Below are 72,089 nucleotides of genomic sequence, written 5' to 3'. Positions count from 1 at the left end.
AGGAGACATCTACACAGAGAAAAATGTTGGCCACTTCACTTGAATCTGGGTAGTACTTGATTCAAGCCAAACTTTTGGAATTAAAGTTAGGGTTAAATATGGATTAGGTAAAAGTAAGGTAAAGTGAAGTCCATTCAAATTGGGGTGGACAATGCAAAAATGTGGGATATTTCTCTTTTCAATCCCTATGTCCTCTGTGCTGTGCAAGGGAATCCAGCAGTATTTTTTTTAGATTACCTAATGTGGATAGTTTGCTCCTTTCAATAATGCCTCCCCTTTTAAAAATAGAGAGTTAACATCTAAACTGAAGTCTGCTGGCAAATCAAGTTGGAAGAGTGCAGGAAGTACAATGGTAGAGTACTCAAGGCAGTGGGTATTCTGATTCAGTAATGCTGTCCTCGGAGGCAGGAAAGTCAGTATGTTGTAGGAACATTAATGGCCAGAGATTGGCCCCTGGAATTTGGTGGTGTTGGGGAAAAAGTGTAATAACCTCCTGTGACTAGTCAAGGTGAGTGACTGGTCATTTGTGCTCTGCATACCTCTGGCTGAACAATGCAACACACCCCAATTAAGTAACCCTCAAAATGGCCTGACGCTCAGGACTCAAGCCTGAAAATCTTCCATTACATTTCAGCAGTACGCACCTAACAATATTGTTAGTTTCTCATTGCCCTCTCTCTGGCTCCACGGAGAACTAGCTATGACAGGCATCACTTGATCAGATGGGAAAATGGGTTGAAGAGTGGCAAAAAGAACATAATTTACATAAATGTGAGCTGTTGCATTTTGGTAAACAAATCAGGACAGGACTAATACACTTAATGGTGATGTCCTGGGGATTGTTACTGAACAAAGACCTTGGGATGCAGGTTTGAAGTCCCTTGAAAATGGAGACACAGATAGATAGGATAGTGAAGAAGGTGTTTGTGACACTGGGCCTTTTTTGGTTAGTGCATTGAATACAGGAGTTGGCAGGTCATGTTGCAGCTCTACAGGAAATTGGTTAGGCCACTTTTTGAATACTGCATTCAGTTCTGGTCTCCATGCTAGTAAGAACGATGTTGTGAAACTTGAAAGGGTTCAAAAAAGATTTACGCGATATAGCCAGGTGTGGAGGGTTTGAGTTATAGGGATAGGCTAAATAGGTGGGGTTATTTTTCATGGAGGGTTGAAGGCTGAGGGGGTGACCTTAGAGGTTTATGAAATCATGGGGGGAATGGATAGGGTGAATAGCCAAGGTCTTTTCCCCAGGCTAAGGGAGTCCAAAACTAGATGGAATAGGTTTAAGATGAGAGTGGAAACATTTAAAAGGGACCTAAGGGGCAACTTGTTCATGCAGAAGGTGGTGCATGTATAGAATGAGCTGCCAGAGGAAGTGGTAGAGGCTGGTACAGTTACAACACTTAAAAGGATCTGGATAGGTATATGAATCTGAAGGGTTTAAAGGGAGATGGGCCAAATTCTGGCTACTGGGACTAGATCAATTTAGGATATCTGGTTGGCATGGAAGAGTTGGATTGAAGGGACTGTTACCGTGCTGTACATCTATAACTCTCTGACTGTGGGTGAGCGAAGCTAAACTGGCTTTCCTCATTTAAACCTCCTTGGATGGCTGCAAGCAAGATTGAAATTATTTGTAGCAGGAGGCTATATGTGTCTCCAATTAGAACGTAGTTAACTAATTATTACACTAGTGGTAAGGATCCAAATACAAGCTCCTCTTCGTGAAATGAAGAGAAAGTTCATTATTTGCTAACAGTATGAAAAATAATAAAGACATAATGAAATCATATAGGCAGAAACTTAAAAAGTGGAGAGGGTCTTGCAAAAATATGATAAGGATTGTAATTTAAAGAATTTTGGGTGCCTTAGAAGTTTAAGATTTTAGCCTCAGATCATAGTTGTTCAGATGGTATCTTGGATTATCATCCATAGCAAATATATCATCCATGGTAATCTATTTGAGTTTTTGTTGTTGTGATGTTTATAATTCGAAGTGTCACCAGTTGTCTTTCCTTCTTGAGAAGTAGAGACAAGCCCTTTTTACAACTCGTTTCAGTTCTGTAGTCAAAAAAATGTATATTTTGCCTTTGCCAAATGCATCTTCTTAAGATACAAGGTTGTTTGTGTATTTCCATGACTAAGTGCATTGAGTCCAAGGTTGACAATTATAGGTGTTCATTTTAACTCCAACATGTTAACATTCTCGTCAAGGTATAAGACAAAAATAGGAGATGAGTGTCTTTCCATGGGACAGAGAGATCAGTGGCGGGTGGTGGACAGAGTTTGACTGGATTCTTTGTTTTACATGAAACATTAATTTCAGTTCAGCTGTCCATGGTTTAAGCCATGTTGAAATTTAGCCACCAGTGGTTAGACAGTGCCATTTTAAATCAATGTTTTTGGTTCCCTTTTTAAAACTATTTCCATTCTTGATGTTACAGGTATTAAATTGAATGTAAAGTTCAAAAATCAATAGCCCATATATTACATTATCAAGACCAGATGCATTGTTTATGCAAGCCATTGAATTTCCCTGCAGTTTTCACAATTTGTTATTATGCATTTTTTCATGGTACATCCAAAATTACTATTGTTAATTAATGCAAGCTTATTCATTAACATGGAAGTGTTTTTATCCATTTGTTATTCTGAAACGTTTATAGACATTTAAAGCATATGCATTAAGCAGAATAATATTTGGGTTGAGGAATACAATATATGTGGCAGATGCAGCTCAATAAATAATACCTGTAGTTCTAAACATATAAAAGTTAGCATCTTCCTATAGATAATAAGTAGAATAATAGCAGTGTGGTTAAATTTTAAATGTGTATGCAGAGTTTTGTGAGAGGATTTTACTGCAGAGGGAACAAATGGACAATGTTGATTTTTAAAAACTGTACTGAACTCACATTTTCTCTAATCATCTCTGTAAACCTGCATATATGTTTTGCCAATTTCTCCACTCCATTCCTAAATGCTTTGCCATTGGGTGAAGTGTGCTCCTATGGGTATACTTACATTCTGACTCTGGATAAATACCAATTCCTCAAATGTAATCCATATGACAATGAACATCAGGGCGAAGATCAGTGATATCTTTGCCTAGAATCCCCATGCATTCACTTGCTAGTCAGGACAATTGGATTGCAAACAGAAATAGGATTCTTGATTGATTTGTCACTTTCCGATCAAAGGGGAAAGAAAGCAAATTGTAGCAAATCAACTGCTATCCTGGATGGAAACACAGTCTGAAAGTAAACTTCAGGTTTTCTGGTGCATAACAGCTCATTTACGGAGTGCTTCAGCTAGCTGAGCCATAAGAGAGGTCTGTAAAGCTTCTTTAATGTAAACTAATATTTTGCATCAATCTTCATGGTGGAGAATACGATAAAGATCCCAAAGATAACAGATAGACAGGATGCTAATGAGAGGAAAGATCTTGTAACAGTCTCTAACGCATGGAGCATAGTATTTGACAAATTAATGGGACTGAAAGCAGACAAGTTAACCACTGTTGGCCTGCATTCAAAGATTTTGAAGAATGTGGCAGCAAAGATAATGGAGGCATTGTCAAAATGTTACACATTCTCAAGCATTCCAGTGGATTGCTGATGTGTAAGAAGGGAGGAAAACAGAAAGCAGGAAACTATAGGCTCGCTGGCCTAACATTGATTGATGGGAAAATGCTGAAATTCATTATTAAGGAAACATAGCAAGGCATTTAGAAAATCTTTACACAATCAAGCAGACTCAACATAGTCTTGTGCAAGGGGAAAATGTTTGACAGTTTGTTACAGTTCTTTGAGAATGTAACAAGCAAAGCTGATAAAGGGGAACCAGTAGATGTCATGTATTTGGATTTTAAAATGGTATTTGAAAAGGTGCCACATAATAGGTTTTTGCTTAGGTTAGGAACTCTCAGTATTGGGATAATACATTATACATAATACATAATGCAGTAGCTAGCCCTGCTGCCTCATAGTGCCAGACACCCAGGCTTGATTCCCCTCTCAGGCGACTGTGTGTGGAGCTTGTAGATTCTCCCCATGTCTGCTTGGGTTTCCTCTGGGTGATTCAATTTTCTCCTACAGTCCAAAAATGTGCATGTTAGGTTGATTAGCCATGCAAAATTACCCGTAGTGTCCAGGGATATGCAGGCCATGTGGGTTAGCCATGGGAAATGTAGGATTACAGGGAAAGGGAAGGGCATGGGTCAAACTTGATGGGCCGAATAGCCTCCTTCCACACTGTAAGGATTCTATTAGCACAGATTGAGAGTTGATGAATACACAAAAGAGAATCTGGATTAATTAGCCTTTTAACGTTGGAAAGACTAGTGGATTGCCAACAGGATCAATGCTATGACTTTGAGCAGAGGGCAGAGTGTAATGTATCCAAATTTTCTGATGATACGAAAATAGATGAGGGAATATGCTGTGATGAGGTCATAAGGAACCTGCAACATGATATGCATAAATTGAGTGAGTGGGTAAAAGCCTGGAAGATGGAGTTTAATGTATGGACGTCTGAGGTCATGCACTTTGCCAGAAAGAATCAAAAGATTCTTTAAAATGGAGAAGGTTTCCAAAACAAAGCGTAGTTCAGCAGGATCTGGATGCTCTTGCACAACAAAAAACACAAGAGTGTTCGCATGCAAGGGCAGCAAATAATTAAGAAGGCAAATATATTTTGGCCTTTATTACTGGAAGGGTGGAGTTTAAAAACAGGGAGCCATGTTAGGACCATACAATGTGTTGGTGGGGCCACAGAAACCATGCTATGGACATTTATGATCTCTATCCTTAAATAAGGATTAACTGGCCTTGGAGACAATTTGAACGAGATTCAGCAGATTTCTGGGATGAAGAAGTTGACTAATTGAATGGTCAAGCAAGTTAGGCCTTTAGAGTTCGGGAAAACGACAGGTAATCTTACTGAAACATGCAAGATTCTGACGAAGTTTCACAGGGTAGATGCAAAAAGGTTGTACCACCAGTGAGACAATCTCAGAACCCAGGCATATAGTTACAGAATAAGGGGCCATTTTTTTAAGGTAAAAATGGGAGGACTTTCTTCTCCCGGAGGCAGTGACTGTCTGGAATAATCTACCCCAGAATATTGGGGAAGCTAGACTATTGAAAGTGTTTAAAGAGGACATCAACAGATATTTCAACAGTGATGTTGAGCTGGCAGAAAAAGTTGTTGAGGCCTGAGCGAGATCAGCCATGATCTAGTTGAACGGTGCAACAGATGCATGGTGGCCTCAGTGGTTAGCACTACTGCCTCACAGCACTGGGGTCCCAGGTTCGATTCCAGCCTCCGGCAACACTCTGTGGAATTTACACATTCTCCCCATGTCTACGTGGGTTTCCTCTGGGTGCTCCGATTTCCTCCCACAGTCCAAAGATGTGCGGGTCAGGTGAATTGGCCATGCTAAATTGCCCATAGTGTTAGTTGCATTAGTCAGAGGGAAATGGATCTGGCTGGGTTACTCTTCGGAGAGTCAGTGTGGACTTGTTGGGCAGAAGGGCCAGTTTCCACAGTGGAGGGAATCTAATCTAAACAGACAAAGGGCCAGCTGCAGTTCCTATATGTGTTCTTTAGTGCCTATAAGGTTTGTATTCAGAAGATGCAAAATGAAAATTTTTGACTACTTTTGTTTGTTTATTTGACGTTATTAGCATGATACTTCTGTAGCATATCCTTGTTTCATGCAACTCCCAGTGACAAAACAACAAACAACACTGGAAGTAATACAAGCAATAGTGGATAAACAAATGCCTACATGTGTTATTAAAATGGTCTAACTGTTGTAGTAAATTACAGAATTGGAATTGCTTTATTATTTGTTATTCTGTAGTAGAAAATGTTGGTGTAAGGCTGAATGTATTTCACCACTGAAAGCTGCATAATTTTCAATAGTGCAAGAATGAGCTTTCATGGCAAATAAAATAATAGGCTGCTGTTTTCTTTAGTATACATCATTTCATGAGTCTCTGTTTGGGAATTATTTTTCTAACAATTGCAGCCTGGCTTGTTGTACTTTGATTTTTTTTTTGTTATCATGCCAGCGTGTGAAGCATTGTCCCATTGTCCGAGGTGAGATACTCACATAGTGCTACCAGCAGTTGTAATGCAGTTCATATCAGACTTTGAGCATTCTTCTTGAGTACTGTGCCTGAAGGCAGCTGCTTGGTGATTATTTGCTTAGGATAAGGAGGCAGGCCACAAGTCAATCTCAGCCATAATGTGAACTGAACACCGTTCACCTGATCCACCTGCTTACTGTCTAACTAACTGAGCTAACTAGTTCCATACTTTGAACATTACCCAGACAAAAACAAAACTTTAAATGACATTTTTCACAATATCAGCAAATCTCAACATGTTTCATGAGTAATGTACTACTTGAGGAGTACAGTTAATGGTGTCATATAGGGAAGAAGGGCTTATGCCCTTCCTGAAGAAGGGCTTATGCCCGAAACGTCGAGTCTCCTGTTCCCTGGATGCTGCCTGACCTGCTGCGCTTTTCCAGCAACACATTTTCAGCTCTGATCTCCAGCATCTGCAGCCCTCACTTTCTCTCATATAGGGAAGTCCACTAGACAGCCAGTTATCTCTTTGTAAATGATTATCTGTTACATATCAGTTGTTGTATTTTTATTGTTTGTTTTATACAGAATTTAAAACAAAAACAGCCAACCAGTCCATGTTGGTATTTATGTTTCATCTGAGCATCTCATCCTTCCTCATCTAACCTGACATGCATAATCCTTGATTCCCTTTTCCCTCCTATGGCTATCCAGCATCCAATAAATACAATTATCATACTTGCCTCAGCAATCCTCTATGGCAGCAAGTCTCACATTCATCATTCTCTGATAAAGAAATTTTTCTGAATCCGACATTTGATTTTTTTTTTGTTGGTTGATTTTTTTTGATGGCCTCCAGTGTTTTGTTTTAATCATTCTTTCATGGGGCATCACTGACCATGCTAGTCGTTATTGCCTACCTCTAATTGCACTGGAGAAGTTGGTGGTGAGTTATCTACATGAGTCTGTAGTCTGGAGGTTTGTTGTGTGCACGGTGATGTTAAGAAGCAAATTCCAGGATTTTTATCACACAGTCAAAAGGCGTAGTGATATATTTTCCAAACTGGGATGGGTGGATGGATGTGACTTTATGTGAAATTATAGGTGATGGTTTTCCAACGCATCTTCTATCCTTGCTCTTCTAGGCCATGAAGTTGCAAGTTTATGCAGTGTTGTCAAAAGAGTCTGAGTATATAGTTGCCATGCATTTTTAGCTGGCAAACACAGTTACCACTCGGTTGCTTGTGGAGTGAGTGAAGGTGGAAGGTTAGGTGCCACTCCAAATTGATATTTTTTTCCTGGATGTTACAAGCTTCTTGAGTGTACCCGTCTTGGCAAGTAGTAAGCATTGAATCACTCTTTGACTTGCACCTTTAGTTGGTGGTCATACTTGGAGGAGACAGAAGGTGAGTTACTTCAGAGATTCCCAGCCTCTGATCTGCTCATGAGTCACAGTATTCATGTGGCTGACACAGTTCCATTCTGGACAATGATAAATGCCGACATGTTATTTGAGTGTAATTCAGCAATGTTATGCCATTGAATGTCACAGGGAGCTGATTTGGATTCCCTCTTGTTGGAAGTTCCCTCTTGTCGGAAATTACTTTCCATTCATAAGCACAAGTCTGGATGTTGTCCAGGTCTTTCTGCTATGAGCATGGACTGCCTCAGCATGTAAGAAGGGACAAATGGTGCTGAGCATCAATCAAATTTTAGCAAACATTTCCATTTCTGTCATTATAATTGAGAGAAGATCATCGATGAGGCAGCTGAAAATGGCCATGGACCGTTCCCTGTGGAACTGGGGGTTGTTGTGAGGTGGTGATAGTATCGTTTCCTCTGGGCCAAGAGGCCTGGATTCAACTCCCACCTGCTCCAGAGGTGTGTCGGAACAATAAACCTCAACACGTTGATTTTAAAAACAAAAAGTACCCTGAGGTGCTTCTGCAGTGTGGCTGGGACTGAGATTATTCATCTCCAACAATGATAATCATCTTTCTTTGTGCTAGATATGACTCAAACCAGGAGAGTTTTCTTTGACTTCCATCCATTTCAGTTTTGCAAGGGCTCCTTAATGCCAATCATGGTCAATTGCATCCTAGATTTCAAGGATGGTCACTAATGCATCTTATTTTTTGTTGTTGTTTATGTTTAGCCCAAGAATGTAATGGGGTGAGGAGCTAAATTGTCCTCACGCTGACTCAGAAAGGAGGTTATTGCTGAGAAATGCACCATCACTTTGCTGATGATTGAGAGCAGACAGAAGAGGCATAATTGGCTGGGTTGGATTTCCTCTTTTGGTGGAAATACTTCAGCAATTTTCCACATCATTAGGTATGGGCGGCTCAGTGGTTAGCACTGCTGCCTCACAGTGCCAGGGTCCCAGGTTTGATTCCTGCCCCGGGCAACTGTCTGTGTGAAGTTTGTATGTTCTCCCCATGTCTGCGTGGGTTTCCTCTGTGTGCTCCGGTTTCCTCCCACAATCTAAAGATGTGCAGGTTAGGTGAATTGGCTCTGCTAAATTGTCCATCGTGTTAGGTGCATTAGTCAGGGGTCAATGTAGGGGAATGGGTCTGGGTTGGTTACTCTTCGGAGGGTTGATGTGGACTTGTTGGGCCAAAGGGCCTGTTTCCACACTGTAGGGAATCTAATCTAATAAGATTTGTTATGACTCTACTGGACAGTGTGACCAGTGATGCAGCTAGCTCTTCAGACTATTGCCAATGTTTTGTCAGGGCCCATAGCCTTTGCCTTATCCAATGCCTTCTACCATTTCTTGATTGCATGAGGATTGAAACCTACTAAATACTGATATCTATAACGCTGGGGTCCTCAAGAGAAGGAGATGGATTATCCATTTAGCATTTCTGGTTGAAGGTGGTTGCATATGCTTCGGTTTTTCACTTTGCTTTACCATGTTCTCCCATAATTGCAGATGATGTTTATTTACAAAACTGCTTTATCTTGTTAGTTATTGAATTGTTCACTGCCATTCACAATTGAATATGGCAAGACTACAGAGCTTAACTCTGTCTATTGCATGATACTTGGCATACAAATAGTTTTACTAATTGAAATCTGCCATTATAACTACTCTATTGTTTGCAACACCGTAATCCCCTTGCAGGTATTCTCCTCTACATCCTTTGCACTAGTTGAGTGGGTATAGGCTACACCAAGCAATGTAATTACTCCCTTTTCTTCTCCAAGTTCTAGCCAAATAGACTCGATCTTTGATCCCTCTGAGACATCCTCTTTTGCAGCATTACAATGCTCTCTTTCACACATTCTCTTTTTTCTTTCCCCTTTCCTATTTTTTCTGAATACTTGTACCCAATTTCTGTCCAGTTCTGCTTTGCCCTTGAGCCAAGTCTTGGTTATAGCCACATTTCATCACACCATATTGCAGCTAGCACCTGTAACTTGACAATTTATTGACCACATCCCATGCATTCACAAAAATGCTGTGTAACTTAAATTTAAGCTCCATTTCTTTCTTCCATTCTGCAACACCAAGTATTAACTTTCTATTCTCTGTTTTAATGCTGTCTCTCCCAGTGCTTTTTGCACCCTATTATCACTCTGTAATATTGACTCCTAGTTCCCACCTCATTGCAGAGTTAGTTTAAAGCCACCCATTAGCATCAGCAAAACACCCAACAAGGAACTCACTTCTGGTTCTCTTCAATTATAACCTGTGTGGCTTATACAGGTACCATCTTCTATAGAATCTGTCCCAAGTTCCCTTCTAAAGCTAACTCTCCTGCACCCTCTTTGCAGCTACATATTTAGTTGTCTTGTCCTCCTTTTGTTGTACTTATTTTCATGTAGCACTCGGGGTAGTCCAGAGATTAATACTTGTAAATTTGCAAATCGCTAATACTGTCCTCCAACCATGAACCTTGCAATATTTGTCATTTGCTACAATTCTGCCCTTTTCCGCCCCTAGTTTTCAGTTCTCTCCCGATTGGCAGTGATGCTTTGAACCTTCTGGGGCCTAAAATTGAGAATTCCTCTTTTGAAAACTCTTCTCAATATCCCCTCCAACCACATACACCACTAACCCCACCACACCACATCCCAATAAGCTCCTTAAATTCTACCTTTTCGATCAAGGTTTTGGTCAGCTGTTGGAATATGTCTTTGTTTTGGTCAGCATCAAAGTCACAAGCACGGGGAATGTCACATTACTAGTGTATAGGTGGCATACCAATAGTCCTGAGAATAATGCTCAAAAACCAAAAGCCAGCCAGAATGACTAAAATAGGAACATGAAATTAGAGTACTGGTGCAGTGAAGACATACATATTGAGAAGCATACTGATGTTATTTTTGCATCCAAGTGTACTTAATGTGAACCTGGGTGCCTGAAATGAGCAAATATTAAATTTATTTTTTAAAAAATGTTTATATTGCCTAAACACTCTACACTTTTAACTTTTCATACATCCTTGATTTTATGCACTCCATATTTCTTTAAATGGATAAAATCTCAATTGAATCCCAAAGTACTTTATGGCCAATGAAATGCTTTTGAGGAACAATCACTATTCCAATGTAGGGCAGAAAGCAATCTCCACAGTCAGCAATGTGAAAATGACCAGATTTATGTGACGCTGTGGGATGACTTTTGGCCAGATCACTGGGAATAATTTTCCTGCTTTTTTTTTAAATAATGCCATGTACTTTTTAAAATCCACGTAAGAGGACAAATCAGTCCTTCCCTCAACTAAACGACAGTGGCTCTGACAGATTATTGTTCTCTGGCTGGAGTTTTGAGCTGAAATCCTGGAATGGCACTTAGAACCACAATTGGCCATCTCTCAGGTCAAAGTGTTACCAAATGAGGCATGGCTGACAGGACTGATAAATATATTGTGAACTTCACAGCTAATTACATAACGTTTGCATCTGTAATAGAAAGGTGGTAAGAACAATGACTGTAGATGCTGGAAACCAGATTCTGGATTAGTGGTGCTGGAACAGCACAGCAGTTCAGGCAAAATCCGAGGAGCAGTAAAATCGACGTTTCGGGCAAAAGCCCTTCATCAGGAATAAAGGCAGAGAGCCTGAAGTGTGGAGAGATAAACTAGAGGATGGTGGGGGTGGGGAGAAAGTAGCATAGAGTACGATAGGTGAGTGGGGGAGGGGCTGAAGGTGATAGGTCAGGGAGGAGGGTGGAGTGGATAGGTGGAAAAAAAGATAGGCAGGTAGGACAAGGCATGGGGACAGTGCTGAGCTGGAAGTTTGGGAGGAGGGAGAGGTGAGGGAAGGGGAAATGAGGAAACTGTTGAAGTCCACATTGATGCCCTAGGGTTGAAGTGTTCCGAGGCGGAAGATGAGGCGTTCTTCCTCCAGGCGCCTGGTGATGAGGGAGCGGCGGTGAAGGAGGCCCAGGACCTCCATGTCCTCGGCAGAGTGGGAGGGGGAGTTGAAACGTTGGGCCACAGGGCGGTGTGGTTGATTGGTGCAGGTGTCCCGGAGATGTTCCCTAAGATGCTCTGCTAGGAGGCGTCCAGTCTCCCCAATGTACAAGAGACCGCATCGGGAGTAACGGATACAATAAATGATATTAGTGGATGTGCAGGTAAAACTTTGGATGTGGAAGTCTCCTTTAGGGCCTTGGATGGAGGTGAGGGAGGAGGTGTGGGCACAGGTTTTTCAGTTCCTGCGGTGACAGGGGAAGGTGCCAGGATGGGAGGGTGAGTTGTAGGGGGGCATGGACCTGACCAGGTAGTCACGGAGGGAACAGTCTTTGTGGAAGGCGGAAAGGGGTGGAGAGGGAAATATATCCCTGGTGGTGGGGTCTTTTTGGAGGTGGCGGAAATGTCTGCGGATGATTTGGTTCGCATAAACCAAATCATCCACCGACATTCCCGCCACCTCCAAAAAGACCCCACAACCAGGGATATATTTCCCTCCCCACCCCTTTCTGCCTTCCACAAAGACCGTTCCCTCCGTGACTACCTGGTCAGGTCCACGCCTCCCCTACAACCCACCCTCCCATCCTGGCACCTTCCCCTGTCACCGCAGGAACTGCAAAACCTGCGCCCACACCTCCTCCCTCACCTCCATCCAAGGCCTTAAAGGAGCCTTCCACATCCAAAGTTTTACCTGCACATCCACTAATATCATTTATTGTATCCGTTGCTCCCGATGCGGTCTCCTCTACATTGGGAGACTGGACGCCTCCTAGCAGAGCATTTTAGGGAACATCTCTGGGACACCTGCACCAATCAACCACACCGCCCTGTGGCCCAACATTTCAACTCCCCCTCCCACTCTGCCGAGGACATGGAGGTCCTGGGCCTCCTTCACCGCCGCTCCCTCACCACCAGACGCCTGGAGGAAGAACGCCTCATCTTCTGCCTCGAAACACTTCAACCCCAGGGCATCAATGTGGACTTCAACAGTTTCCTCATTTCCCCTTCCCCCACCTCACCCTAGTTCCAAACTTCCAACTCAGCACTGTCCCCATGCCTTGTCCTACCTGCCTATCTTCTTTTCCACCTATCCACTCCACCCTCCTCCCTGACCTATCACCTTCATCCCCTCCCCCACTCACCCATTGTACTCTATGCTACTTTCTCCCCACCCCCACCCTCCTCTAGCTTATCTCTCCACACTTCAGGCTCTCTGTCTTTATTCCTGATGAAGGGCTTTTGCCCGAAACGTCGATTTTGACTGCTCCTCGGATTTTGCCTGAACTGCTGTGCTCTTCCAGTACCACTAATCCAGAATCTGTAATATAAATATTCCCATTTAGAATGCAGTGAAAGTCTACGAACAACATTTTTAGCTATAGGCACACAGGAAAGAGGAAAGACCACACAGTCATTCAATTCTGCTCCACCATTCAAACTAGATCACTGCTGATCTTCTACATCAATGCCAGTTAGAAGGCAGTTCAGAAGACTCCTGTGGCTATTCCTCTCTCAAACATAGTCATAGAGATGTACAGCACGGAAACACACCCTTTGGCACAACCTGCCCATGCTGAGCAGACATCCTAAATTATTCTAGTCCCATTTGCCCCAGCATTTGGTCCATATCCCTCTAAACCCTTCCTATTCGTACACCTATTCAGATGCCTTTTAAATATTGTAATTGTACCAGCCTCCACCACTTCCTCTGGCAGCTCATTCCATGCATGTACTACGCTCTGTGTGAAAACATTGCCTGTTATGTCCCCTCTCCTCAAACCTATACCCTCTAGTTTTGGACTCCCCCCACTCCAGGCAAGAGATCTTGTCAACTAAGCCTATCCATGCCCATCATGATTTTGTAAGCCTCTATAAGGTCACCCCTCAGACTCCAACACTCCAGGGAAAATAGCCCAGCCTATTCAGCCTGTTCCTATAGCTCAAACCCTTCAACCCTGGTAACATCTCCGTAAATGTTTTTTTGAACCCTTTCAATTTTCACAACATCTTTCCTGGAGTAGGGAGATCAGAATTGAATGTAGTATTCCAAAAGTGGTCTAACCAAATTTCCCACATAACTGCAACATGACTTCTCAACTCCTATACTCCATGCACTGACCAATAAAGGCAAGCATACCAAATGCCTTCTTTACTACCCTGTCAGTCTGGGACTCCATTTTCATGAAATCATGAACTGCACTCCAAGATCTCTCTGTTCAGCAACACTCGCCAGGCCCTTACCATTAAGTGTATAAGTCCAAAGTGCAGCATCTCATGTTTATCAAAATTGAACTCCATCTGTGACATCTCAGCCCGTTGGCTCATCTGATCAAGATCACACTGTACTCTGAGGTAACCTTTGTCTCTGTCCACTACACTTCCAATTTTGGTGGCATCTGCAAAATATCTAACCATACTTCTATGCTCCTATCCAAATCATTTTTATAAATGATGAAAAACAGATATTGTGTTTTGAATACTGTTGAAGGGAATAGTGTCTCAGGAAAATAGAAGTGGCAGTCAGATCTTGGGCACTAAGAATGAATCTTACCTTAAGCAGGGTTTGTAAAGTTGTTAAAAAATAATTGTTAGCAATTACTTAGCAATAAAAACAGAAAGACAGATGAGGATGGTTATGAATCGGAACAAAGCAAGTTAATTAGAAAAGGCAGACAAGAGCAAGTCAGAGAACAAGGTAACTGTAGAATTAAACTGCATTTATTTCAATATAAGGGGTTTTAAAGATAAGATTGATGAACTCAGGGCAAGCATGGGAACGTGGGACTGGGACATCATAGCTATGATAGAAACTTGGCTGAGGGAATGGCAGGACCGGCAGCTCGATCGTCCGAGTTGTAGGTACTATTGGAAGGGAAGCAAGACAGGAGGGGGAGCGGCATTTTTGATTGAGGAAAACATTACTATTGTAATTGGAGAGGATCTGTCTAAAGGATCATCTAGTGAAATTATATTGGTAGAAATTAGAAATAAGAAAGGGATGATCACCATGATGGGATTGTACTAGAGCTCCCTCCCCACCCCCCACCCCCAGTCCAAGAGAGAGAAATTGAGGAGCAAATATATAAAGAGATCTCAGTTTTATAAGAATATTAGGGTTGTAGTGGTAGGGGATTTTAAATTTCCAAACATTGACTGGGACTGCCATAATGGGACTGGGGCTTGGATGTTGAGGAATCTGTTAAAAGTGTTCATAAAAATTTTCTTTGTTAATACGTAATTGTGCCTACTAGGGAAGAAGCAACACTTGATCTTCTCTTGGGTAATAAGGCAGGGTAAAAGACTGAACTGTTCGTAAGGGAACACTTTGGGACTAGTGATCATAATTCTATAGATTTTAAAATAATCATGGAAAAAGATTAGCCTTCCATAAAAGTTAATGTTCTTTATTGGAGTAAGGCAAATTTTAATGGTATGAGATGAGAGTTGATTGAAGTAGACTGTTCACATGTAAAGGGCTGACTGACAAGTGGGAGGCTTTCAAAAGTGTGATAATTAGCATTCAAAAGAGTTATGTCTCTGTTAGAATGAAGGATAAGGCTGGCAACAAGATGGTACAATGGATGAATAAAGATATTAAGGTTCTAGTCAATAATAAGAAAGAATCATATATTAGATATAGACAACTGGGATCAAATCAATCTCTTGAAGAATATAAAGAGTGTAGAGGCATTCTTAAGAGGGACATCAGGAGGACAAAGAGTGAATATGAGACAGCCTTGGCAGATAAGGTGCAGGATAATCCAACAAGATTCTACAAGTATATTAAGAGGAACAAGAGAGAGAATAGGGGCCCTTTAAAGATCTACAGACCTCCGGAGATGGGATAGATACTAAATGATTAGCTTGTGTCAGATTTTACTGTGGAGAAAGAAATGGAAGCTAGAGAACTCCGGGAAATATATACTAATGTTTTGAAAACAGTTCACATTACAGACGTGGAAGTGCTCAAGGTCTTAGAAAATGTAAAAGTGGATAAATCTTCAGGACCTGATCAAGTGTATCCAGAACATTGTGGAAAGTTCAGGAAGAAAATGCGGAGCCACTAGCAGAACTATTTGTATCATCCATAACCAGGGGTGAGGTGCCAAAGGACTGGAGGGTGGTGAATGTTGTGCCTATATTTAAGAAAGGTTGTAATGAGAACTATTGATCTGTGAGTCTGACATCAGTAGTGGCTAATGTTGTGCCTTTAGTTAAGAAGGGGATGTAAGGAGAAGCCTGGCAAATATATTCCTGTGAGACTGACCTTGGTTGGAGGTGAGTCTGAAAGGTAGGATTTACATACATTTGGAGAGGCAAGGAGTGATTAGGGATAGTTCAGCATGGTTTTGTGAGAGAGAAATCATGTCTCACAAACTTGGTTGAGTTTTTTGAGGAGGTAACCAAAAAGATTAATGAGAGCAGAATATAGACATTATTTACACAGACATTAGTAACGCCTTTGACAAGATTTTGCATGGTAGACTAATTAGTAAAGTTAGATCACATGGGATTCAGAGTGAGCTTGCCAACAGGATACAAAATTGGCTTGACAGTAGGAGGTGCTGGTGTTGGACTGGGGTGCACAAAATTAAAAATCACACAACACCAGGTTATAGTCCAACAGATGTATTTGTAAGTACTAGCTTTTAGAACACTTCTCCTTTGTCAGGTAGCTAGTGTGGACCCGCTAGTTACCTGATGAAGGAACAGCCCTCCAAAAGCTAGTGCTTCCAGATAAACTTGTTGGACTATAACCTGGTGTTGTGTGATTTTTAACTTTGTCAGTAGGAGACAGGGCGGTGTTGGAGGATTTTTTGGGGTCTGGAGACCTGTGACCAGAGGCTTTCCACAGTGATCAGTACTGGTTCCACTTTTGTTTGTCTTTTATATAAACAATTTGGTTGAGAGTATAGGAGGCATGGTTATAGTAAGTTTATGGATGACACCAAAATTAGTGGTTTAGTGGACAGTGAAGAAGGTTATCTACGATTACATAGAGATCGTAATTAATTGACTCAATGGGTTGAGGAGTGGCAGCTGGAGTTTAATTTGCATAAATGTGAGGTGCTGCATTTTGGTAAACAAACAAGGGCAAGACTTGTGCAATTAATGGCAGGGTCCTGGGTAGTGTTGTAGATCAGGGAGACCGGGTTTCTAGTACATAATACTTTGAAATTTCTGTCACAGGTAAAAAGGGTGGTTAAGAAGGCATTTAGCATGCTTTCCTTTATTGCTCAAACTTTTTAGTATTTGAATTGTGTGTCATGTTGAGAATGTGGAGGATGTTGGTTAGGCCTCTGGAGTACTGGGCACAATTCTGGTCGCTCAGCAATAGGAAGGTTATTATTACAAGGATGTTGGTGGGAATGGAAGATTTGAATTATAAAAATGGGCTGGTACATTTTTCACTGGAGAGTAGAAGGTTGCGGGCTGACCTTATAAAGGTTTATAAAATCATGAGGGGCACAGATAAGTTAAATCTCAAGGGCCTTTTCCCTACAGTGGGGAAGATCAAAACTACAGGGCATATTTTAAGGTGAGAGAAGAAAGTTTTAAAAAGGATATGAGGGACAAAGTTTTTACAGTGAGAATGGTTTGTGTGTGGAATGAGCTGCTCAAGGAAGTGGTGGATGTGTGTACAGTTACAATATTTTTAAAAAAAATTTGAAAAGACATTTAAAACTACATGAATAGGAAATGGTTGGGGGGTATGGTCCACATATAGGCAGATGGGAATAGTTTAGTTTTGAAACCTGGTTGGTGTGACTAGTTGGACTGCAGTGCCTGTTTCCATGCTGTATGACTCTGCCTCTATATCCCTGGTTACTTTTAATTATAAAAATCTATTATTGATTTCCTTGATCAAACTCAACAACTCAACATCCCCAGCACTCTGGATAGATAATTCCAATGATCCACATTCACTGACTGGAGAAATAACTCCTCATCTCAGTCCTTAATGGCTCACCTCTCCTCCTTATGTAGCTTGAGAGGCAAGTCGCAGAAGAACACTCGCTGTTCACAGGAGCCAGAATTTGACAGCGGTATTGCTAGTGAAACTGTCAGTGTTCTCTGTCATGACTCTGCTAGAAGTGACAACAAAAGAGAGTGTACAAGCATAGAATAATAGAAATCTAGATGTTGGTGTCGGTGAAGCATGCTTTGAGACACCCCAGAATGCAATCAGTGGGAAATAAAGTGATCATAGAGTCATACAGCATGGAAACAGACCATTCAAACACTCCACACCATCCATAATCCCAAACTAAACAAGTTCCACCTGTATGCACTTGGTCCATATCCCTCAAACATTTCTTATTCATGACTTATTCAAATGTATTTTAAATATTGCTCTGTACCCACATCCATCACTTCCACTGGCTGTTCATTCCACACTCAGGTAAGAACATCCATTCTTATTGCTAGTCTCACGAGATAATGCTTTGAAAAACTGTACCATTTAAAAGGTGTTGTAACTAAGTTTTAAATTGCTATTAACTTCAGAATTTCCGTGAAACACCCGCACTGGCCTTCAAAAGCTCATTTTACATTTTCTGAAATGTCAATTTTCTATTTGTTGTAAGTTTTCACATTTTCAGAAGTAATTTTAAATTGTCTACCTTGGATTTAGGTAGCTAAAATAAATCCTAACCACTTATTATGATGCTTGGACCTTTAAATTCAAACTGAACCATTGTAACCTTTCTGTGTGGGAATGCTTCAAGATGTTGAATTGCTTACCTGCTTACTAACAACATTACTGTTATATGCCCTTTGACTTGGTGCCACATGTAAATGGGGCTTTGGGTAATGGATGAATCACACTGCAGACAGATTGGAAGATCATTGAAGTGGGCAACTAGTTCTGAGTTCCCTGCCGCTGAATCTTGCCTCATATGGTGGATTGTTTAATGTTTACATGGAGCTCATCTGAAAGATAGCAAGGACAACACTCCGTGAGTGTGACACTAAGGTAGACAGCAATAACTCGAGGTCACTCACTATCCTGACTTATGATTTGGAGATGCCGGTGTTGGACTGGGGTGTACAAAGTTAAAAATCACACAACACCAGGTTATAGTCCAACAGGTTTAATTGGAAGCACACTAGCTTTCGGAGCGACGCTCCTTCATCAAGTGATTGTCACCTGATGAAGGAGTGTCGCTCCGAAAGCTAGTGTACTTCCAATTAAACCTGTTGGACTATAACCTGGTGTTGCGTGATTTTTAACTCTATCCTGACTTAGAATGAGATCCCTATTCCTTCACGTCAAAATCCGGAATTCCCTCTCTCAATGGCATTGCGTGTCTAGCTGCAGCACATGGATGGCAGCAGTTCAAGAAGATAGCTCACCTTCTCAAGGGCCACTAGGGATAGGAAATAAATGATGGCTAGGCTAACGATACACGCATCTCCTGAATGAGTAATATTTGTTTTTAAATGTTAAACAAGGTCTGTTTAACTCAGTTTTCGACTCTGTTTCGTTCTTCCAGTGAGACAGTTGCCCGCATCGCGACCTCTTAAATGAGATTGCATTTCGAACACAATCGAAGCTTATATCCAGTTGTCGCGCCAGTGATTAGTAAATATGGAATGTAAAATTCACCCCTGGTGTAAATCCCACGGCAACTCTGCCTGAACTAAAGGGCTTCAGTCTCACGACGCGGTCTGTATGTAAGGGAGTTTCTGACATTTGCAGTGTCAGTCAAGGAACATAGAACTGTTTCCTCCCCCCCGTTTACAATTCCCGACTTGATGTCCTCCTGCTGGACAGGAAAAATGAACAATCTTCTCCGTAAGCCCTGACCTGTGTAAGAAAGCTACGCTCATCACCAGGGGGAGAAAAAAAACCCTGCTGAAATTGCATGCACTTTGCCTTCTGCAATGATGATGTGCTGGCGACTTATTTGCTGTTCACGTTTGCTACACAATAATGAGGATTTTGACTTCTTGTTTCAATTGCATATATCGATTTAAAGTGGTCTGCACAAGTGCGGTTGCAATCGAGTTTCGACATTCCACTTTCAAACTCAGCTGCTACGACCTATGGGAGCAGTAGGGAATTCTCGACATTATCTGGGTTTGGCAAAGAGGGACAGTTTCCTCTCCACTGCCGCCTGGTGGCTGAGAGTTACTGTCCGTATTCGAACAGTATAAACTCAAATGACATGAAGTGAGGTTGGTTTCAGGTTCTGCTTTGATATGTTAACTTCAGAGCACCTGCAGTGATAATCCACGGGTAAGACAATTTGTACTGGGAAATCTAAAATCTTGGGAAATCTAAATTGAAATCAACTCCATAAATAGAGGGGGTTGTGTACTCGGAAAAGGAATACAATATTTCGATTTTCGTCCGGGCCTCGCTTTTATTTGTGTCACTTAAGATTGAACTTTGTGACACCAAACATTTGTGACTGTTAGTATTAACTAAGAAATCCTTACTGCAGGTCGCTCCGTTATCTTATCACTGTCGAAAACGAACAGATCAATACGGCGTATAACTTTTTAAAAAGAACAAATTAATTAGTCCTAATGAATTAGCGCTTCATTTACTTAAACGTGGCGCAGTCCATGAATTAAAATTGCATGCAGTGATTCAAGCTTTGGTAAAAGGCAAATGATTTCGTTGGAAATTTCTAATAAATCAAGACCATTCCACTTCACGACAAGACAGCGGTTCTCAGAACGCTCTGAACTTGAAGTCGGGGTGATGGTGGCTCCGATTTCAAAGCTCTCCATTTGTGCAGGTTCCCCTGCTTTGTAAGCGGTAATTAGATAACAATAGGCATAGCAGGGTGTCCCATATAATCAGAACACCGGCATCCACAGCCCAACCAGGCGTGCTCTCATCTCTCCCTAGAAGGGGTTCACCAGCAAGCACCCTGGGATGAAAACCACAATTAAGGCTTTCAATATTTAATATTACAACGTTTTTCACTTTGGAGAAAATCGCAATTATCCCGGTCGCATAGACAGGGAGCTGGTCTTCACTGATCCAAAGGCATAACTTATATGACTGCTTCTGTGTAATTAAAGCCACCATCTCATTGTTGGTTGTATTTTGTTTTTGTTTACTAACACTTCAGCATTTGTAGGAGTGCATAACAAATCATACAATTCATCCTATTTCATAGGCACGTCAATCACAGGACATGTAGCTCTACAAAGTAAGTAGTCACTTCCAGCCTAGATGTTTTGCGGTGAATTGATATTTATGTACTGAATATACATATCCGTCTTTAAAGTCGGGTTCTGAGATTTAAATGTTGAGACAAATTGAAGCGCACATTGGTTGGACTTTGACCCCTGTCGCTGTGTTGTATTGGCCTGTTCATCGCTGATTCAGTAGTCGAGCGACCAATGCGAAAACAGACAGTAATTGGTTGGTTTCCGAGTTTGTGGAAACTGACCTGAAATTAATGATTGTGTGTAGAAAATATAGCTGGTACGTTCAAACGATTTTGCGTAAATCCTATATTAAATCGGCCGTATCTAACCGCGGGAAGGCTTCATTTTGCTTAAATTAAATATCATGAATTAATTTACCGCCTTTTAGAAAATGTTAATGTATTTTCACTGTACTCTGTTGTTATAACAGTCATAGGGTCATAGAGATATAGACATAGGTGTTTTAATGTTGTATACGACACTTAAACTAGTACAATAATGTACATGATCCAACTAATACACATTAGGGTCCTTCATACACAAAAATGGGAAAGCCACTGTATTTTATGAGTCAATATTGTTTTAAGATGCTTGTGACCAAGTAGAATTGCTGCATGTACGCAGGGTAGCGATATAGTGATCTATGCCTGTGTTATATGGACTGCAATACCTTAGCATTCAATGCATATCACGCCTATTTGCAATTTCGCTGGACCGTTGCCATTCAAACAAATCATAGCCGGCTATTTGTGGAAAACCTCTGCTAAGAATTGGTCAGAAGGATTTCTGCCTCGTTACAAAGAAAAAGAACAGTTCCAAATAATATCGAATCACAGAGCGAAATCACACATTCCTCCACATAATGCTCACGGGAAGCGTCATCCGCTGGATGTTTTAACAACAGTTGAAATCTGCCCTCGATTTTAATGCGCGTTTTGGTGGAAAGAAATCTCTGGGATTAAAACAGGATGTTATTAGTCTAAGAATCTTGATGATTTCATTAGGCAATTCAAAAAGATATCTGTCCCTCTATCCCACCAATCACCTCAATAGGGAAACAAATAAATCAAATGGCCATTCATTTCCTGTCTACAACGCTTTTAAAATTGAAAACATTGATTGTGTTTTCAGGAATGTTAGAGCAATGTGGGGATAGATTAGGTATCATTTTTCAAAGATGGGCTAGCCTGACGACCATTCGGGCTGAGGATAGTATTTATTGAAGGAAGTACAGAAATGTCAACATTTGGTGTTAAGGGAAGACAAGAACCAACATAAAGAGGAAAATTACCAGCAAAAATAATACGTTGTGTGTTAAGTGATTGTATCCCTCCATCATTATAAAATACTATTGCAAGTACATTTGTATAGCCCATTTGAAAGTATCCAAAATCCCTGGGGCAATTCACAGGAGCATTATAAAAGAAAATATGACCGCATATATTGAGGTAAGACAGCAGATGGGCAAAATCTTGGTCAAACATGTAGTTCTTACAGAGTGTTCTGAAGGAGCAATGAGAGGTCTAGAACTGCAGAGCGTATCTTCCAGAGTTTGTAAATTAAAGTATTGAAGGCCGATTAACGGTGGAACGATTAAAATAAGGGATGCTTGAGAACTATATGCACATAAGACTTGCCTATTGACCATCTGTCACCCTTCAAAGAGCCATTATTTGTCGTAGATGACAAGGAAGATGACAAAATATAAATATCATTTTTTTAAAACTGTAAGTCTGAAATTTGCAGCAATTACCATTGTCTTATAAATAAGGTATCTGTGTATAACCAGCTAGTCACTGTGGGCTGCCACTTTAGAGCATTGACTTTGTAAGGACAGGCAAAGTTAGAAATCACAAGAAAGACCCAGCTCTCAGCCTAGACTGATAAACACAAGAGCATCTAGTGTGCAGTACAAGATATATCAGCGCAGCTGAGTGTACACTGTTGACTGCCAACCGGGGTCTATTTAAGGGGAAGGTTGTTGTCCATAAGAAAACTCGTACACCATAGTCATCTTATTCTTCACCAAAAAAAAAGCTTAAGTGAAAGCAAACATACTGCGGCTGCTGGAAAGCTACAGTAAAGGCAGAACCAACAGGTCTGATAACATCCGTGGGGAGAGAAACAGAGTTAACTTCCCAGTCGAGAAAGATTATTTCTTATCTTCAAGGAAAAGTCATATTCGTTTCGAAACGTCAACTTTCTTTTTCCTCTCTCCACAGGGGCTGCCAGAACTGTCATGTACTTCCTGAACAAAACGTCTTTCTCCTACCTGCTTTAAATAGACAAACTCATTTAGTATTTCACTTTACATGTTTAATTACTCAGATAAATCAACAACATTTGAATAACACATTTGCTGTAATAAAACCTACCTCAAGGTAGTTTACGTGAACGTTGTCAAAACGTCGTTAGACAAGTGTCAATAAATCAATCTTTGCCTATGAGATGGGCGACATTCGCGTTATTGTTCTTACCGTATAGAGTTCAGGCTAAAGCTGTCTATATTGATGGCTAAGAAATATGTCTTTTCCTCCTTTATCAAGTATGCCCCTAATAACAATCTACTTAAGCAAAACCTTTCGGTGAAGCATTTGAAAATTCAGGACTTTAATTCGGACTCCACTTCCAAATGAAAACAGAAATGCACCGTTTTATTTTATGTACAATATTAATGTTCACTTGAGTATGGATAGGAGATTATATTCTCTGCAGTCATCCAGAACCTTTCGATGAGTTCAAGGACAGGCACAGAATTTTTCCCACCTTTTGCCAGTTTTAAGTTCAAATCTGTCTTTTAACAGCTGAAGGTTGGTCAATAATGACGCCCGAAGAAATCTGGACTTTGTTTTACATCGCACTCTCTAAGGTCGAATGAGGGAGTCGTGAATTACCGCCAGATTATGTTATTCTCAACTCGTGTTTTTTTTTTCACCTGAACAAATATATGCCACTGACGCAGATGCCTATTCGAAGTCATAGGCTGAGATATTTTGTCTGGGAACTCAGTGCGCAGACGTGTAACTTAGGTACAGGCCTCTGTTGGGAAACCTGTTGCAATCATTTTAAATGCTGAAGAGCTGTTGCTGGATACGTTTAATCACTTACCCGCGAACTTCGTGTGTTTTTTTTAATATAGGAAATATAGGAAAACTACGAACGAGGAAAGACCACTCGTCCATCAAGTCTGTTTTATACTGCCCTAGTTAACTCAAGACAGATTAGAACGCTGTAACATGCCTTCCCACACAATCTCCCGGGAGTAATACACACCGGTGAGAGTGCGAGATCCCACCATGACCCCGGCTTCTTTGACATAACAAGGTGGAGATTTTTTAAAAACGCTCATTTTTTTGTTCAAATTTTCCTGCTTTATTTATTGGGAGCGATAACAGTGTCTGCAGTTGCACGATTTTCCTGTTTTCTGCTTTTATACAGAGGAAAATAGCAAATGAAAATGCGAAGAGCAAGATCTAATCCATTGATTTTGGAAATGCATACTTAATTGGATGTTTCCTTCTGATGGCTACATGTTGATTGTATGCTTTCCATTTTTTTTTCTTTTGTAACCTGTTGCTCTTCAGTGAAATCTGATCCAAGCTGATGCATATTTTGCAGATCAGGTGCAATAGCATTGTACCACTGACAGAAGAAGGCTAAATACACTCTCTAGACCCGCTATTTACATTTCTATAACTGGCATAGCATTAACAACAGAAACTAAACAAGTATTCAGCTGTTGTGGGAAGGTGGCTTAAGGAAAACATTTTTTTTTGTTGTAGATGCAAAAACTTGGATGCCAAATTAGTTCGAAACTGAATTCATCTGTCAGGATTTATGTTAAGCACTTAATAGTTCACTAACCATTCGCAGTCAACAAATGTGAATACCTTGCACGGTCTTACAATAAAGTCTAGAACACAGACTCCGATATCTGAGTCGCTTTTAATTATGTCACATGGAAATTATCCCTGTGTTAGAACTGTCCAACCACAGTGATAAATGGCGACTTCTAGAAACGTGATAACTTGGTAATGTTTAATTAATTGGCACTACTAAACCGCTCGCAACTATTGAGATAAGCAGTCCGACGGATTTTTTTTAGCACGTGGTTTCTCGATTTTAGAATTTAAATGAAACTTTTTGGTTGTATTTTCCATTAACTGTAAAATAACGTGCGCACTACAGAATTGAACCTATTACAAAGGACATTTTCGAATACAGATAAATCAGATTACAATTGCACATAATTGAAAATAGGGCGCGATGCTAAATCGTTTAGAGTAAGACTGCTAACCTCTGTATACAATGTTTTTGCTGCTTCGCTATAAAATATAAATACATTCAGTTTTCAGATTAGACTGGACTTAATGTTCACAAACCACAGAACAGCCTATTTTATCGCATCCGACCCCATTCAGAAGGTCAGTCAAAAGTATTAAGGCAATATAGGCAGTTAAATAAAGGGGATTGTTTTATAAAAATCTACCAATCTGAGATCTACATAGGACTGCAAATACAACTTTTGTAATAAACGATTCAATCCCAACCTCTATTCTTGGAAACTGAATTCTACGGATCATATTTACTGTTATAGCTGTTGTGAACGTATATTACATGTGACCGTTTACTGTGGAATGGCACACGGTCACACATCATAAGTTCTATTAAAATTAAACAGTTAAAAGTTTAGACTTCTACAGGATTAGAAAAAAGCATCAGTCTCTTTTGTTTGCTGTGCAACACTGAATAATAGTAAGGATGATATAAAAATAAGCCTTGCGTTTAGGTAGCGCTTTTTGACCATTTTACTGCATTGTCTGTAGCGTGGTTAACGTTGTAATTCAAGAAATTGGGTCGTGCAAGTTATTTTGTTTGCTGCATACGATGTGGAAAAACGCATAGTATATTAAACACTTCTAAGTAACCAAATAACCAACTCAGATCAGTTTGTAAAGAGCCTTGTTAATTTTATAAAATGTTGCCGTTCATTCTTATTTCCATTCATGATTCCCTGTGTAAAAGTTTCCAGGTAAAATGCAGAATGATCGTACTAATTGAATAATATTCTCGAGGGTTGGAATTTCTAGACTGACATAGCTTCCAGTGGGGGTTAACGAAGATGAAGCTCAGTGAAGCTGCCTCTCCAAAAGGTACACGAAAAACATATATAATTACTTCTACACCATCAACTCCAATCGTATCCTTAAAATGATGAGGTGTTGCAATAGGAATACATTCCTACACTTGCATGTGAGAAGTGCGCGTGCGCATTCTGCTTGCTCCCCCACCCACTCGCCGGCGGTAATGTTTGTTTAATGGGCCTTGGAACATTTTTTTAAATGCTGGCAGAAGGCAGAACGCGCGAAGAGAGCCCGTTGTCTGCTCGATTCCCTTCCTGGAGGCGCCGTCGCTTTACTGCAAACGTGGGAGAGATGGAGGGGGAGGGAGGGGTGGACAGAACTGATCAATAATTGGATGGGCTGCGTCCTGGATGTGTTAAAACTTGTTGAGCTGATTCGAACAGGAGCTGTCATTACTCGCAAACGCATTTTTGTTTTGTCACGCGGAGGGCGCAAGGAGCTTCAGAGCATCTGCTCGGATTGCTCAGTAACAGCGGGAATCGCACAGTCTTCGGTCCACTTTTCAGATGCATCTGGGCAAGGCTCGGGAAGGTTTAGCGCTGTCAAGAGATTCAAAAGCCTCGATCGTGGACGCCGCGCCACCGTCTGCCCTCTGCAATGTTTGCAATCGCTTCCCGTGACTGGAATGGTTATTTCCCACGTGCTCCTGAACGGCTGGAACGGGAGGGAGGTTGTATTGTGGGAGCTGTAGTCTCCTTTCGCCTTCCCTCTGACTTTGCAGCCTCGTGGGGGTCCAGGGGAGGACAGGGGTGGGGACTGGGCGTTTGTCAATCAACAATGAAGGGTGGGCGAGCGCGCCTGCGCGAATCCCTCCACGGGCCGGTCCAATGGGCTGCGGCCTCCGGCGCTGGTCTCCCGGGCAACCGCTTGGCCGCACGCGCTGGCGCGGGAGGGACGCCCAGATCTCGCGCGAGCGCAGAGAGGGGGCTGGGCCGAGAGTGGGCAGCAGGTGTAAGCGGAGCCTGTGTGTGTCCCAGGCAGCAATAGGGAGGCAGCACTCACTGAGAGAGAGACATACATACACACACACACACACACACACACATAGAGCAGGAGTGTGCAACTGGCCTGCAGTTCAACACAGAGCTACTTATATCTCTACATGTTTGCAAGGAGAAGACGAAAAAAAATACGAATGCACACATATATGTAATATGTGCCCACAACTTTTGCGTTCTCTTTAAACACAGTTCCAGCCTCACTTCCTCTCCTCTTTCTAGCATCCCTATGTACAGTGTTCAAAATGATGTCCATGAACAGCAAACAGCCAGCCTTCGGGATGCATCACACCCTACCTGAGCACAAGTACACTTCTCTGCACTCCAGCTCGGAAGCAATAAGGAGAGCCTGTCTACCAGCGCCGCCGGTACGTACCTTTATCTCTCTCTCTCCCCCCCTCTCTCTGTTGTGAATATGGACTAAGTTGTGGCTGTAAGGCAACCGTCTGGCAAAATACCGCTTAAATGTTCTTTATCTGCTCGCTCAAGTCCGTCCATGCCTTTTGCAGGATTGCAACTCGTTTCTCAGCGTTCTTGTTGTAGGTTTAAATGTTTGTGAAGTGTTAAAAGTGACTATTCCCTGTTGAGAATTAGCTGTTGATCATGTTTATTTCTTTCTCCCTCTACCCCCCCTCTCTCTCTGTTTGTGACAGCAACTGCAGAGCAACCTCTTCGCCAGCTTAGATGAGACCCTGCTCGCCCGCGCCGAGGCTCTGGCGGCCGTGGATATCGCCGTGTCCCAGGGCAAGAGCCACCCGTTCAAGCCGGATGCCACCTACCACACCATGAACACGGTGCCATGCACGTCTACCTCGAGCGTCGCCCTGCCGCACCCGTCCGCCCTGTCCTCGCACCCCCACGCCCACCACCACCACCATCCCCACCAGCCGCACCAACCGCTCGACCCGGGGGAGCTCATCGACCACCTCAGCTCGTCCTCGCTGACCCTGGCCGGGGCCATGGCAGTGGCCGGAGGAGGGGGAGGAGGAGGAGGAGGAGGGGGGGACGGGGGTGGAGGGGGAGGTGGTGGTGGTGGTGGTGGGGCTGGAGGAGGCGGCGGGGGGGTGGTGTCGACCTCCTCCCACCCCCACGCGGCTCACATGCACGGCCTGGGCCCCCTGAGCCACCACCACCACCATCACCACCACCACCACCACCCTCACCCCCACCAGGCGGCCATGGGCATGGCGCCGCACCCTCACGGCCTGGTGGGCCACGGCGTGGCGGGGTCCGGCCTGCCCTCGGTCAACGACGTGGACGCCGACCCGCGGGAGCTGGAGGCGTTCGCCGAGCGCTTCAAGCAGCGGCGGATCAAGCTGGGGGTGACCCAGGCGGACGTGGGCGCGGCCCTGGCCAACCTGAAGATCCCGGGCGTGGGCTCGCTCAGCCAGAGCACCATCTGCCGCTTCGAGTCGCTGACCCTGTCGCACAACAACATGATCGCGCTGAAGCCCATCCTGCAAGCGTGGCTGGAGGAGGCGGAGGGCGCGCACCGCGACAAGATGAACAAGCCCGACATCTTCAACGGCGGCGAGAAGAAGCGCAAGCGGACGTCCATCGCCGCCCCGGAGAAGCGCTCCCTCGAGGCTTACTTCGCCGTCCAGCCTCGGCCCTCCTCCGAAAAGATCGCGGCGATCGCCGAGAAACTGGACCTGAAAAAGAACGTTGTGCGGGTTTGGTTTTGCAATCAAAGACAGAAGCAGAAAAGAATGAAATTTTCCGCCAACCACTAGCTGCAAGAGAAAAGCGGGATCGCCTCCCCCCCCCCCCCCCCAACACCACCTTTCTTCCTCCACCCCCACCTCCACCTTTTATTCCACCCTCACCTCGAACCCCCCGCCGGCAGACTCGATAACAGACAAGTTATTTTTCTCTCTCTCTCTCTCTCTTTGGGGGTGACCGAGGATAGTTGTTCCTCCTCACTTGGCTCCCTCCCGGACTTGGTCACAGTACTTTTTTTGTGTGTGTGTGTGAATCTCACTGTGTAATGGAGCGAGCGGAGGTCTGCAGACGAGCTCCTGACGAGGTCCAAGCGAAGTCATCGGTCTCTGAGGCATCGTGGTGTTTGTGTTATTTTTTTTCTTTCACATTATTGGTGAAGTATGCAAGTCACAGGTAATTCAGACCGCCCGGTTTCTGTGCTGAAATTTCTAGATTTTTTTAAGGGGAAACAAAACAACAAAACTGTAAACGTGCCAGACTGGCCTCTGTCTTGTTAACGGAAACAAAATGCGAAGAAAAGTTGATTGATGTTCAGTCACTTCGGTATAATTTCACTCCAGTGTTCCATTGATGCTGCTGTGCTCCGTTTTCTCGTCCCTTTTTGTCAACAACAACAAAAATCGTTACCTCGACAACTTTCTGTTATTCACCAGCCCATGGAGTCTGTTGCGTTAGGACATTTCGATTCTGACTTTTCAGAAGCCGATTGCTTCAGTTACAAAAAAAAGCTCAGGCACGATCGTCCATTGATTTGGTATGAGTACTTACTACTGGAGAGGGATAACGTTGTGGTTCCCCCCGCCACCCCCACCCCATGTAACATCCTTCCTTCAGTTTATCTGATAGAAGAAGCACAGTCGTGCTTGTGGATATTCTGACTTGATTTGCCGTTTGGGACAGTATTTATGCAGATCGTGGTATATAGCCTCATTATTAATTATTTTGAATTCTTAATAGAAAAAAAAGCAAAATATACAAAAAAAATCACAATTGACATTTTACAGTGATAATCGTTTCCAAAGGTCTGCATGCTGATCAGATCACGGTTTTGTTTTTTTGTCAAATGTAACGGGCGTTAGCTGTCGGCACTCCGTTTTTTGGTAATTGCACTAAAAGTATGTTGCAGAGTTTAGTATATCGTACTGGATGGAAAACATGTTAGCGTATTAAGGTTTACGATCAAAATTCAAGCGATTCTCGCATCTAAAGCTTGATACAGGACTACCAAAAGTTTGCGCATTAAATACTCACACGAAATTATTGATTCTGTTTTGGGTAGGAATATCTCCTTTAGCAGGCATCTAAAATATGTGCGCAGGAGTAAAATAACTGCATGAGCTGAGGATGGAATACCGAATTTGGCGCCTATGAATTTGATACAAAAATGTTATGTCTGCAGCGCAAACATTCTATGCATTTGGAACTGAAATGAGCACTATAGCGTAGCTTGATAGACCTTGTGGATAGTGTGATTTCACTGTTAACTGCCTGTTTTCACTAGACACAACATTATGACCCTGTTTATAACTGTATATAGGTGTTTATTGTAAATAACTTTTTAATTTGCGCACATGTTTACAAACTGCAACCACGTGTGCATCATACGTAAAAGGAAAAAAAGTTTCACTTTAAGTCGAGCCCTGTCCAATGTATATTTGCCAAGCTTTCTCCTGAATTGTGTTTTTTAAAATTTATTTACTTATTTATTTAATTTATTTCTGTAAGCCAAATACAACAGGGAGATATGTCCTAGCACATTTATTAATAAAAAGGGAAACAACTGTCTGTTTAAGAGTGCTTTTTTTTTGTTCTTAGTAAAACTGAGGTTTAAGCAGTTAGATGAAAACCCCCCAGAAGGTTGCGAACGTCGCCGTTATCATGTGAAGGTAGTCTATAAGTTCTCTGTGCATGCTCTAAACCATGAACACACGCGAAAGCATACACCGGATATGTTCACTTCAGAATTTGAACAGTTCGAACTCTTCGTTCTGAGTTTTGAAAGGAACTAATGATTTTAAGAAACAAAACATGCAAAAGGTATTTGCAATTATGCATTTTTTAAAAATAAAGAAGTCTCAAAATTCGGACAATGGTGCTTTATATCTCTCACCAGAAGAACTTATAAGTTAAATATATGTTTTCCCCGAGTCCCCTTGCTTTTACGCCAAAATGTCATTCAACCTCTCTCGTCAGGCGAGCAGTGAGTTGAGGCATGATGAAGTATGTGATGCCACCTACTGCACTACTAGAACAGTTTTCATCCTGAGTTTCAGCTAACAGGTTTTGGGTTAACTTTTGGATCCCTCGATCATATTTTCGCGCTTCTAAAAAATGGAAGCGTTGAAAGATCCCTAACAAAAGATAACACTTTTAAAAATGCAACTACACCTTTGAATGAATAGGAACATGTGCGGGTGGCTTACTTAGCTTCATTGATCTCGTTGGTGTTAGTTGGAACAAACGCAAATATTGAATGCGAAGTACCCGAACTATAAATGTTTTTTCAGCTCTGACAATATAATATCGTTGCGACCATTATTCATGAATAAAATTAGATAATTAGTAAGGACATCCATTGTACATTTACACAAAGATCGCATACTGTTCAAAACCCCAGCTGTGACCCAGGTAAGATTTCACATTCATGTAAAGCATTGAAACAAAATCTAGAGACAATCCAAAAATAAAATACGGGCGGAGGGTTAAGTTGATGGCATGTGAGACTTTCTCTCAGTATAACAAAAAAAAAGACAACATTTACATTATGTTAAATGAAAAAGGAACAGTAATACATTTTCATGAAAATTAGCCTTTGGAACACCAACTGGATTTCAAAATAATACGCTGACACCGGCCCGTATATGTTCTATATTGAATTTTGATATCAATGAGAAGTTAATTTTTTACTGCTACATTCCATCTTTATTTGGCTATAAGGAAATGTGCAGTGTGTACAAACCCGTATTTAAAATACAGCAAATCCCAGAAAATGACGGGTCACGATCCACAAGGAATAACGTGAGAATTGTGGAAATCGTATGTAGCACTTGTTCGGCAATTGGTATCAACTTATATTAAACCATCATAAATGAATAATAGACACTCACTGCCGTGATCCTATTGATTTTTCCTCCTGTCTGATACCCCGGCTAATTTCTCTGCTGCTTCAACAAGATAAACGCGCCAGTACTGCAGAGTTACCCAGGCTCATTCCAGAAACCTTGGGGTTTGCCTGAAGAAATCATTTTCGACATTGCTGTTAAAATAATTCCCTGGAATTCGGTTCCGCCGGTTATATGATCACGTGCACGTGTAGTCTGCTATTAAATTACTTTTAATGCAATAATCGCTTCTGAATTCGAATTAGATGACCCGGGTTATTCTCCTTCGATACAAAGCGTTTTATGATGTATAGAGGCAGTATTGAAGAGTTTGTCATTCGCACAAAGCAGGTCTGTTGGTCTTATGAAAAGAAAGGATTGGATATCATAATTATCCTTAAATAAAATTGCAAGTATTTTTTTTCATTATGCAAGTTACGGATTGTTATTAATTTTATTACTGTAAATTGTGGAAGTATGCAACACGTTAGACCTCGCCACTATTTGATAATCTAAGACATTAATTTCATTTTTTTTGTAATGCACAGCAAAGTAGCAGCCCAAATCAGTCTGACACAGCAACTACTGTCTGCAACACGAACATGCTCCCTTATCGTAATTATTGCCTTTTGCACTGTCAGATCTGAGAGGATTCTCACAAATGTAATTACGAATGCTTTGTAAATAATTCATGTTAAGAGATTCAACAAATTAATAAAGCGAAGGATGACAAGAGGCTAATTAAAACTTTGGTAATTGTTGTCACGACAGCTTTGTTGTATGCCACGCTGCAAAACCCTCTTTGAAAGAAAAATCTGCTTTGATAAGAAAAAATGTCCCAGTAGGCTTTTAAACACTTTGAACTTTATTTAATATACATTTATTTTTTAACTGCATTTAACAAACGATTTATTCCATTTCGCTCCTTCCTATATGACTTTTATTCTTGAATTGTTTTGACGCCAGGAATCACGGAAATACGGAAACTGCACAAATGAAGCGGTTACTTTATCTACTTTCCCCCCATCCAGTATGAAACTTCCTCGCCAAAAAAAAACAATTCAGCGAGACAACCAAACATCACGCCCGGCGCACAGAGCAAATGTAAGAATTTAAAAACAGTTGTTCAACTCTGGCTATTGCTTGGAAGTAAATAGAAATCGAAATACATCAGTTATTTTAAAGTGGCTGGCACGTTCTTTGTTTAGGAAATTTGGTCAATGACACCCAGATCAAAATGTTCGACCATTTCTTGCAGCAATAAACCTCGTACAATTATTGATTTTCAAACAAAAAGACTCGGGTTTTATTGTAATTATAAATGTGTTGCCAGTTTTTGACGGCGATTGAACAAAGAAAAAAAGCAAATGTCCGTCTATTGTGTGAATAATAATGTTAAATGTATATTGCCACGTAAATTTGCAGTATCCATTTGATGACCATTCAAATTCCGAAGCGGCATTGCAATCAACGACAATGCAAAAGCAACACTAGATGGCAGTGTCAGAGGTCAAGGTGGCGAGGACCACCTACAGCCGCACCAAGAATAGTGCAGTACCTGTCGATACCTTTGAAACTTCAACCAGAATGGCAGGGCACGTTCAGACACCCCCTCCCCCCATACTCATTATTTCGAAGCCTTCCGAAATTGTTCTTTCCTAAAGCCTTGTTTTGACCTGGTCTGTTGACCTAATCATATGTCTTCATATGCCGAATGAACCACACTGAACACAAGGTCTCATCATTTCTACTGCTTGCTCAGTCTATGGGAAACTCATTTACACAGGGAATTCTCAGGCAGTCATGTACTGGCAATAAACATTTAATGAAGCTTGAGACCTACGTGGCCCGGACTGTGTCAGAATAATTTAATTGGAACATTAGCATGGATTCTTCCACATGAAACCGGTGATCTCAGATTATGGGAGTTTAAAGGGTGAAAACATACCAAATAAAAACCCCAGCAACGTCGTATATTTTATCGGAACTGACCAGTTCAGTTCCGAACAGCAGTCATATCGGACTCGGAAAGTTAACTCCGTTTCTCTCTCCACAAATGGTGCCAGATCTGCCGCAGCATTTCTGTTTTTATTTCGGACTTGCAGCATCCGCCGTATTTTAGTTTGATCTCTTCTTGGTCACTGCAGCCAAATTGTTGGAATTCTTATTTTAAAATTTCATGAATATTGACATCCCAACTGTTCATTTTTCAATAAATGGATTCAGCCTATGTAGATATGATGCGCGTTTAAAAATGTTAAATGCAGTTAAATGCAACATTAATCGCCTCTGCTGATATAAAAGCAGTATTTTCAAGCAACCACCTGATTTTTTTTTCAGTGCGTTGAGGAAAAAAAGGGGTATAGCTGCAGTCATTGCCCAGAAAAAACCTCTATTTATTTCTATTGCCTGCCAAGACAAAGACATTTTAATGGGGTAAGGATTATTTACTTTATCTTAAATATCTATTATAGATCTTGCCCAGCTGCAAGGCTTGTTTCGTTACCTTCACCCTATTTGGGCACATTATGACCGTAAGATTTTTGACACAATACAGTAATTCAAACGGTTTCAATAAACAGGCAGTTTCATCAAATTTATGTCGGCGACAGAAACGCGGTATACAGATAGCAATATGTAATGAATATAAACGATGTTTAACGGGGTCAAATGTTTATGGGAATATAACAGGCAGCACCGCATTTAAGTTCGCAACTCGAGTTGCATAACGTGTCTTTCCAAACCCCTCTACGTTTCATCTGCTGTGAAATCGTGTGATGGTTCACCAGCCAACTCTCACCACCAGAGAGCAAAACAAAAGCCCGAAAGCCAACAAAGTAACTAAACGACTTATGAAATCGAAAAAATGTCTATCTTCTGCAGATTATGACAATTTCATCCCTTGAGACTGCCTCTTCTACGTTTACTTTTACCTGCGGCCGATCGATAGCGACAGTCTCTGATAATAGCCTAGATAAAAGTTTGCAAAAAACTTTTATCAGTCACTGGAAAATCCAATTGAATTCGGGGTTCCGCGCGACTGCTCATACATTGCACGGAATCATGCTATGTCAGGAAATTACACAGTTCAACAGTGGCTAAGATACTTTTTTTTCAACGACCCTGTAAAAACGTTACTTCGCAAGCTACAGTTTTAAGGGGAAAAAAATTACATAGCCTCCATTATTTCAAACTATCTGCGCGGTCAAAATGTAATGACAATGATATGGTACGAACTTATTTCATTTTCTTGGTCAATAACAAAGCTCGCTAAATTATAATAGCGGTATACGGTCCTCTTCTAATCTCGACATGATGGGCATTTTGGTGAATGGAGAACTTACAGTAAGGCACAACTTGAGTTGGACAGGAAACGGTTGTCTGAATCCAGTTCTTACTTAGATCTCATGACCAGTAAATTGCTGCTTAGCAAATTACATAAAGGCGCATAACTTACCAAATAGCTTTATTTTGGAACATTATTGATAAATATTCTGTAATACAGTGTTAGCGACTTTGCAAGGACCAGCGTTGTTAGAGGGGCGAGTAGATTTGTTTGTGCTGTAAAACCGAGACTATCCTTCAGATCGTTTTTGCTGATGATACACTGAAAATTTAATTTTAAGGAAGAACCAAATAACGTCTTTTTAAGGGTGTCGATTCGCTACAGCCAATTTTCGCAATTTCTGCTTTGTTTTGTTAGGTTGTATTGCAATTTGCGATACCAAAAGTCTTCGCTTAGTTTTAAGTTGATCGGGGTGAACATTACGCTTTTTCTTTGTAGAAACTAACATCACTGGATGTCAAAGACTCTGCTATGACACCAGTAAGGCACACGTAACAAACAGCGGGCGAGTGCAATCTAACATGGCAAAACAATTGCTTCGACTTGTTTAAACGTCTTTAAAGACCATGCTAGATAAATGCAACATTGCAGTCGTTCTGCAGTAACATCTCGAAACGTGGTTGCAGTGTAGTCGGATGCTTATTGACATGCTCGGTTCTTCTTAGATAAATGCACCATAAAATTCCATACTACATAAATTTGTGGAAAACATCAAGAAAACAAGCGTTTTGTAGCAGTGCCTCATTTGAAGTTTAAAATTCTACAAGGGGAGCTTGCGATAGCAGTTCTATTCATCTCTTTGAACCTCTATTTTAAAGTGATTTTTTTATATAAAAGGCATGAGAGCTGGGATCCCTTTAAGTATAAGTCTGTCATTGGCAGTAATGCATTATTGAAAGCCTATCAAACAGCTCTGTGCTCTGACTTTACGAGGCGTACAGAAGATGAAGTCTGACTGTCTGACGGCACAAAAGCCTCTAATATGTTAATCGCCGTAGGGGATGCCTTAGGTACCATTTCAAGCTGCTTCGCACACCATATGTCGGGCCGTTTGCCACATGTATCTATTAATCAAAAGGAAACACGCCAGAACACCAGCCACCCCACCTTTTCTAACCGTGCCAGCACCTCCCAAAACGATCACAGTATCTCAAGGAAAAGTCTGACCTTTTCAAAGAAAATAGAATACCCCTTCTAAGATGACCAGTGACCTTTAGCCTCCCTGTCTCCCGCCCAAATCAAGGTGTGTGACCAACTCAATACTTTCGATTTTCATTTGCACATGGAATTGATCACAAAAGCCCGAAGCTACAATTTTAATAGGATGTTAGTTTCCTTAAGTATTGAATGTTCCTCTCTGCAGTAAATACGAAGTCGTTAGATAATGTTTGGCACTTGACAATAACATAAATAATGGGCATTTAGTAATTCAATTATCTGTATTCTTACACAGATTACATATAAGGAGATATTGTTGTGTCGTCTATTTGGCAAAGTGCTGAATATTGTGAAACACTGTCGAAAAGAGTGGAATTATTTGTTACGAAATTGTAAAGAGCAAATCGGAAGCATTTCTCTAATTCAGACACTCATTTTAAATTCAGAATCCGAATCACGATAATATGTTTACTGCGTCATTGGACGAATGTATAGCTGCACCCAAGAGAAACTGAAATACGATTTTGTAAAGTGCCCCTGGGAGTAACTTCTGGTCAACGTGACCAAACCGACAGAGAAATTCAGCGCCCCTCACGTGTTTCGAAAGATCTGAATTATAAAGCGGTGTTGAAGTTGTTGTTGGGTCGGCCAAGAGTGACCTGTACTTTTATCCGAGTAAAAATTGTCTCATCAAACCCATTTTAACCCTCTCCCAAACAGAGGTCCGCAACGTTTACAACTAATTATAAAATGAATTCAGGCTAATTTTGCAAATTGCTAAAAGAGACTTATCCAGACCAGTGGTCACGTACGACCCATGCAAATGGCGACAATGATATCGCGGCCAAATGTGAAAACAAAACAGCGCCATCTTTCAGATTGTAAGATGTCCAGCAATATCAATGAAATTATCCTGAAACTTGACGTGGGATTAGTGTGGACAACTTCTGGTGTGTCTTACGACAGGCAAATTAGCAAAGGCGGCAATGGTAAAGAACAGGAGCTATTTCCCCGCTGTGTCCCGAATCCTAGCATTATTACATATTTGGTGATTCTTGGCTGAAATGTTAATATAAAGGCCTCTGAAGTGATTATAAAGTTTATGATTAAAACAAAAATACTATTGCGCGTCACATGGAGTTTGCGAAACCAATGCAAAGCAAAAGCAGATAGAGTCTAACAATACAGTTTCGACTTGTTTCTTTAGTCTATTGGGTCGAGTATGAGTGAAATGCCTTAAAATAAACACACACTCACGCTTCAAGTTCCCCGAGTGGAAAGAACGAGGTGCAAACTGACTGCCAACAAGAGACAGTGCATCCTTGTCTAATTTTCATGCACACAAGCATGCAGATTTTTTTTTGTTCAGTAAGAAAAAGCCCATATATCTGTCGATTTAGGTTTCTAAGGAATCGTAACTTAATTCCTTTAGGCTATTCATCAGCGCAGTAATTAAACTACCAAATGGATGTAAATAAAGTGAAATTGGTTTCATGACAGATGAGACGAAGAGGCCTTTTGACATCAGCAGGGCAGGACAATAATTATTTCTGCATGAGGCTATATAGAGAACGCCAGCTGGATTTATTAGGTGTTACATATTATTTGCTACCAGCACATCGGACAGGAATGAGCACGATTCAGCTGTCAGGTTTTTTTTGCATTTAGCAATCTGAAAGTACAGATGAAATATTTTCTTGGAAAGATTGTATGGTAACGGGGCCAAACAGGGGAGAAATTTCAGCATCACGGCCAGTGCCACGCTTTTCACTGAAAACAAACAGCTCCCAGCCAAAAACGAACTGTGTAGCACAGTTCCTGGAGTCGGATCAGCTGTTCAAAAATGGAGCGTTCGGGGAAAAGGGGCAAGCAGAATTTTGCAAATAAAGGTAACAGTGGGTTTCATAGCCACTTGTCTTCAAGCACTATGCTCCAGTCGAGTTGAGTCAACATTTCATAAAAGAAAAGATGATTTGGTAAATAAACTCACAAATTAAGCCACATGGCAACAACTTGGAGCCAGGCAAACAATTGGATAGTGAGGAGAAAGTGACCTTACTAAAGGATTATCTTAGAAATCTTGATTGTCTAACAACCAATACCACAACCATTAAAAACAGCATCGAGATTTTTAGTCATTGGATACCTCCAATTAATTAATGACCTGAAAGTTGTCAAATACTCTTTTACATACTATAGCCTCGTATCTGAGACACTGGTATCAATAGCAACCCTAGGAGGGGTAGCTGCGCGGTTCGGTGGAGGAATTATCAAGCGAAAAGTGTCAGAGCAGATCCCTAGAAATCTGTATTCATTTCAAAATCCTATTTGTTGAGTAATCTCAGCCATCATCACTAAATCTCGGGGCACTGATGTAGTTCGAGTTGTTGTTGACTTAACGTAAAAATTCAATCACTGGGGTTTTTGCATCAGCCGGGCTACTTATTTGTCTAATAAATCCGTCATTTTGTAAGAAAAATATTTGAGCAGCCGTACTTGACCTCTTGGTACCCAGAAGTCACATTTATTCCAGCAGGTTTGCAAATGTAGAATCCAGATGATCATTTATCGCCTGTAGGTGCTTGGAGATATTGTGAAAACGGACTCGAAACAGCTGCCAGGAGCTTGTCTTTTCAGGAGGTCTGACTTGCCCCTGTAGACATTGTACAATCAACAGCAGCCGTAAAGAGTCACACACACAATGCATATAATACAGCTAACACCATAAATATAACATGTTCAAACACAAGTCTGCATGTGCCCACGCAGTGCATGCTTTTGGGCATACAGCGACATACAGAAAACATGCACAGGCGCAAGCTCATAAAACTTGCATAGAAAAAGGTACTAAACATGCAAAGTAATAAACACATAATGCGTACATACACAGACGCAAACAGTATAAATTCAATGTATTGTATACACCAAGAGACGTTTAAATGTGCAGACACATAGCACAAATACAACTTACAATCTTTGCCTGGGCAAAACATATGGAACTGACATAACTGAATAAGCACATATATATAGATGGAACACAGAACTCGTGAACAGACAGGTATGTACCGCACAGAAAGACAGCGTTAAACATTCACCTTTCAACACACGCAGGCACACACCCAAGCAATGAACCTCTCACTTCTCTTAATATTTGAGCAGTAAGCAGGCTTCAGAAGACTTAGTCCATTGCATTAGTAGCACAGTCTGCTGATGTACAAGTTAAACTAAAGGACAAGACTGTTTACGGAAAAGCCGTTCCAACATGTGTTGCAAACACGTGTCAAAGTCGAGGTCAACAACAATCGCTCCCTAGTTTTAGAGATCAGTTGCCGATTACACTTTACTCTTAAAATTAATTAACATTGCTTCATTTTCGATTCATGTAAACGATGTCATTTTATAGATGACTGGCATTTCACCCACTCCCCACCCTTCAACATTTTCTGTGACTAGAACAAAGAAAGCCAGAAGTAAGAATTTTTAATGCGCAGGATAGATAGAAGGTCGATTATTAACCTTTATGATTTAAAAGCACACGTTGCATTAATAAAACACAAAATAGTTTATATAAACGTCATTATTAAGTTGACAACCACGAACATTTAGAGACGATGCAAATACTTCAAAGACTGAAAGATATACTAGTTCCAAGGACTGCGGTCGATTGTATAATTTGATGGTTTACATCAAAGAAACATCAAAAAGGTTTCGACTCAAGACCTACCAGCAGCTGGTTGGACGATATAGGTCAACGTTATATCAGGGATGCGCCACTTATATCTTTTTCAAATAGCTAAAACTTCTCAAAAACTTTTCTTTGGTAATCCCGAAAGCTAGCCACAGAAATTCAGATGGAATACAACACAACAGGTTGCTTATAAAAGTGAAATATTATTTCAGACTCTTGTTCATAACATAATTTTGGGTACAGTACATTTTTCTGTTTGTTCTTATCATTCACTGTAGGTTTTAAGATTGTAAAGCACACTTTGTTACAATTTAACCGAAAAAAAAGACCTGATTAGAAACCGCGCAGTAACCAGCGAAATGTGTCGACAGACAGAAGAATCCGTCCATCATTCATCAGGATTCTTAACTTTGTAAATGCAGAAAGGAGCATTTCCTGAAAGTTGAGAAAGACAAATCACACTTGGCAAGCTGTTGTTAGGGTGTTTTCCGATAACCCACTGCATCATGGTACAGGTGGATACTCACTGTGAAAAAAGAGTATCTAAGTTACAGCCAGACTTGTGTTGGTGATCTTAAGGAACAGAAAGATTTTGCAGACCATACCATGACAAATGATATGGTACATACTGGGAATTTTGCGTTCACTTCAATTGATGTGGATCTCACACCTCCCAACTTCCCACGTGGTGCACATGTGCAATAATTTGTAACAAGGTTTCCCACTTGTTTCGTGCTGTGGCTGTCAATTTTGGGAAAACTTCGCTTATAAACACAACTGGAATTGATTGAAAGGTATTTCATCCATGGCAATTTCTTGATTTCTTACTTTTCATCATTCTGCGTATAATATCCTATGCATGACCCTTCAGGAATTTAACTTCTAATGTTCACTTTTCTAACATTTCTCTGTTAGTATGGTCTTTAGGCAACTATTTTAAAATCTTTCTACATGTGTATGACTGTCCTTACGGTGTTCTCATATTACTCTTATGTTTTCTTTCAGTTCTTCTTGAAAAAGAACTACAAGAGGTCAGAAGCTGTTGTTCAATCAAAATGTTTGCATCACATTGACTCATTCATTAACAATTTGTTACATTAATTTCAGATTTGGGAGCATTATTTAAATATGCTATAAATTATGTATTAAGGAGTTTCATTAGAATGCATAGAAAATGGTTGGCAAATAAACTACAATCTTCATTAAGACAGATTCCTTCAAAACTGTAAAATTACTGAAGAAAACTCTAGACCAGCAAACTTTCTAACATTTATCTTTTATATTTTTCAAGACTGTTGAACCTGCATGTACAGTGTGACACTGATGAATAATCAATTCGCATCTTGATTTGCGAAGCACAAACTAATGAAACAGAAGCAATAGTCTAAACAGGACATTGATTCATTTCCACTCTATTCTGAATGCTGTTCTGGACACTTTAATAGAAGAACAAAATCACAACAGTTGACATACATCTCATAACCAGTCCAAGAGACAGTAAATGCAAAGTTTGTTACACTACAGAAAATAAAATGAAGATGGTAAAGTTATTAAAATACTCAAGACTTTCAGGGGAATCAGCTATTTGAATCTATGAAGTTGTCATAACTTAGAGACTGACCAACAGAATACGTCGGATGAAGTTCAGAAGAGGGAAGAGATTGGATACAGACCTTTCACGCTCAGAGTGGTAAATATGTAGAACATCAGTCATTTTAATGGGCATTGTATAGACATTTAATGACAAAATCAGTTACAGGACGTAGGCAATGATTTTTGAGTTCTGCATTATTGGCATAAGTGACCAAATGAGCTGAAATAATTACCTTTCTGCTCTTGTTCACATTATTATGTTATCAAAGTTGTTCATGAACTGTTTGAAAGCATTAAGAGTTTGTTATTACTGCTACTGTGTAAATGTATTAACCACCATCTATACACTCATAGTACAATGAATTGATTTTCCTTTATTGTTGGAGCATGCCATCATTTTACTCTTAGGATTATATATTGGCTTCATTATCACTCTAAAGATCATTCTACTGTGGACAAGTGTGGAAAATCCACAGAGACATCCTATAGTAAAATCAGTTTTGTAAAATTTATAAATTCTTTTGAAAGTAAAATGGTTGTTTTAAAATTATTATAAAAGGACATGTAGATCAAGCAAGAATATGCATTAGACCTGATGTATCAGGTGAAAATAAATATTCTTAGAGACTTGGTGGATCATATAACTTGTTTTTATGCCATAGTATTCTATTGCATTGTACAAATTATTTGGATTGAATAAAATTGAATAAAGGACATTAGGACAATACGAATGGTAGTGACCAATATATACACCTGTAGTACAGGACAAACAGGCAATGAAATGGCATAAGGAAAACTTAATTGATGACTATCATAAAGTCAGTAAGATAAAGTACTGATACACAATCATGTAGTTCATAATGCTGATGTTGATTATTGTTGTGTGATTTTAAATAAGAAAGACTGGATCTTTCAGAATGTTGTAGGATTTTTAACCTTGAAGTTCCATCACACTTCTTAAAGAGTTATGTCTGTAGACCATTGAAATATCCTTGAGATAACAAGGGGCCAGAATATGTCAAATATGATAGATATCTGGAGTTCATGATTGGTCTTAGAATGCACAAAATCTCTACATCCCATTTCTGAGAATAAAAACAATAAGTAGGCCATCGACTCTATCGTAAGAATGATCACTCACCAAATCCTGAGGAGATAAAGGTAAGAGAAAACATTGGCACACCAGATAGTTCCATATAAGGGAAGAACCCTGAAATCCTGAAAATAATATAGAATTTAAAAATAAATGTTTGATACCTATAAACAAGGAATGAGAGTAGAATCTATGGCATCTCTAGGCTGGTGAAGAATTTGAGCTATATTGTCCAGGAAATTGACTTTTCAAGGAAAATGGTGCAGATAGGTGTTGGAAGTGCTCCCATAATGGCATATGGGCCCATCGGTCTCATGTTAACTTGACTTACCAACATTGGTTGTACCAAGTTCCATTGGTGTCAAAACTGGATGGTATAAGTGGGCATAATCCAACAATAATTGTGAGGATTGCCAGGTCTTTCTTTGATTTGAACTTTGGTTATAGCTCATTTAATTAAAAGAAATAAGTAAATGGATCACTCTTCCAATTTTGACTATTAGATAGATAATTACTGAAAATGTTTAATGATCCTATTATCAAGAACTGAACACCCTCCTATATTGAAATAGCTAAGAGCAGAATTGTCACTGTTATTCATGAAATTAGAAACGCTGAAATTAGACATTTTGAAATTGTTGTTTGCTACAATTTCATTAGCAAGCCATAAATTATAAAGTAAAATAGTAATTCACTCTACTAATTTGAACTGAGGAAAATAAGACCCTCAGTAATTGAGCCATTATTAAAACAATGCATTTTGCTCATGAAAACACTTTGCTACTGTAAAGACAACATGTTTTTATTATGCATCAAGTTTCTGGAAAGATAAAAGAGCTATATTTAAAGGCTAAAGAATAAAATTAGTGCGTGAAACAAATGTTTCTCATTATAGCATTATATGACCACAGTTTAATGATGAAGTACAATATGGTGTAAGTAGAAGGCTTCTGTTTTGAAGTACCAGTTGTTTATTAAGCACTTCAGATTGTTTGTTCAGCTTCATTCACGTATAATGCAGAATTAATGAGTGTATATTAATTGAACACAGATGCAAGATAGTGTACCCCAGATTTGAAAATAATGTCTGAAATTTATATACAGGTACATCCTATTATACTTGAACATTTTTTGAAATGCTTTGCCTAAGAAGACTTATTTTGAAGTCCTGTGCAAAGAAGTATGACAGTCACATGCACAGTTCAATATTCTGCAACTGCACTTGATTACCTCTGATTTTGTTTTGGTGACATTGTTTGAAAAAGGTTTCTTGGCAGGGTAAAGCAAAAATCTCCCTGTTCTTTTCCAAATAGTGTCATAAAATTTCGAACAAATGCTTAAAAATGGTTATAGGGAAATGAGTTTTATTTAATCCTTCATCCAAAGCTTACTTCAATTCCAACATATTACATTAAAATGTCAGTTAAAATAATGTGCATAAATTATTGTTGTTTATGATTGAGAATGGGACTTGAGATAATGGAGCAAAGAAGACTGGAAGTGTGTTTTCTTTCAAATAGATACTAAAATTCATTACATAATGAACTTTATTGCTGAAGATTATATTAGTTGTCTGTGCATTTATGGCTTGTGACATACATTATCAGGGAGCTTATATAAGTGAATAACCATTCTTAACTGCCATGAAAACAATTGGTATTTGAATAAGTCAATACAACAACCTAAATAGCTCAAGCTGTAGGTATTATTAAATCATTAGTCATAAATGAAACATTTATAGTCAATATTAAATTGCATCTTCATATTGACATTTTCAGCAAAGCAGCCTTTGAACATACAGTGAAAAGGGTGATCTCATGATGAAGACTACTGTCTTTCATTATCACTGCCATATTGCCAGAGGATATCTACTTTCCAACCTGGTAATCAATGCATCAATTAGCATAACTATTTGGATTGTCATCTATATTAGACCTAATTAGACCATAATTATATTCTCATTTTTAAAATACTTCATCATTGGACACAGATACAATTCATGCCAAAGTGAAACACATACTATTATATTTTGCATGTATGAATGTGGTTTCACTCTTCTGTAATGTAGAATAAATGAATACAATAAGTATAAAACTTCAGATTGATCTTTGTTCCTATTACATTCCTTTAAGAGCAGAGGTATCTCTGCCATTTCAGTTTTATTTTAAAAAATCAAGCTGTTTTGTCAGGGCAAATGTAGATTCAAACTCAATACAGCAACAGAGGCATGCTACTGAGAATATCGTGTTCAGTTTTTTTAAAGTCTTTGAACTCTAATTAAGCCATCATAGTAAAAGCATTTAAAGCAACAGGATGTGATAATTGCTGCAGACATTAATAATTTACCCCTCGATTCATTGTTTTATGGGACACAAATGAACTAAAATGGAACTGTTTGTATTGGTGCTTTACTTGCTTGTGGATCATCAATTTATTGACAACTTTTACAAGCTTTGAAATCAGAGTGTATTCTTCTAAAATATTTTAACAGAAGCAGGGTAAGATAGTGTAAATTGCTGGTCATATGCTTTAGAGGATGCTTAAGATTCACTGTTTATATGGGAAGTATTTCCTGTGGTAAGAAAATTTCTTCCTTTTTCTTGCTTATTAGGAACACTAGTGAGCCAGCTATAATGAATAATTTGGCAAGATGTAATGCACAGTCTTGTTTTCTCAGCATTTTCAATAACTTGAAAAGTTCAATTTGCTGAAATGTTCCAATGAGAATTTACCACATAATATATTGCGGTACAGCACAACAGTTAGCTAAAGTATAACATATACCTATAAAAGAGATACAAGGTTCTAATTTGATAGGGTTGAAATCCAGATAAACTGTTTTGAAATGTAGATCAGAGTATTTTGTTGCCCATAATAACTTTGAAAATGATTCTTTAATTCTAATCTCCCAGTCTATCCTGGCAACATTTGGAAGTTTCTTTCTGATTTTGATATGTTTTGAGAATTACAACTCATGATGCATGACTTCACCCCCCTCCACCCACCCCCCCCCCCCCCCCCCCCCAACACACACACAAATTGCTGGCTGATTTGTGTCTTAATATTGGTATATATATATTGAGCTCACTATAATGTTTACAAAAAAAGGCCTTTCCAAAAACCTTAGTAGTCAGTATTAATTTAAATGTTTTTTTCCTTTTCTATGTTATAATGATTTCTCTGTGAGAATCAAGATTTGCATTATTAACACTGCTCACTTTATTTTCTCTTGCGATCACTGACTCTTTACTGGTGTAAAGTTTAAAGGGTGCCAGTCACACTCTGATACCTCCATAGGTGATCTTTACTCTTGGGAAGTATTTACCATGTGGTCAGACAGACGTTCAACAAAAGTCACTAGATAACAGTCAGGATTACAATGGTTGACTTTGCTTTTCCCAACCTACGGCTCTTCTCCCTTCCCATATACTGCCAGCAGAAACCAGGGATGGAATTAGGATCTCCTCACAGTGTTGAATCAACTTATTCTTTGCATAAACTCTGGAAGGCTCCTTAAATTATTTTTTAATGTCTAGACTTGTCCACGTTCTCAGAAAAAGGTATCAGTTGTCCTACTTGCACATGCAATAATATTCAAATATATTACTTGGTACGTAGTACAAAAGATCATGTTCCCCTGAAGTGCCCTCCTGTTTTTTTGTGCATTGCATAATTGAGGTACCAATTTTAATAAGTTTAGTAAGTTTGTGATCACTGTATTAGTAATATTAAATGACCATAATATAAATTTTCTTCATTAAGGTATATAGGGTATACATTTTATACCAGGTTTATGTATGCCAGTTAATTTGCAGGTTTTTTTCTGCAATTACAGAGAAAGTTTAAAGAGACCTGGTCGCATTTGAAATTGGGTCACATGTAAATAATGCACTCTTTGCGCTTCAACAGAGTTGTGATTGAGGGCATCTGGCGCAGCTTGAAACTGGTTTGAAAGTGGAAACTTGCTGCATATTTTTCCATTACCGTGATCATGTGCCTATAATGCACTTCTTTGCTGGTACAAAACCAGCCTTGCACAAAATACATTGGTTCAGAATCCACCGATTTCTTCAGCTAATCTGTCAGTTTTAATGAGATGAAATGGTTTGAGGAATTAGCATGACATGCACACATAGATAGGCAAGAAATGATACTTTTGCTAATTCTAAGGAATAGAAGAAATTATTTCGGTGGAGAACAGTTACAGATTTATTTGTGGGCGCTGAAATATCACATATCAATGTTGCAATTTTCAGATTTGTACAGTATTTAATATTGTAAATTAAAGTTCAGCCTTTATGCTGAATTAGTCAGTAGTTTATGGGCTATTTCTTTTGATAGCATCTCATGAAGAAATTCTTATGCTGTCTCCAGAATATTCCATGATTGGGAGTGGTGGAAATGGGGTGGGGGGGTCACTGCAGCTGGTATTTTTACCTTAACATAATGGGTCTAACATTTCCATGACATCATTGGGGAATCTGTATGGAATTCGAAGGATAATGAGGATGGTCATTCAGAATCAACAGTAAATATTTAATGAGGATTCACAGAAGAGAGAAAAGAAGGTGGTCAGAAAGGTGACACTCTTTCTCTTTCTCAGCTGTGTGAAATCTTGGTTCATAATATATACTGTTAGCTTAGTATCAGGTTCAAAAAAACATTTTTGCACTAATGAGCCTGCTTGAGAATTTTTTTTGTGTGGTTGGCTGATTCCTTTTTGAACATTTAATGAATGTTGTTGATGTAATAAATCTTAGTGCTGGGAATGATGCAGCACTCAAGAACTACCTTAGTGGTTTAATAATTAAACTGAATCAACACTTCAAAGCAATAGGATAGCTAAATAAATATAGATGTTACCACTTTTATAATGGTATTATATTTATTACATTTTACTTCACAGAAGTAAATAGAACATACTTAAAAATTGTTTTTTTTTCACCATGTTGACACCTTATTTAACATATTACATTATTGTAGGTCATAATATTTGAATTAATGTACATGAGCATAGGATTAAAGTAACCACATGATATCAGCATCAATCAGGATTCCTATATTAAAGGGGAAACAGAATTGACTTATCAAAAGACTGACTACTCAATGTAGTGAACTATTTCACTGCAGGCACAAGTCTTGAACCTTGTGTGGCATTTTCAGACTTCGAAATATTTCGGTTTCATTAATAGTGAAGCATGCTTTATCCTTCCTTCATTTAAAAAATAGTTTACACTCTCAGTTTTCCCTGTTCTTGCTTTGTTTTGAAATGGTGGTCATCAGTGATTATGGTAAGTGTGGAAACAAAACAAATGCAAATTTCTGTATTATTGATATATCTGTTTTCCCACAAAAAATATAGATTTGATATTTATCGAGAATTGATACTTTTCTTCCTTATCTGATGACATTGTAAAGACATGAGAAAAATAAAATAACCTTGCAGTTGCAATCTTATTGTTAGGTATAGTACCTCCATGCAGCTTATTTTCATTATGCAGTAAATCTGGCTTGAGCTTTAGTGTACAACACAATACGCTTTAGCCCTCTAATTATCATTTCCAATTTGCTTGCTCCATTTTTGTGTATAACACCAGTAAACAAATGCCACCACCATCCTGAAAAGGTTATCCAAGAACATCAGCACTCAAGGTGGTTGACAGTGTTTCAGTCTCTCAAGTGAGAAGAGACTAAATAAACATAATCAAAATTCTTACCTATACCTATTACTTCACTCATTGTGTTTCATTTATAGCCAATCTTATATAATATTCATAACTAAAATCAATATAGTGGAAAACAACCAGATACTGCAAAAAAAAATGTTAATGCTATTTCAACATGTCTTTTTCTCACAGTGTGCACGAATCAGAGACTTGCAATTAAAGTGACTGCTATGATCTAAAAGCTCCAAGAATTGTTTCCCTCAATGAAAGGTCGTTTCATGGAAAGCCATGTGGAGAGTGACAGCAACATGAAGTGGAATTACACAGATTGAATAAAAGTTCAATTCAAAGCTATTGCAAAGTAAAGCACATTTGTCTAACAAGAGGTTTAACCTTTTTACTATCTGCATTTTTTATGACTAGCATAGTAGCTGCATTGGATATATTTAAGTAGCAGGTAGCAATATTCAGTGTCTGATATATTTCACCTAGTTGTTGTATACTGCCCATGATGTGCAATAGTAACTGGTATATGAAGGTGTGCAGTCTGTTTATTTAAATTTGATGTGATTGGTCATAGCTTACATTAAACCAATAATAGACATTTTACCACAATGTAGCTGAATCTAGTTTCTTATCTAAGATTGGATATTTGCACTAATTCTTTCAATTATCTTGTAACATTAATGATTAACTCATAAATTTGAAAAGCAAACACTATAATATTGCATGCTGTTAACTTTTAGAAAAATGTTTGACTTAAATAGCAGGTGAAAGACATTAGTTGCAGTGATTTAACCAATTAATTTCTTTAAATGGACCATAAAAGAATAACTTACTGTATATACTGTAGTTAGATATCAAAATGTTATTTCAAAATTTTATTTTAGAGAAAATTTGTTGATTCTAAATATAAGCAAAGCTTGTAATTATAACAATAAATTATATATCTTCCTGTTGAAGTCATAAAAGTCCAAAGTTCTTCTCTGTTCACTTCTATACAGCAACATGGCTCTAACCTTCCTGCCTGACCTGAGTGCATTTGCAGTGGACTCCAGGGTTCAGAGCATCTGTCTACAGCTTTTCTGACTAGCCCCTCTGGAGGCCTGAGTTTTTTTTTCAAATTGAATATTATAAACCACACGGCAAGCCACATCCGAGTTCTGTTTCTCTTTGTGCCCTGGATTGTCTTACTGCCAATGACAGCATTAAGCACCTTCATTAACATCCTCCCAGTGTATTCAGGTATCAAAATATCACTTTCTAGATCCAATGACAGTGATACTGTATTCCTGCTCCTTGTCCATCAGATCAGCACTTCAAATGCATTGAATACTTAAATAAACTTGAGGATGGGAGATTTTGTTTTACTTTTTTTCATTTGCAGTCTTGTTTAACTCATGGGTAGTTTAATACAGAAAAAGAATCCCTAATCTGTGCACCTCTTTTATTGCATGTCAATCTTTGAGTTTTAAATTTCTACTAAAGTGGTGTGAATGTCTTTTATAAAACCAACACCTAATGTGTTTGATGTACAGCCTTAGCCTTCTAAATAGACTCAGTTTTTGCTATCAACCTACTTTCATTACAGTCCAGAATTGCCATTTTATCAGATATCTACAAAACAAAGCTTTTCAATCTACATTTAACTTCATAAAAAGTGTATTGTACGTGCTATTTGTAATTATTTAAATGCTACAGAATCCTTCAATACCAACAGACAGAATAGCTATTGTGAAATGTGAAGGCTGTATAACTTTGTTCTTTGAATCTATGTTTGCTCTTATATAAAGTTGATGTAGATCGACAGAAGTGCATCACCCTTTCAGGAACTGAGCTTCAAATCTTTACCTGTAATCATTATTACTTTTACTGTAGTAATGTCTCAGGGTTGAAACTGCAGTTTGCAATGGAATTAGAGAGCATTACAATCTTTAGTTTTACCTTTTCCCTTCAAATTGTTTCTGTTTGCAAGGTTTCGTCAAGTTCCTACCTCTCTGATGGATCAGATATTCTAGACAGTGGATATTTACATGAATACCTTTTGGCTATTTTGTCATCCACCCTCAGGAAGATGAAATACTGATTCCAAATTTTCTGATTTGCTCTTACACAGCCATTACCAAAATCTATACTGACTCCTGCTTCTTTGGAGACTTATACCAAAATTTCCTGTCAAGCTCATTTGCTCAAGGGGAAATGTGAATATTGGTGCAGCTCAAATGGAAATATAGAGTCATTAATAGGGTTAATAGCAAGGAAACTTGCTGCTTTCTGCCATGACATCTCACTCTCTGAGCAGCTTTCCTCTTCTATTCCAGCTCAGATTAGGAATTAATATCCAATGGAATGACACCTTCAGTTGTATAGTCATTCTGAATGTAGAGAAGGGGTTGCAGGAATATAATGTATTTTGGGTACTCTGCGACAAACTATACTTTGGTTAGGTAAGAAAAAAATTAAGAATGGATATCTAGGCATTGTTGACATCAAGTGACATTGGGCCTGCGTGGACCTATAATTTTCCAGGCTAAGTCTATATTATCATTTATTCAGGAATGCACACAAACTAGTATTTTTAATGGAGGGATACAACCTGGATGTAACATAATCAACCAAAGAAATTCATGTGCAGTTTCAGTGATTGCGGAAAAAGCTACATGCAGAATTATTTTGGAAACTCAAGTATAAATTTGCTTTCATGTCATACATATGCCAAAACTCTCCAGGAACTTAACAGGCTGTATTATGCAGAGGAGTACCATCTGCATGCAACCAGTGATCTGCTAACCTAATGTTCAGAATAAATGACACATTTTATTAGAGATATTGTAACCATTATCATAGCTATCATTATTAACATAAGTGATATCAATATCCTACAGTAATACTTCTTTGCTCACATGACACTCACAGGCAGCACACTGGATAGGGATACAAGTATACTCTTACACATTAAAGGTAAACTTTCCATAGTTCAACTGGATAACAGGACTGTTCTCTCATTAGAGTAAGATGACTGGTGGTAATTTAAACTGAGGGTCACCATATCTGAGGTAAGGGGAGAGACTGAAAAGGAGACTCCTTCATGGTAGCCTCAGCTGGTCTGGGAATTTTACATTGATCTCTTGCATTGATCTTTTCAGAGGAGGTAAAGAGATATAGCTAAGGAAGTTGTAACATAGAAATTTTAAAAATTCAATATACCATAGCATCATAAAATAATAAAACAAAGGAGATATTCTGCCTTTCATGCCTGAACTGGTTCTTTGGTGTAGCTATTTAATTAATCCCACTCCCCCGATTACGATGCACTCCAAATACGCAATTCCTAATGATGGTGAAATATGGATTTCAGCATGTGATTAAGCCACACCATTGAGTTACTGATCGCAGTTGTGCCACACAGAGGAGACTACCTGCTTCTTGATGGAGAAGAGAGTGAAAGGATACTACAAATAAAGGTCAAGAATGGTATTACCAGAAATCTGGGTGCTGCTCTCCCATTTTCTTTCTTCAACTGGTTGGAGAGGCAAAGAATTTCAACAAATTTTAAAGAAAGAGTGAAATAGTATCTAACCAAATATTATATGAAAAAATGATTATATACCAAAATTCTGCTAATTTGGTATAATAGATAAGTTGGAAACATATCCCACACTGCAATACTAATTCTATCACTCACATCTCTCCAAGTTACATAACATTTGTGCATGAGTAAATTTCTGGTCCAATGTTTGAAAAGGTGTCTAGAATCTCAGGTGTCAAATGAACTTGAAGCAACATATAATAAGTGGAGGGTAATGTATCATTTTAACAATGTCTAAAGTGTAATTACTAAGCGAAATGAAATGTTATGCAATCTGTATAATATCTCTGAAAAATTAGCTATTCAAGATGTGGGAAGTATTAATAGATGGTTTGCTCATAGTTGCTTAATATTCAAATGGTAAGGGTGCATAGCATTTAGTCTTTATGTTTTATTTAACTTGTGCTTTAAGTCCTTCCCACCCATACTTCCTGACCACTAGAGGGTCCAACCATTGGCTAATTTAGTGGATGCTATCATTGCTACTCTTTGGGCAATTGAGTAAAATGGCAACTTGCAGGAAGTAGGAAGAGTAAGTTTGTGCTCCTTTCCCAGTTGGGTTGGTTGAGACCAGTAAGTCAATCTCTTAAAAGCAATACTGAGTGTTAATGTCAGACGAAGTGCAAATGGAACTTGGATCTCTTGAGGAGAGGTTGACACTTTACTGTTCCCCATGATTTCATTCTTGAAATTAAGGTGACAGTTTGTATAAATATAACCAAAAATGCTTTCCAGTATGTTACTCTATTTCTTAAAATACAGCAGCATGAGGCTATCAGTAGAGGCTGGCTGCATTTAAATGTGGATTCTGTCAAGCTCTCATCACTTACTGAGAGCTTCACACTTTTAAAGTCATGGCAACATGTGACTAAAAAAAAACCACGAAGGCACACTTAACATTTATACTTGGGATTTCCAAGCTGGGCTGTGACAACCAGTTTAATGGAATTTTGCAAAATAAGCAGAAAACCAGTTGTGACATATATAGTGGCATGGCCTGTTCAGTTAATGTGCTTGAATTGTTCAGCATATGTCAACTCTGCAAGCGTAACTTTGTCTGGACAATTTTGAATTCAAGAATCATTTCGAAGCTTAACTCTATCTAGATGTAATGATGCCATCTAGATATTGACAGTTATAGGTAGTGATTTGTCATGGTTTGACTGACAGCTCATGTTTTCTTCAACCTATTGTGACTCTGGAAATGCTGTACTGGAATTGGCTTACATTATATGTATGCCATGCTATGACTGCAATAGATGCTACCACTGATATCAACACTCAAGTATAAGAACTTATTACCTTCACAGTTACAATTTATCAAGCAAATTTTTGATAGCATTGTATTTACTTGAGAATGTTCTCATTAGAATCCTTGGTACATGAACAGGTTTCTACATTAATCTGCTGTTCGTGCATTTAATAGAATTTGTCTTCTGTTAACTGTCTTATGTATTTGGACATAATTTCTTGTGATTAATCATTGGACCTCATGATGGAGCACTAAAATAATGCCAACAGCACTTTCATTACAACATACATAAGTTTATATATCTAGACTTTTGATGCAAATATCTATGTGTTTGGACACTATTATTTTGATGGATAATAGCACACATTTTCACTTGGTCTGCAAAAGCAAGGATTAGTCTTGCCTGTCCAATGGATATTAATGTCATTTGTACTGCAAGATCTTGAGTTAATGATTACCTCATTTGTGATGAGGTTAAGAGCATTTATCATACTGCCTCAAAATAGTGCATCATGCCCTGCTAGTGACCTTGTGAGTGCCCAGAGAGTCGTAGCAGTAACTTACAGCAGCAGTTACAATAACGCATAAGAAAGCAAATGGGACATGTACCTTGTGATTTGCAAGTATTCTAGTGAAGCATTATAGACAACATTATTGTTGTGGAACAGCTTAATCCCACTGTTACTCTCAATCATTAGCTTTTGTTCATTAAAATTCTGAAAACATTTGTGGCATAACATTATTCCATAGCAATTCATAAAGACAACTTCTGTCAAATATTTTCTTATCATCTATAAAGATATTCTATTTTAGTTTTGAGAGCTAACTAAGAAGACTACAAAGAAACCTTTACTTTCAAACACATACAATTATATGCAGTTATATGCCATAAATTCTGGAACATACATCAATTTTAATCTTAAATACTCAAAACTTATTCCAAAGAATGGGTTCAACTTTTACATCGAGTGTAAAGTGTGAACCACCAATGTGGGTGGTAGCCATTTTGAAATATGGGGAATGATATAGCCATGGTAATTCATTTTAAATTTGTGTGGTTTAATTTATTGAAAAAAATCAATTATGTACAGATGCTTTTAACCAAACTAGAGGCATTTTAAAACCCTCTAGGTTTGGTGTATTCAGAATCTAACACAAAGAGTTAATCTAATTCATTTGAGACACTTGAGTTATGACAATGTAGTAAGGATTCCATTTGGATAAGATTTCGTGTCTTCAGGTCAAAATCATCCTACCACAACAAATCATGTTTCTCTTCATCTATTAAATTGAATATTTTGCTGGACTCTGGGATTTCACCCTCTTTCGTGCATTCACACCCATTGTGTTGCTGGCGATAGTGAAATTATTTGCACAGTTTTTGAGGAGTTATCCCCATAAATGACATTGGCTTTTCCCGGCTCTTATGGCCCCTTTGATATTGAATATCGTCTTCAAGATGGATTCTTTTCTCACACTGGTTTTTCACCAACATTGAATTCTCTTGCTGCAGTACAGACATTTAACAAGTTAACAAATCTGGAGAAGGGTCACTCGGCCTGAAACGTGAACTCTGATTTCATTCCACAGATGCTGCCAGATCTGCTGAGCTTTTCTAGTAATTTCTGTTTTTGTTTCTGATTTACATCATCTGCAGTTCTTTCAGTTTTTATTTAGTAAATTTTCTAGCTTGAAACCAGTTTTATTCTTTATTATTTTTGCTGGAAGAATATTTTCTCATTATTGTCCACCAGTCTGCTTGCGCTGACATGTCTTAAACCCTCACATATCTTTGTAACATTGCTCTGATCACCTGTTTGATCCCTGTCAAGTTATAAGGTATGTAAAACATACAACAATGGCAAAAAATTAAAGCTGATGATTAATGCAAGTACAGCATTGCTGTGGCTGAAAAATTGTTTCAACTTATATAATGAGTGTCACAGAGTTTATGAATTTTATTATTGACTACAATCAAAGTATTTTTATGAGTGAAGTGTGTACTTTCTTACCCTTTTAATTTATATGATTTAAACAGTAAACTTTGCAAATTTAAAATAAAGCAGATTTATTGTTATCACAGACTTGTCCCAGAGGTTGTAAGTCAATGCATCATACTGTTACACATGCAAAGTCAGAGACAGACAAAGTTAAAAAAATTACCATTTTACAGTATCACAATTATTACAGTGCAGGAGCCTATCCAGCCTATTGTGCCTACACCAGCTCTAGTACCTAGTGCCAATCTCCTGCCATTTCTCCTTATCTTTACACACAATTCCTATCCAAAAAAAAATCCAATACCCTCTTGAATGCCTCAGTTGAACATGCCTCCATCTCATTTCCAGGTCGCACATTCTATACTTGACATACAAATTTTTTTTCCTCACACATCCTTTGTTTTCACATCACCTTAAATGTCCTCTCATTCCTCTTTTTAAAACAAGCAGAAACACCCTGCCTAATCTGTCCAACCCGTTCATGGTTCTGAAAATCTCTATCAAATCTCCTGTCAGCCTTCTTTTCTCCAGTGAGATTAGACACAACGTTTTCAATCTATCCTCATAAGTGAAGTTTCTCAGATCCAGAACCATTCTTGTAAACTGCATCTACACTCTTGCCAATGCATTTGTATCTTTTTTACAATGTGGTACCCACAACGAGAGGCAATACACCAGCTGAGATCTAACAAGTGCCTTGTACAAGTTCAACAGCACCTCCCTGCTCTTGTACTCTACACCGCTATTAATAAAGCTGAGAACACTATGCATTATTGACTACTCTATTTACCTGCCCTGCCACTTTCATTGATCTATGCATATATAGAGCCAAGTACCTCTGCTCCTGCACACCCTTTAGATCTGTACCACCTATTTTATTTTGTCTTTAGGTGTTCTTCTGACCAAAATAAGTCACCTTACGCTTCCCTGCACTGAACATTATCAGCCACCTATCTGCTCACTACACCAACTTTTCAACGTCATTTTGGAGTACCACACTGAAGTCTTCAAAGTTCACAATTCTTCCAAGTTTAGAGACATCTGAAGACTTGGAAATTTCCCACTGCACACTAAATTCCTGACCATTGACATATATATGTGTCACAAAAAGCACAGGTCCCAACATCGCCCCCTGGGGACTTCAACAAACTTTCCTCCAGCACAAACGGTATCCATTAATCATTATTCTCTATTTTCTTGTAATGATTTGTAATGACTTTCAGTCTGTTTCTTAGCAGGACTGTATTTCTTACATGTATTGGTGCTTTAACTGGAGTGGAGGCTTCGTAAAAACAGCCAAAGGGGGCTGAGAGATAAATGAGAGGGGGTGGGGCTGGGGGTGGGGTGGGGGGAGAGAGCTGGGAATGCAATAGGTAGACAAAGTTGGGGGTGATGATGATAGATCGGAACGGAGGGTGGAATAGATAGGTGGGAGCAAGATGGACAGATAGGACAGTTCAAGGGGCGGTGCAGAGTTGGAGGGTTGGATCTGGGTTAAGGTCAGGGGAGGAGAAATGAGGAAATTAGTGAAATTGACATTGATTCTGCGTGGTTGGAGGGTTACAGAATATACTAACAGTAATCCTAAAAACAGCTTTGCACATTTTTACAAGCTTACTTTTAATTTGTATGATATCTTCATGCCTGGATTAGTTTTGACATTGTGTATATGCAAATACATGATTCTTAGTGCCAGGAAAATAATAACTAGGATCAGGAGTAGGCCATCTGGCCCTTCAAGCCTGCTCCACCAATCAATAAGACCATGGCTGATTTTTCGTGGACTTAGATCCACTTAACCATACTCTCACAGTATCCCTTAATTCCTATATTGTTCAAAAATATTTATCTTAGCTTTGAAAACATTTACTGAAGTAGCTTCAACTACTTCACTGGGCAAGGAATTCCATAGATTAGAAACCCTCTGGGTGAAGAAGTTCCTTCTCAATTCAGGCCTAAACCCGCTCCCACTAATTTAAAGGCTATGCTCTCTTGTCCTAGCTTCACCTGCCAGTAGAAGCATCCTCTCCACTTCTACCTTATCTATTCCTTAGATAATTTTATACATTTCTATAGAATACCCCCCTTATTCTCCTAAGTTTCAACGAATATAATGCCAGTCTACTCAGTCCCCCCTCATAAGTCAACCCCCTCAACTCCGGAATCAACCTAGTGGGTTATCTTAGACACGGTTTTGACTTAACTGGCATCTCCTATAGTTCTCTCCATACACAGGAAATGTTTTCAGAGTGCCTTATGTTAAGTTGTAAAAGAGTATGATAGACAATGAAGGTACATGGAGAGATACATTAATGAGTCGATGTCACCAATCTAAGTTACATGCGTGTCAGCCACAAACAAATAGTATGTCTTGGCTTCTTACTCTAAAATGGCTGAGAACATTAAGTTACAGTTACGTCAATTTACCAATTTGAGACAAGTCGCAACAGCATTGGTTCCAATCAGGAAGTAGACATTTATCCTAATGAATGTCAATTACAATTCTCCTGCCCTGAAGACAACATTTAAAAGAATAAATGTTTAAAGAGCACAAAAAGTAGTGAAATAGCGCAAGAACTAGAGGAGATGTGAGAAAAAACGTTTTCACCCAGAGATTTGTGGGAATCTGGAACTCGTCTGTAGGGTGGCAGAGGCAGAATCCCTGATAATGTTTAAGAAGTGCACATTTAAGTGCACTAACCATACCAAGGCATACAAGGCTATGGGCTAAGTGCTGGTAAATGTAATTAGAATAGTTATGTGGCTGCTTTTGACTGGTGTAAATGTGGTGGGTTGAAGGGCTCTTTTCTGTGCTGTGGATCTCCACGATGTGAATAAGTTTTGAAAAATGTTGGGGAATTCCAAAGGCCATATTAACACTTTAAAAACCAGGCTTCACACCACACTGAGCTCATTTGCACTGTACATAGAGCCAACACAAGCAACCTGAGCCCACCTTTTCCAAGAGTTTCCTTCTATTTTCTTATTTTCTTATTCCAGTTCTAGACCATCACTGCAACTTATAACTTCAGTGTGAAGCCTTAATAAATGTTCCAAGGTAGACTTTATGTTCTAAGTGGAATGGGTATAGTAAACAGTGCTGCTCGGAGCAGAAAATGGAATGTCAGTAACTTTTAAAGGTATGTGGATGATTAAAGGGGATAGTACAGAATGGGACATTGTGAAAAATTGTGAAGCCTCAACATGCATCTCAAATTGTTTTCCATGGCTGAAAATCAATGGATTAAGAGAAGATAGAATTTGAAGAAAAGGTAAAGTCACCCTGAGATCATACAAGATGGCACAGCCCAGTATGTACATGCATTTTGAACAGTTCCTGAAAATGCTGCATGTGTTGATTGTGAGTAACAATCCTACATACCAGCAAGATCTTCCATGCTTCAATCAAAGTTAGGCAGTGGCACCCAAAAAGCATGCTTATCTCTTGGGAAGATGTGTCAGATTTGTCCAGCGATCAGGGGCAGCTCAGCTCACTGGCTGTGCATGCATGGATAAAACTATGAATCTCATTGTTGGGTGCACAAGAAATCATCAGCTCCATCATTGACTCATGCGGTTGAATTCCTTGCTGCCAAAGTTAAAGGGTACTCATTCATTCCTGACAAGCCACATTCTCAGAGTGGGCACCTGTAATTAAACTGCCCCTTCCAATCAGTTTGTTTCCTTTCCCTGGTCAACATGACACCCTTGGCCAGGCAGACTTCCACCCTTGACCAGCTTCCATGGCCCATGTCCATTACAAGCTAGGTCTCCCATCCTCAATACTGTGTGTAATTTGAACCATCATCACTCAAACTCATTCATTTCAATGGATTAAGATGAATGTCCTTCAAAAAGGACAAAGCAGCAGCTGCCCACTCCAAAGTCCAAGAAGATATTTACCTTGCCAGATGCACACAATTTATATCTAGTTGGCTATATTAATGTATGTGGTGTTGTTTACCCATGGAGAACTTCATAGAAAGGGGACCTTGATTTTTAGATTAGATTAGATTACATTACAGTGTGGAAACAGGCCCTTCGGCCCAACAAATCCACACCAACCCGCAACCCACCCATACCCCTACATTTACCCCTTACCTAACACTACGGGCAATTTAGCATGGCCAATTCACCTGATGTGCACATCTTTGGACTGTGGGAGGAAACCGGAGCACCCGGAGGAAACCCACGCAGACACGGGGAGAACGTGCAAACTCCACACAGTCAGTCGCCTGAGGCGGGAATTGAACCCAGGTCTCTGGCGCTGTGAGGCAGCAGTGCTAACCACTGTGCCATCGTGCCGCCCAGTATTGAGCTGGCCTTCTAATGAGAAGTCATGAGATGCAAATATATGGAAAAGGATTCCCTAATGGTCGCTATTGGGAAATTCCAATCACCTTTAAGTTTTAGAGAACTTTATTGATACACTTATCTTGTTCTCAGGCTTCCAAGTTTTAGCCTCTTGTTCAATTATCTATCCATTTTTCTAACTACTCCCTGGAGCAACACAAGTCTCTGCTGCCAGTTTCAAGTCAAAGTTGAACTTTCCTGACAATAGATAAACATGGCTCCTGCTGCATGAGAGCTACAGTTGGAGAAGGGCCTTTCAATAAACCACCTGTGATCCTATTTCACTGTTTCCTGGGCCTGCTATAGTATTGTGACAAAACAGAACACATTCTGGAAGAACAGCACCTCATTTTCTGTGTAGATGCCTTAAAGCCTCTAGGACTCTACTGAGTTTAATAACTTCAGAGAGTAACCTTGGTCTTGCATTTTAATTATGAACATCCACCCTTCTCTTTCCCTAGCCATGTCTTGTTAGGTCTTTCTCTCTGCAGAATGGACCCATTTTCTTTTCATTTACACCTATTTTACATCTCTATCTTTCATTAACCCTCCTTCTGTATTTTGTTCTGGGCAGCCTTACCATCTGTTCCACTCACTCTTCCTCCATCTTTGTCAACAGTATAAATACCACACCAACGTTTCAGCCCCTTTCAATTCTGCAGTGGAGTCATGCTGGTCTTGAAAAGTTAGCTCCGTTTCTCTTTCTACAGATGCTGCCAGACCTGCTGACTTTCTCCAGCATTTTCTCTTTTTATTTTTGCCCTGATTGACTCTGGGACTGGAAGGATCATGGCCTCTCAGTGGTCAGTATCTCTAAGTGAATGGATTTCATTCCTTGGAATAACATTTCATTCCTAGGCAGTCTAGTCACTGGCTATTTTAATGGTATTTAATACAATGGGCCTTGCTCAAAGGAGCTGACATGTGGTTCTTGCCAGCTCTCCAGAGTGTAGGCAAGGGACCTAACTCCTGGATTAAATTGAACTCAAGAATGTTATTTTTTCATACAGTGAGTTTTTATAACAGGCATCTTTGATCCTCTTTGGTCACAGGTGAGGTCTCAGAGGACTGCAGAACAGCTAATGTTGTCCCATTGTTTAAAAAGGATAATTGGGATAATCCAGGAAATTACAGGCCTGTGACCTTTAAGGCATTTGTAGGGAAATTGTTGAAAATGATTGTCAGGGACAAGATCTATACACTTATAGCAATTGGACTGATTAGTGATAAATAGCATGGTCTTGTGCAGGAGAGGTCGTGACTCACTAACTTGACCGAGCTTTTTGAGGAGGTGACAATGATGATTGATGAGGGAAAAGCAGTTGATGTTGTCTACATGGACTTTAGAAAAACCTTTGACAAGGTCGTCATGGCAGGCTGGTACAAACGGTGAAGTCACATGGTATCAAGGGTGTGCTGGCAAGTTGGATAGAGAACTGACTTAGTCATAGGAGACAGAGGGTAGCGGTGGAAGGATGCTTTTCGGAATGGATGACTGTAACTAATGGTGTTCCACAGGGATTAGTGCTGGGACCTCTGGTGTTCATGATCTACATTAATGATTTGGAGGAAAACATAGCTGGACTACTTAGTAAGTTTGCAGTTGATACAAAGATTGGTGGAGCAGCAGATAGCGGGGAGGATCGCCAGAGGATATTTCAGGATATAGAGCAGTTGGAAGCATGGAAAGAAAAATAGTAGTTAGAATTTAATCCAGACAAATGTGAGGTGATGCATTTTGGAAGGTCATGTAAAGTGGAAATTGCACAGTGAATGGCTCCATAGAGTCATAAACTTGTACAACTTAGAAGGAGACCATTGGACCCATTAGCACAAGCTGGCACATTATCCCACTCATTGGCTATTTGTTCACGTGGATGTTACTTAAGTCAGAAATCTTTAAAACCACTTAAATGGTGTGTAATAGCAAGATAGCTGTTAACCAAATCTAGTGCTAAATCAAAGGACTAAAATGATCCCTCGTTCTGACCTGGAAACCATAACTGGGTACAAAGAGGGCAATATTCTCAAGAGACAGAACTCTAGCTCATTTAATTGTTGGCTAAATTCCAGCACAGTGCTGAACAAACAATAGTGGGAAGATCTATTTCTCTTCAGCCTATACTATTTAAATAAGAATATATCATAGAATCATAGAATCCCTACAGTGTGGAAACAGGCCATTAGGCCCAACAAGTCCACATGAACCCTCCAAAGAGTAATCTATCCGGACGCATTCCCCTACCTATTATTCCACATTTACCCCTGACTAATGCACCTAACCTAGACATTCCTGAACACAATGGGTAATTTAGCACGGCCAATTCACCTAACATTAACATCTGCAATTCATCCAGCAATCCAAAATCCACCGAATCTTAAAGCTTAAATGCAGCCAGTCTGTGTATTTCTGATTTTATTGGGGTTGAGTGAGAAGGAAGATTACCAATCCACTCCAGAATGCCTCGCTCAGGAAAATGATTTAAGGAAAACTTCCCTCCATCTCCTCAATCTCATCCTGATTTCAAGCCACAAGCTTTTCCCAATTTGATCTTCACATACTTGGCCTTCCCAATTCGTCCATGTCTTTTCTCCTCTCTTTTCCCTTAGCTGCCTGCAACCCACCAGCTAGCAGCTTTTCAGTCTGGTTAGCATGACCAGGAAACTGGGATAAAATGTTAGTGGGGCAATAAGGATAGATAAGCAAGAGCTGACCCTTTGCAAAATCTTCCTCTACCATATTGTCCGTTGCTCCTTCCCTACCTCTCTGTTAACATTCAGACCTTCATTCCAGACAATCTGTGAGTAACACCATGGAAGGTTGAGCAATACATAATATACACAAGGAAAATCTGTACATTTACTCTAAGAACCACTAATGATATGCAAAACCAGCATTTACTTATAATGCTCTTACTTGATATTAATGGAAGCCACATTGAGTGCAAAGTTGGGAACTATTAATCTTAAGGGAACAAAGATAAATTATAGTACGCTGAATTTTCTTACTAAAAATGCATCTTATGAATCTAGCATTTATCCCTTAATTAACATCATAAAATTCAGATTATCTTGTCATTATCAGATTGTTGTCTATGGGAGTTTGCTATGCACAAATGGTTACTGCAGTTCTTATATGATAGCAAAGGCTGTACTTCAAAATGTTCATTAAATAGCTGTGTACTATTTTGAGACATCCTGATGTGAGAATTACTGTACAAATGCAAGTTCTTTCTTTCCCTTTTCTGTTTTCTTGAATAGAAAGATCTGTATATCACTTCTCTGATTTAGAAATACTAGATATATAGAATTTAGTCAAAGAATATGCATTTATGGATGTCAGAAAACATTTAAGAAGTGTTTGAACAATATTTTAGAAGTAAATGTTCAGTTCCTATGTAGACATTCTTCATCTGGGATCCTACATTCATAAATGTCCACTCCATGTGGCAGCTTTTTTACCTTGAGGTGATACTGACTTCTTAAAAGCAAAGAAAAAAGTAATTAACATTCAAAGAGGGCTGATGGCTCTTGTGCTTAACAGTATCGTGAGATGTTTCCTCTCTTATCGCTGCAGCTAGTTAGCCTTAACCTAAATGGAGCTGGTGGACTACAATTGGCTCCATGTTTCTTACATTGGTCAAGGAAAATAAATTACTTTCCAGCGTTCTTGGTCCTCTTCATTAGCCAGCATACCGTCTTGGAAGCATTGGCATAGAATTATAAATTTTCATGATATATCTGGGGTGGCACGGTTGCTAGCACTGCTGCTTCACAGTGCCAGGGACCTGGGTTCAATTCCTGCCTCAGGCAACCGTCTGTGCGGAGTTTACACATTCTCCCTGTGTCCGCGTGGGTTTCCTCTGGGTGCCCTGGTTTCCTCCTACAGCACCAAAGATGTGCAGGTCAGGTGAATTGGCCATGCTAAATTGCTCGTCGTGTTAGGTGGATTAGTCAGGGATAAATATAGTAGGGTGGTTTCTCTTTGGAGGGTCGGTGTGGACTTGTTGGGCCAAAGGGCCTGTTTCCATACTGTAGGAATCTAATCTGTAAAATAGTTTTATTCATGATCATATAAGGTTCACACATTAAAACTTTACATGTTTATAGAAATCGCATTCGTTGCTCTTGCAGCAAATGTATTGGAATTTTGTCCTTAACATTAGTTCTGAACTAAGATGGGTTATATTTTTATTCATACAATGTAACAAAAGTAGCCAAAATGCTAACATTTATATTTGTTTGTGTGTTCAATTAGATTTAGTCATTGAAAATGACCCAGCAGGTTTAACTTGGTAAAGAACATGTAGGTCTGTCAGCCCGGGTTTTCTGGCATTATTTCCCTGTATTTTTCAAGTGCTGTCTGTGCACGACCAGTATTGTAATACAAGGTTGTTATGTGATCCATCTTATTAATACTAAACACAGGGGAAGGAAAAGGTCAGAACCCCCTGATCTGAGTAATGTGCAAGAGATAATACACTTCTTTTGGAACAGATGGGAAATTTAATGACTGATTTATTTGTCTGCATTCCACTGAGTTTTATATGCAGAGAAACTGGAATAATTATGTTCATTCTTAGTGTGTAGCAATCTGTAGTTTAAGTGTTATAAATAGTTATTGGTGTGATTGATGTACTGTCTCATTTCTATTATCCTGACACAGTTTTTGCTAACACAGGAAATTACAACTGTGCTGAAATTCAAAAATGCATTGTCACATAAAAATAAAATGGCATAATTTGTGAAGTTAAGAAAAAAAGATAAGGTTGTTGCTCTTTCATCTTGGGGATCTTAGTTTGAATGTGTAGACTGACAATGTAGAAATCCATCTTGGGAAGTACTACAAAAACAGGCAACAATAGAACAAAGCATCTTCACTTCAATGGCAAAAGAAGCAAGGCAGAGTGTACCTAGCGGTGGATTCACTATTGCCCACTTTGCACTACCACACCACTTTAACATTGAACGCAGAGTCACTCCTCAACTCTTTTTTAGAATTAGAATCCCTGCAGTGTGGAAACAGACCCTTCAGCCCAATAAGTCCACACCAACCTTCCAAAGAGTAACCCACCCACACCTATTCCCCTACCCTATATTTACCCATGACTAATAACCTACACTATGGGCAATTTAACATAGCCAATTCACTTAACCTGCACATCTTTGGATTGTGGGAAGAAATCAGAGCAAACTCCACACAGATGCTCACCTGAGGCTGGAATTGAACTTTGGTCCCTGGCACTGTGAGGCAGCAGTGCTAACCACTGAGCCACCATGCCATCCCTCAAGGTTTATCTCAAGTTTTTAATTCAACCCAGTTTTCACTGACAATACACCCAAAACCAAAAGGATTTCAAAATGCAACATTAGGTTTTCTGAATTTCTATTGTTGGTAAAGAAATCATTGTATTTGTTGGCTGGTCTGATTGTGTTGAAGAGTGAGGGTTGTGGGTTTTCTCTTGGAGCTGCTTCATTCTTTGTACTACTTGCACAAATATTAGGAAATTCTAGATGTTAAGCCTCCATTGCTGGTAGAATAACAGTATACGTTGGTGTGACAGTGATGCGTTACTATAAGTCCTGTCCGGTTTTCCATTCTATTGATTTAAATGGGACTCCAAATGGGTGTCTAATGGGCAGATAATTTGATATTCCCCCTTTTAGACCACTACTCAAAGTTAAATTCCCCCATGTGTTAAATTCATTTTAAATGTATATTTCTTTTCTTAATTTAGCCTCAAAATGTTTTCAATGTCTCACTTTCAAAAGACATTTGAAAGGATGTTAACTTCTGCACTGCCAGTTCCTTCACTGCTGACAGCTTATATTGAAATAGATGATGCCAAATGCTTGGCAAAATAATAGCAAATCCAGCCTATCAGTCTAATAAAAGGATACTATTGCAATATGAAGGGCAGAGTGACTGTCTTTCAAAGGAACACACACCACTAACCGAGCTGCTGACATGCAACATATGATGAAAAGTCAAGAGTGTGAACTATTAGAGGCCATTATGGACCTCAGTTATGGATCTAAACTCCCAACATGAAACCAGTGTTGATACATCTGCTGATTGCAGTGATTGACTGTTGTGTCATATTATCTGCCTGACTTTCCTACCCCTGTTTCGTCAGGGGATACTAACACCACTAATCGTCAGGCAGGACTCAATTGATTATCCTCAAAAATTTGCTCCTGCTATTGACCATAATGGAAAAAAATTGTGCCTCTGAATTATTCAGAATGAAAACATACACAGAAGAAATCGATACCAGTGCATCTGATATTAAAGACAAATTAAACCAGGCAGGATAGCATGGCTGCAGGCAGATACAGTGCACTCATAGGCGCACTTTAAAAGATAAAAAGAAAAGATCCTTTTTCTTTGTCTGGTTGGTTGTTATGTTAGCTTTTTCTAGCTTTGAACTGTCACCTCTGCATTCCCACACAGGAGCTCCAAGTACTGCACATTGGAAATTAGATCATTTGAAAACCATCTGAAATGCAGTAAGTGGTATGATGACTGGGTGCTTGATAAGTTCGCTCTTTCTATCTGTAATTCTTCTTTTCCATTTCGTCTAACAAAACAGACCCTGCTGAAAAGTCTCCACTTCTAAATTACTCCATGAAAACGTCCTGACAATTCTTTATATTGTTGTCAGTTGTCAACCTGCTGGCGTCCTGTTGAAGCATAATAAACTATTGCCTATCTTTACATTTAATCCCTTAAATACTAAATTCCCAGAGGGGAGTTCTGTTAATTTTTAATATTGTAGCAGTGAAAGTTTTGTACGTTTGTGGTTGTTAAGAATGCTTTGAACAGAGAGTGGAAACCCATTTAAATTCATCCCTGATAAGATTGAAATCTCTACTTGGTACACCACAAGATGAGTCAATGACATTTTAGTAGCATATTTTAACTGTTGAAGCTCTGCTTTAACTATGACAGTAAAAAGAATTACATAAAACATCCCAGTCGGTTAGCATTTTCTTGAAGATAAATGCACACCTTGTTATATCATGGTGGATTAATTAAGTCACAACTATAAGAAACTAGAATTGTGCTCGGTGAGACCTTATTACTCTGTCATGGATTCATATGTCAAAGGTATGGCTTAAGCACATACTCAAGTTGATTTGCAGTTTGGAACTCTTGTGATAACTGCATATTTCAGTAGCAGCAGTTCAATATCTTTTGCTGAAGTTTCTAAGAATAGTTTGTATTCAAAATTCATGTGGTGTTAACTTTTGCCATACTGAACTATTTTGTCACTTACATCTATTCAGGTAAACATTCTATGTTTGCTTTTTTGTAATTATATTTCAACAAATAAATAACAAGCTGTTCAGATCAAAGTCAAATGTTGTGGGAAATTTATGGATCCACAAAGCACTTTAAATGTTTGCAGCAGAATTAAGAGGTTAATCAAGGTTGACCATTTGGATATGTTCCTGGATCAATTTTGGAGATGCTAACGGAAGGACTTTCTGTACTTGGATTCAGATTTTTTAATCTAGTGGTTTACAAAGCATGAAGTTCTTGAAGGGAGGCCTGAACTATAAACTTTACAAATTGGTAGGTGCAACCCAAGGTTTGCTGAAATCCCCTAAATTCTGCCTCATATATTTCAAGTTACCTCACAACCAGTCAAAGGATGATCAGTTTTTGGCTACTGTATATTGTTTTTCAATGCAAGATTTTATAACAATAGGCTGAGTTCTTCACTATTTTATTAGTGCTCCTACACATATCCCTTCTTAAATGTAGATCCTGTGCAATGACATGCCATAGCACAGCATTGACTATATTCTCTAGATACTGCCACATGCACCACAGTACTCTGTCCATCTCTAAATGGAAAGGAGGAAGGGTAAGGTAACAGTATCCCTGTAATGGTGAAACATGAATTATTAATGTTCTGCCTAGTACAGCCACAGCATCATTTTCCACTCCTCACTTTGTGTCACAGACTTTTGAAACAAGGATGCCCCTTTTACTGTAATTTTCATTTCTCCTCAAAAGCACAAGTGGTCACATTTCATAGACAGTTTATTTTCCAGGCTGTGTGACCCATGATTGAATGTTTTTAAGACTGTTTAATAGGTGTACAGGTATATATGTATGGAATATCGATGCTTTTTATTGTATAGACAAGTCTTGACTGATGCAGTGGCACAAGCAGGTTTGATGATATTGTTGTTTTGAATGAAACAGGGATCAGAGTTTCTGTACTTTTACTTTAAGGTTTTTGTGTTTAGCACTCAAAAGAACCTACCAGTAAGTGTTGCTGCTGCAGGGCACAGGATTATAAAACTCATGTAGAATTGTGTTTTTGGCTGCTTCCATATTTATCCTACAGTTTGCAAATGGTGACTAAAGCACCAATGTACTAGAGAATGCTTGGTCATGCCGTTGATGTACTGAGTCCAAAACAATTAGCATGTGCCCTTGCATCCACCTAGCTGCCAGATCAATGGTAAAAGTCTATGTATGTGCACAACTGGTGCAGTCATGTCACACATAGCATTGCTGCAACTCTATCTTTGGCACAGTACAAATACCAAACTCATCGTTGTAAGTTTCTAATCTGAATTATTTCCAAGCATTGTTAGAGTTGTGTAACTTCAGAACTAGGACCACATACAGGCATACTGGCCTGTGCTGAGATGGTAATATTATGAATTGATCAAAGGTACATCACTGCACTGTGAAATTGCAAGAACAACGCAGCTTGTTGGAAGACAAGTATGACAATTCTCCAAGTTACAATTTCAGTCAACCAATAACTTCTATGCATTTTTACTATCAACACTAAACAAATACAAGAGTTAATTAAAAATGACCTGACTCCTTACTAATATCTTTTATATTTTTCATTCTGATTAAAAAAGTCATAACAGCAAGAAAGGCCATTTTTATATCTGTAGGGAATGTTTGTCCTTACTGTCAATAAGATTTTAAGCATCCCTAATTCTAAAAGCAAGAAAAGAGATAGGTTTTCAAAAGCAATTATGTAGTCACAGATAAATGGCCCCTGTAAGTCTGTCTATTTTTGAAAGACTTCTCGGCAGCAGCTTAGTAATCACTCATAAAGGCTCCAGTTCATCATCAGGTAATTAGTATTTTCATTAACTTGCTTATTGTCAAAGAAAATGAACCTTGATCAGCTAATTTTTCCTCAATGAGTTGAATATTGTAATGTATCTATAATTAATGTGCTTTATGCCACAAACCCATAATGGAGGAGGAATCTGATCCTGCTCCCAGCAGTCACTGTCAGTAAATGTTTGATGAATAAACAGAGACTTTCTAATGGGAAGTGGTGGCAACTTTTCTAAGTGTACACAATACAGACTTAATTAGGATTCCCAAGATATAATCTAAGAGTGAGAGACAAATGTAGTGTTGCCATGTCAGAATTACATCTACAGTGAAGTAGAACCCCCAAACATTGTGATGAGAAAATTGCAGATAAAGCTTATGTCAGTTATTGGTTTTGTGCTTAGTGGAGAAAGTAAAGGGGCGTGTTTTGGGATTGAGTAGAAATGAAACATTTTCACCATGGCAACGTCTCACATGTAATTGGAATGGAGATGGCTGAGGGCAGATTTAATTGAAGTGTATTAAATTATGAGGGGCCTAGGGACCTAGAGTGGATAGGAAGGACCTATTACCCTTTGCAGAGAGGTCACTGACCAAGGGGCATAGATTTAAAGTAATGGGCCTAAGCATCAGGGGGGGATTGAAGAGAAATATTTTCACCCTGAAAGTGGTGGCATCCGGAAATTAGTGCTTGAATGGGTGGTAGAGGCAGAAACCTTAACGATGCTTAAAAGAAATATTTGGATATGCATTTAAAATCCCAAAGTGACAGGACTATAGACTATGAGCTGGAAAACAGGAATAGGCTAAATAAATCTCTTTAGGTCAACGTAGACATGATGGACCAATTGGCCCCTTTAAGTGCACTAAATACTCTGGTGTTTCTAAAGTACAGTGATCATTGTATTCTACTTATCAACAAATAAAGAACAAGACGTTGTAGTTCATCTTTTTCATAAAGATATTCTAGGACTGTGTTTTCTCAGCCAGTGACCGGAAATCACTGACCTTACCACAACCATACTGGTCTGACTATCTTTCACCAATTTACATCTTGATATCCTGACATTTATTGTAAAACCTCTGAAACTAGTGACTTTGCAGATATTGGTATTCTTGTCACATTAGGTTTCTTAAAATCTATGGAACAGCACATATCAATGTGTCCACCATCTTTTTACTGTCATGGAGGCTACACTCCATGAGCTTCAACAAGCTATCTCACAAAATGTTATGCTGTTCACTTCATTTCAACTCTGCATTATTGTCTGCTCACCGTTAGTGGAAGTGCTGACTACTGCCAAAACCTTGCAGGACTTGAGTCATCTAAAGATCAGTCGTGCACCAGTCCCATTGTTGTCTGCCATGAATAGAACTGCACTATACATATGGTGAATAGGAATAGAAATGTAAAGGCTTCCAAGTACACACATGATATCAGTGACACTTCATTGCAAATAAAAACTTAAGTCCATAAACATATTGCGATTTCACATCATCACCTCTCTAATCAATTGTCATTGTAATTAAGACTACAAGAATCCCTGAATAAAGGGCCACTATTTTTTTCTCTCATGCCCAATATAGTATAACATCTTATCATTATTCTATCTGAGAGCATCACATGTTGAAAGTCTTCAAACAGTTGATCTTGATCCTTCCTTGTCACTGGGTCAAAATCCTGGAACTCCTTTTCTAATGGCATTGAGAAGGAGTTATCCCAAATGGATTGCAGCAGTTCAAGCAAGTGGCTTATCAGTGCTTTCTCAAGTACAACTAGAGATGGGCAATAAATTCTGGCTCATAACTTTTCTGTATTTTCGTGAGTCAATTTTTATTGAAAAAAGTCAGAAGCAGATAAAAACAAACAAATAAAAAGAATTGTGTTTGCCTCTGGGAGCAAACAGAGCCTGTGTATCTTTCGAGCAATACTAATTCACTGTCAATGAATGATCACTGCATCCAGCTCACATCTTTTGGAAATGGGTATCAATTAGGTCTCGTGTAGCTTGTTGCACCCACTGAGACCCTGCTTTATCATACCAAAAGGTGATGTTCCCCTGGATCTATGCCCTCATTTTCTTCCTCAGAAGGACATTGCTGCTCTCCTGGCTCATCAGCGTCCATAACATCCCCTCTTTTCTTATTCCAGATTTGCAGGGCACAACTTGAAAGGAATATGTAGCCCACTCTGTCTGGACTGTACTTCCCAAAATCAATCCAAGCATTGGAACTACACCTTCAGGAGGTTAATTATCTGCTCAGCACAGCATTAAGGGAGAAATGTGCTACATTTTTTCCATGCTGGCCCTCAGTCAAGAACTTGTCTAATGGAGTCATCAGCCATGGTCTGGAGGGTAGCCCTTGTCTCACAATCATCATCTTTGTAACGCCTTCAAGCCTTGAAGTGAAGCAGGAACATGAAAGATCTCAAAGATATAAACAATTCCAGAATATCTGGCACAGACGTCAAAGATATAGTACTAATGATCATAGATAACTTGTACAATGAAGGAATGGAACCATACTCTGTTGCTGAAGTTAGCCGGGTTATGATATGACCTAGCATGCACAGCACCCCAAGGAAAGCAAGCTACATTGGCAGAGCCTACCGATTGGATTGCAGTACTGACTTCATCCAGGGGAAATGAAAGGAAGGATGTGACCTCACACAGAATGAATTGGTAATAATCGTGACACATTTGAGAGTTGAGGATTGAAAGATCCAACACAGATCCCCAGAGGATCCTTGGAAGCATAAAGATTTAGCACAACTGTCACCTTGATGGACACCAGGACAGGACACACCCCATCATACTGGAACTGCTCTATGATGGTTTCCTGGGGCAACCTCACTCAGCTGGAGGAACTGACATTGATGACAATAGACTCCGCGCCCCCTGTACTTTGTCTGCATTCTATGTGGTTCTTCAGCTGCAGTTTCCTCTTGTGAAGACTGGAGGTAGTTGCTGGTTCTGGGCCTTCTGGAGCACCTGTTTCTCTTCAATTTCTTTACACCATCGTAGCACCATGATCACAGAGGCAATGATCCCTGCGAAGGCTGGATCCATTGGTCATGGTTCAACAGAACATGAGGGGGGGATATCAGAAACAGAAGAAGTTCTTAGCAATTTCAGAAGTCAGCATTTACATCACAACACGTGATGATTTAGCATGATCCTCAATACAGTGGGACGGGACGACTTTGACAAGGAAGGCCATGGGATGCCTCTACATGGACCTTTGGCACAGGGTATCTTACTTTGATGTACTCAGTACGAACCATGTCGTGCAAATATAGCAGGAGAGTACAAGTGCAGTAGGATTACTGAAACCTTGTCCCCTCATCTCCACTCCCCCATATCACTCAAGAAAGATAGCATTGCATAGAATTGCACATTGGCAAATACTTACAGTTGAAGGTGAGAGGGAATCAGCATTCTGTGCCTTTGTCTAGCCTAAAAGATAGCACGGTGGTTCAGTGGTTAGCACGGCTGCCTCACAGCACCAGGGTCCCAGGTTCGATTCCAGCCTCGGGTGACTATCTGTGTGGAGCTTGCACATTCTCCCCGTGTCTACGTGGATTTC

At 39.4% G+C, this 72,089-nt stretch overlaps 1 protein-coding gene across 2 annotated transcripts; it reads left to right on the top strand.

Moving 5' to 3' along the window:
* Nucleotides 1-26,881: 26,881 nt before the first annotated feature.
* Nucleotides 26,882-48,525, top strand: pou4f1 (POU class 4 homeobox 1). Of its 2 annotated transcripts, XR_015757343.1 has the most exons (7): nucleotides 26,882-27,202; nucleotides 27,488-28,949; nucleotides 30,372-30,442; nucleotides 32,624-32,761; nucleotides 33,998-34,093; nucleotides 41,141-41,539; nucleotides 48,394-48,525. XR_015757343.1 is itself a non-coding variant. In XM_043691435.2 (2 exons), exons 1-2 carry the CDS (start codon nucleotides 27,080-27,082, stop codon nucleotides 28,565-28,567), a joined length of 1,203 nt encoding a protein of 400 aa, XP_043547370.2. In that variant the 5' UTR covers nucleotides 26,882-27,079; the 3' UTR covers nucleotides 28,568-30,303. The 2 variants fall into 2 exon arrangements, 1 of the variants encoding a protein (XP_043547370.2); XM_043691435.2 differs by lacking the exons at nucleotides 30,372-30,442; nucleotides 32,624-32,761; nucleotides 33,998-34,093; nucleotides 41,141-41,539; nucleotides 48,394-48,525 and having other exon boundaries at nucleotides 27,488-30,303.
* Nucleotides 48,526-72,089: the final 23,564 nt, after the last annotated feature.

The sequence above is a fragment of the Chiloscyllium plagiosum genome, unplaced genomic scaffold (assembly GCF_037043375.1).
Source record: "Chiloscyllium plagiosum isolate Xiang-an unplaced genomic scaffold, Cpla_swu_hap1 HiC_scaffold_6, whole genome shotgun sequence".
Lineage (NCBI taxonomy): Eukaryota > Metazoa > Chordata > Chondrichthyes > Orectolobiformes > Hemiscylliidae > Chiloscyllium > Chiloscyllium plagiosum.
Note: the sequence above shows the minus strand (reverse complement) of the source record. Positions and strands in the feature narration are given on the sequence as shown.

What these genes read in the sequence shown, in the direction of transcription:
- pou4f1 (XM_043691435.2), top strand. Translation starts at nt 27,080, where the DNA reads ATGATGTCCATGAACAGCAAACAGCCAGCCTTCGGGATGCATCACACC. An exon ending in CCTGTCTACCAGCGCCGCCG is followed by an intron (nt 27,203 to 27,487) that starts GTACGTACCTTT and finishes TGTTTGTGACAG; the next exon opens with CAACTGCAGAGCAACCTCTT.